The 64,614-nt window shown below is 39.6% G+C and overlaps 8 protein-coding genes, 2 non-coding genes and 1 pseudogene across 10 annotated transcripts; 4 read left to right on the forward strand and 7 right to left on the reverse strand.

The window, feature by feature from the left end:
- Positions 1–3,583: 3,583 nt before the first annotated feature.
- Positions 3,584–8,363, reverse strand: LOC121743081 (ankyrin repeat domain-containing protein 2B-like). The gene is made up of 9 exons (XM_042136271.1): positions 8,213–8,363; positions 8,025–8,055; positions 6,319–6,473; positions 5,863–6,078; positions 5,623–5,771; positions 4,637–4,802; positions 4,304–4,396; positions 3,995–4,134; positions 3,584–3,898 (listed from the first exon to the last, which is right to left on the reverse strand). Exons 1-9 carry the CDS (start codon positions 8,219–8,221, stop codon positions 3,799–3,801), a joined length of 1,059 nt encoding a protein of 352 aa, XP_041992205.1. The 5' UTR covers positions 8,222–8,363; the 3' UTR covers positions 3,584–3,798.
- Positions 8,364–10,716: 2,353 nt separating this feature from the next.
- LOC121798275 lies at positions 10,717–13,808 on the forward strand (annotated as a pseudogene).
- Positions 13,809–14,048: 240 nt separating this feature from the next.
- On the reverse strand, positions 14,049–16,444 carry LOC121743089 (patatin-like phospholipase domain-containing protein 4). The gene is made up of 7 exons (XM_042136281.1): positions 15,769–16,444; positions 15,422–15,565; positions 15,262–15,334; positions 14,870–14,975; positions 14,706–14,802; positions 14,540–14,635; positions 14,049–14,471 (listed from the first exon to the last, which is right to left on the reverse strand). Exons 1-7 carry the CDS (start codon positions 16,171–16,173, stop codon positions 14,337–14,339), a joined length of 1,056 nt encoding a protein of 351 aa, XP_041992215.1. The 5' UTR covers positions 16,174–16,444; the 3' UTR covers positions 14,049–14,336.
- Positions 16,445–17,531: 1,087 nt separating this feature from the next.
- LOC121798355 (probable plastid-lipid-associated protein 4, chloroplastic) lies at positions 17,532–26,315 on the reverse strand. Its single transcript, XM_042197350.1, has 7 exons — positions 25,862–26,315; positions 19,142–19,461; positions 18,810–18,923; positions 18,595–18,702; positions 18,265–18,339; positions 18,116–18,183; positions 17,532–18,011 (listed from the first exon to the last, which is right to left on the reverse strand). Exons 1-7 carry the CDS (start codon positions 26,313–26,315, stop codon positions 17,933–17,935), a joined length of 1,218 nt encoding a protein of 405 aa, XP_042053284.1. The 3' UTR covers positions 17,532–17,932.
- TRNAE-UUC lies at positions 19,524–19,595 on the reverse strand. The gene has a single exon. It is a non-coding gene; the product is annotated as a tRNA-Glu (tRNA).
- Positions 26,316–28,291: 1,976 nt separating the features above from the next.
- Positions 28,292–32,913, forward strand: LOC121796158 (aspartic proteinase 36-like). Its single transcript, XM_042194918.1, has 10 exons — positions 28,292–29,166; positions 29,345–29,474; positions 29,544–29,791; positions 29,874–30,101; positions 31,025–31,187; positions 31,467–31,540; positions 31,630–31,726; positions 31,900–31,966; positions 32,271–32,342; positions 32,442–32,913. The coding sequence occupies exons 1-10, from the start codon at positions 28,928–28,930 to the stop codon at positions 32,615–32,617; spliced, it is 1,494 nt and encodes a 497-aa protein (XP_042050852.1). The 5' UTR covers positions 28,292–28,927; the 3' UTR covers positions 32,618–32,913.
- A 1,197-nt stretch (positions 32,914–34,110) lies between these two features.
- On the reverse strand, positions 34,111–36,979 carry LOC121796165 (UDP-D-apiose/UDP-D-xylose synthase 2). The gene is made up of 9 exons (XM_042194928.1): positions 36,605–36,979; positions 36,219–36,311; positions 35,996–36,103; positions 35,502–35,616; positions 35,274–35,407; positions 35,072–35,173; positions 34,892–34,984; positions 34,690–34,825; positions 34,111–34,600 (listed from the first exon to the last, which is right to left on the reverse strand). The coding sequence occupies exons 1-9, from the start codon at positions 36,869–36,871 to the stop codon at positions 34,488–34,490; spliced, it is 1,161 nt and encodes a 386-aa protein (XP_042050862.1). The 5' UTR covers positions 36,872–36,979; the 3' UTR covers positions 34,111–34,487.
- Positions 36,980–40,560: 3,581 nt separating this feature from the next.
- LOC121798426 lies at positions 40,561–41,112 on the forward strand. Its single transcript, XM_042197464.1, has one exon. It carries the CDS (start codon positions 40,561–40,563, stop codon positions 41,110–41,112), a length of 552 nt encoding a protein of 183 aa, XP_042053398.1.
- A 12,458-nt stretch (positions 41,113–53,570) lies between these two features.
- Positions 53,571–54,035, reverse strand: LOC121798662. Its single transcript, XM_042197816.1, has one exon. It carries the CDS (start codon positions 54,033–54,035, stop codon positions 53,571–53,573), a length of 465 nt encoding a protein of 154 aa, XP_042053750.1.
- A 69-nt stretch (positions 54,036–54,104) lies between these two features.
- LOC121798744 lies at positions 54,105–55,430 on the reverse strand. Its single transcript, XM_042197935.1, has one exon. The coding sequence runs from the start codon at positions 55,428–55,430 to the stop codon at positions 54,105–54,107; it is 1,326 nt and encodes a 441-aa protein (XP_042053869.1).
- Positions 55,069–55,174, forward strand: LOC121758050. Its single transcript, XR_006041316.1, has one exon. It is a non-coding gene; the product is annotated as a small nucleolar RNA R71 (small nucleolar RNA).
- Positions 55,431–64,614: the final 9,184 nt, after the last annotated feature.

Raw genomic sequence — 64,614 nt, forward strand, 5'->3', positions numbered from 1 at the left:
ACAAGTGTAATGAAATGAAGATTCAATTTTTCCCCCTAGACTTTAATTTCAATCTATCATTATAAACATGCATACAAATTCTCAAAAATATTAACAAGGCACGGTCTTCCTTTGATTTGAATAAATTTTTAAAATACTAGCAAATAATATTTTTTTAATGTGAAAATACTAAAATTCAACATATATCAAAATTTGGCTAATTTGTTGGTTATGATGAGTATATTTTAAAGTTAAGGGTTTAGGATTTAGGTTTCAAGGTTTGGGTTTTTAGTGTATAGGGTCGCTATATTGCAATGAAATGAATCTCGACTAGAAAGTGTCTCACCAGTGCAATATTAAATTATTGCAACGTAAACTTGCTCCTACAGTTATAACTCAACGGTTAATTCGTATTTTCACAGATTTAAAATGCTTTTTAATTTTAAGTCTGATATTTAAATGTCAAGACAGTTTATTAAAATGTCAACACAAATATGTGTTGAAATTTTAATGTGATCGTATTGACATTTTTTAGAAAATGTAGCATTTAAACACACTCTTGTGTCTATGTGGGGTTAATGAGATTGAAAAAGTATAATCCAAAGTAAGAGGATGTCGAATATTCTTTTGTTTATCATTTCACAACTTTTATTTCGCAAAATGAAATAAATATGAAGAAATTAAAATGACCCGTGCATCGCACGGGCGTGACACTAGTTAGTAATTTAAATTGGACATTTATTTCTCTTTAAGAATTAAGAATGACTGATCAGTATCCTATTTATTCATCATTCAATTTAAGTAGTATATAAAATAAGATAACATACAATGAATTAAACACTAATTAAACGATTTGATTCATTTTCAGCTACTCATATTTTTAATTGACATTTTATGAAGTGGGACGAAGAATAAAACAAAATTTTTAATTACTTTGTATATTTGGAATATGACATTACACAAAGAATCATATACTAAATGGTGTGAGTTAATACAAATTCTTTCAAATGTGCTCTGTTGAAACATATTCCCAATATCGTATTTCCAATCTTCTTTCGGTGTTATGTGCTATTGTGTTTATTATATTTAATTGGATGAGTTGATAAAAAAATAATTCAGGTTAATTTTGAATTTGTTTGAATAAATTATCATTTGAATGTTTAATTTTATTGTATTAATTGATGTATTAATTTTTTAATATAATATATATATATAAATGTAATATATATATTACAACATATTTAATATTAATATTAATATATATATATATATATATAATAATCTATCGGTATACCGGTATACCACGGTATACCGAATCTTCGGTATATACCGAATATTCGGTATACCACGGTATACCGATATACAGTGGATTCGGTATATACCGAAGTTTCGGTATACCGTGGTATACCGGTATACCGCGGTATAGAAAAATTGATACCGTTACCGTACCGAAACACTGCGGTACGGTATCATACCGTACCGGAAACTGCGGTATACCGAAAAATCGGTATTTTCGGTATTTTTTCGGTACGGTAAGTCCGGTATTACGGTATTTCGGTATAATTTCTCACCCCTAGCTTAGGGCATGGATGGTGGGGGTGAAATGCCTTGAAACAGCACTGTACACACCCCATTTCTAGCGTTTGGTAGCTCCCAAAGCAATCCGCCGACCTGGTACACAACTTCCGGGTTTCCACCCTACACATACTACTACCGGCGCATTCATGTCAACCGTTTCACGACCTTGAGCATGTATTAGGGGAGGGCTTATCCCGATTGTGCTGAAAACGTTGTATTTGTCCATTTTTACCCTCGGAATTCTCCTATAGAAGAAACCTTCGCGCCCTTCGGTCACAAATTACGGTTGTGCTAATTCTTCAATTGACGGCGTGGAGCTCTGTTTGACACAAGTTCAGAGTGGCGGTCATAGTGGAACCCAAATCCGACCCAGGTTTGGTTGAAATCTTCGATTCATGAGTGTCGTATCGATATGTTGGGTTTGCTTAATTGATGTCGGAGTGGAGAGAATCATGTCGGAGATCCACTGCACGCGCCGCTGCTTGTTCCTCCAGATGGTGAGGATGGAGCCGAGGAGGGGGTAGGTCGGGGCGGGGAGTGATGGCTAGGGTTTTTGAGGAGGAAGATAATGAGGATAGGGAAAAGGAAGGAGATGGAGAAGAAGATGAAGAAGCCGCTGAGGATTGGAGATGGAGATGGAGATGGAGATGAAGATGAAGATGAAGTCGTTGCTTGTTTTAGGAGGGTTAATTTAGTCATCTTCTTATTATTTTCAGGGTTTCACCAATTCAACCAAACAACACTACTTGGGTAAACTTTTTTTTTTGGGGGCTGAACCAAACAATATACACATCTCCATGTATGGAGGAAAACCCACTATCTACCAATCCTTGATAATTAGTGTATAGGCTACCATCCGCCCCCTTAGATTTAAGTCGGAGAAGGTCTCCTTCAGACTATATTTTTACACTCTTGTGGTAATGCTATCTATCAGTTGGTATTCATCACTTCAAGCTATTGCAGCTTTGTCCACCACTTAAGCAGAATATTTGCTGCTACATAAGGAGTGAAAGAGCTATCTGGCTCCGTGGCTTGGTAACTAAACTTGGTCTACAACAAGACATTCTTGTTGTGTTTTAAGACAGTCCGAATGTTGTACACTTGACTAGGAACAAAAGCATCATTTAAAGACCAAGCACATTGATATTAAGCATCACTTTATCTGTCATGTTGTTGATGCATGAGATATTACTGTGGAGAAAATCCATAAATCTGAAAATCTTGCATATGTTAACTAAACCACTTCCAACTGCTAAATTCGATCATTGCTTGGACTTAGCAGGTATCATTCATAGTTAAACAGAATTTTTACTCCATGGCGAGAGAGTATGTCCACTCAAAGGAGATCAAGGTGGAGATTTGTTGGATTGATCTTCCATTTTGGAGTCAACAATTGCAAGTCAATACAACTACTATCTACTTATACTCCTAGGATTATTGTTTTAACACTGCAGCTTCTCATAAAATGAGTTCACATTGAAAAGTCCAACAAGTTATGCATTAGTTATATATTGGAAAGGTGAGTCAATGCGGTATACCGCACCGAGATTTTGTTTTATCAAAAATATTGATAGAGTTCGACATTGAGAAATTTGATGGTAAAGTTAATTTTGCTATCTGGCGAGTCTAGATGTTCGTTGTTCTTACTCAGAATGACCTAAAAAGTTGTGTCCGGCAAATTGATAAAGCCAACCACTACTACGGAGGAGCAGTGGGAGGAGATGGATGAAAAGACATTATCCACAATCAAATTATGCATGTCCCATGAGGTGCTAAGTGAAATAAATCATCAATGAGGAAAGTGCAGCAGACCTGGAGTAAACTAAAGCCTTTATACATGACCAAAAGTTTTGCAAATAAACTCCGATTAAAGGTGCAACTCTTCACATGTCTGAAGGTACTCCATTCCAATCTATCTTGATGAATTCAATTCCATCATAATTGATTTGGAAAATTTTTGGATTTCCAATAGGCAATTATATAAATTCAGAAGTAAGTGAAAACGGCACATTCTAGGATAGAATGGTTGGTTTAAACAGATGCAACTTTAAATGGCGCAGTGAGTATCAATCTGGAAGAGGAACAGTTTCATACAAATAAATAAAAGAAGCTAGAAATATTGATTAAGATATGTCACCAAATACAAACTGAGTAGCACGCCAAATCTGGAAGGTCGCACTCCAGCTCCTAGACTCAACATAATGCATGAGAGCATGCAGAACTGCGTCCATGCATCTCGGCTTATAGAAATGCATCTTTCTCGAGCAAGGCTAGCACCTCTTTCTGGTTATTTAATTTAGCAACTTCAATTGGGGTCTTACCATCCAGGTTTTGGAGCGTGCTGTGTGCATGGAAACAAACAGATATCAAACGCTTAAAGCTCCAAACAAAAGCAAGGACAAGAAAAAAGCTAACAAGAGGGCAAAGGGATTATTACACTGCAGCGCCATTCTTCAATAGAAGCTCCACACACTCCTTTCTGCCATAACCGGCAGCATAATGAAGAGGAGTGTTCTTGTTCTTATCCAAGGCATCCACCTTTGCATTAGCCTCCAGAAGAAGTTGGGCGCATTTGATCTGAAATCAAACCAAGACATGTAATCAACTTTTAGATAAGGAGCTCAAATGAAGCTGTGTTATGTAAAAGCTATACTATCTCATCTAATATAGTAGCCATAAAGAAGCTGAGGGCTCCGACATAGAAGAACAAGAAGGTTATGAAGCTCAATCTTTTAGTCTGCAATACCTCGCCATATCCACATGCAAAATGCAATGCCGTCCTTCCCTCCGAATCTTCTTCATCCTTATCAGCACCATCAGCCAGAGCATTCTTCAGACCCTGATTGTTTCATAAAAGTTGGTTATACACAAGTAGCAAAAACATGAAGTAGTATGTACAAGATATGCAGAACAGCCTTGTTTTTAATAACTATAGACTTGTCAACTAATATCTGAACAGAAAAAATTATACTAGTAGTAGAATTTGGCAGAGAGTAGTTAAGGAAAAAATATATGAACCCCACAATATGTTTGCTAACCAGTAACCACAAGTTTTCGATGCATCATAGTATACACATACCTCCACATCGCCAACACTGGCAGTTTGGTGAACTATAGATTCCTCATCGTTTCCTTCCTCCTCTTCTTCAGCAGAAGCATCAACACCAGATGCACCACCTTCACCACCAACAGCAAATCCCATGGCTTCACCCAACTTCTGGAGAACATCTTTGTCATTCCAGTACCTGACCATAAACTATTTTCTCAGTAAGGAAATACCATAAAAATGAGTGATTCGCTACTGTAAGTATTGAACTATGGTTTATAAATACATACAGAATAACAAGAACTACTAGTCCAGGAATAAGGTATAATTATTCAACTGTCAACATGACTCATAGAATCAAGCCAGCAAGGATCCTATTGAAAACTTTTTCATTGTAGCACTGATAAATATCCTGATTTATAGATCTTTTCCCCTGCTTCATGGACTTCTAAGGTTATTTACAGGTGTAGGGTTTCTCTATTTTGAGTACTTGAGACCCTGACATGGCTAGAAGGAACTGACTAAGATGTGAGTCATCATTGGCAACATCAAGAAACTTTTGCAAATTACATTAAATGATAGAGTTACGGATAGATTCTTCAAATTAAAAGCAAAATTTGTCAACCAAATCAAAGTTATAGCTTGAGACCATGACACAGCTAGAAGGAATTCACTAAGAAGTTTTCTGTCATCTATGGCCCCCAGCCAGTAACTAGCAAAATTCCTTAAATGATAGAACTACGGATGGTTTCTTCCAATTCAAAACATTTAACTGTAACAGCGAGTCAAATTTATAACCTTTTCTGAGTTCAAGATTTCTCATACTATAAAGTTGTAGAAGAATGCATCTAAATCGATTTAATTTGCATTATAAAAGAAAGTTTACATCCTTTTCTATGGTCACTATATTTGTCTGGATTGTCACTTAGACTCACACAGACACATTACTATCTTATACACTATGAGAGTCAGTAACTGTATTGAGTTAAAAACCAAAAATCTTATGGAGAAAACAAGACCTCATCATAGCAGCAGGACCACCATTCTCAATCTCAGCCAAAATAGGTTTCAACGATGGATCATCTTTGATTTTAGTCATTCTCTCTTCAAGCTGGGCTTTATTTGTTGGGTTAGTAAAACTCTCAAGCATGCCGGACATGGCTGGGTCCTGCAGAAAGGATTCCACACAACAGTTGGACTAACTGTACATGAAAATATGTTTTACTATTAAAAAGGTAGGATGGCAGACCGATAAATACCTGCATCAATGCATTACCCAGTTTTTCAGCCATTGTCATGAATTGTGGATTTTGCATTACTTGTTGCATCGTCGAATAATATTGTTGTGGATCAAAGTTGGGAACACTCTCTTCAACTGCAGGAGCACCTTGAAAGGTTTTCTGAAGTTGTTCTGCCATCTGATTAAATGAAGGATCCTTTGCTATTTGTTCTGCTAATTCCTTAATGCTTGGGTCCTGGAGACACAAATAATACAATTTAGAGAAACAGAAGTCAGGGTATGAAAATGTGAACGTGTACTCAAGAAAGACAAATAGGGCACGCCTATGATAAAAATGAGATTTTTGTACAAAGTTTCTCCATTCCCAAGATGGAACTAATAACTAACAACACTAACTTGACCTACATGCATTAACCCCCATTTAATTGGAAAAACAACAGCAACAACAATTTAGGAAAAGTTTATATATACGTACATTTAGCAGTCCTGACATAGCTGAGAAGTCAAAGGGACCTGGCATTCCAGCAACTGGAGATGGGATTGCAGGGGTTGAGCTTTTCTGTCCAGGTGATGCTTCTGAAGAAGCTGGCTCACCAGGAGCTTTGCTAGCAGCTGCATCAGACTTCTCTTCTGAGGGCAGAGAGTAAGATGCCAACAATGATTAAACTAATCAGCTAAGTGAAAAACATAAAATTGTATAAAAATTTCACATACCAAGAATTAAAGATAGTTGCTTTAACACTATTTTAAATACAAAATTGAACTAGCACTATCACAAAATTTTGATTCACAATAGGATAGTTTTGGAATTCAAATTTTACTTGATACGGCTATTTCCAAAAAAACTAGAAGGGCCGAGGGCGAACTTCAAGTCTTTCATTTGAATCCCATGAATAGACGTCTCCAAACCGAACCGGCCCGGAACCGTCGCCGGCGGTTCCGAACCGGAACCGGAACCGTCACCGGCGGTTAGAACCGGCACCGGAACCGCCGGGCCGGTTCCGGTTCCTCATTTTATGCAAACCGTAACCGGCAGGTCGGAACCGCCGGTTCCGGCGAAACCGGCGGTTCGGCGGTTTCCGACACAATTTCAGGCCTACTCCCTAGCGTTTTCACAATTTCAGGGTTAAACCGGCGGTTCCGGGCCTAAACCGGCGGTTCCGGGCCTAAACCGGCGGTTTCCCACCGCAATTTTCAAAATTTGAAAATTCAAACGGTCCGTAAACCGCCGGTTCCACCGAAAACCGGCGGTTTCGGCGGCGAACCGGCGGTTTCGGCGTTATTTTTCAAAATTTGATTTTTTTTTTTTTTTTATTTTTAATCACAATTTTCCCCTATAAATACCCCATCCTCTTCCATTTCTACTCACCCCATTCTTGTGTTAATAAGAATTTCTCTCTCAATCTCAATTTCTCTATTCTCCATCCTCATTCTCTCAAGTTGTGTACGTTGTTTGCGCTCATAATTTACTCACGTTGTTCTTGTTCACGTTATCATATAGTCATATTCACATAAACACTACTATCTATTCTCTACTTCCAATTTTAAAGTTGTAATTTGTAATTTTGAAGTTGTAATTTGTATCAATAAAATTACATTTGTACATCGCTTCATTCTAATGTTATTTACGCAAGTTTTTTTACATTTTAAACTTGAATTACAATTTACAAAATGCAAAAAAAAAAAAAAAAAAAAAAAAAAAATCGGATAAACCTCCGAACCGCCGAACCGGCCCGGAACCGGGTAACAACCGACGGTTAGGCCGGTTCAAGTGAACCGGCGGTTCACGGTTCATAAACCGGAACCGTGCGGTCTTCGACGGGCCGGTTCCGGTTCCAACAAATCTTGAACCGGAACCGCCGGTTCCGAACCGTGAACCGGCGGTTCACGAACTGTGGTGACGTCTACCCATGAACATCATATTGATGGCTAAGTTTTTACTTTCTAGCCCATGAATCATCCAAAAATAACAGTCTCGAATACAGAAATGCGATCATATCATTGAACCATACCTAAGAATTTAATCAACTGATTCTATTAAATCCACCTACATGAATGATATTAACTGAGAACTGAAGAAATAAAAACTTACGACTAATCTCTCAAATCAACGATTAGTACAGCGAAAAAACCACTCCAAATCGCGAAAGAAAAAACGAAACTCCAAAAAAATAGGCGTACCTTCTTTATCCACCGTAGGGGTTTTTACAGCCTGCACGGAGGGCCAAAAATATATCAATAAGATGATGACATCAGCCGCAAAGGCATCATCAACCGAATTGAAGAAATCCAGTAAATAAAAAACAAATGAAGGAGCGGTTAAAAAAATGCGAAAGTGAATAAATTAAAGGATGATTCTGCAACAGTACATCAGACATGGTTAGAGGCAGATGCTTCCACAGATGGAGATTTAGAGAGGAGGCAAAGAGGGTAAAGATAGAGCTGAGGTTTTGGTTTTGGTTTTGGTTTTGGTTTTGGTATATTGGGGAGAGAGTGTTGAGGTGGGTTTGCGATTTAGTGGGCCACCTTAATCCTCAATCGAATGGCGCAGATTCAATTTTCACCTATTTTGGATTCTTGAGAGTTTGGGCTTCCAATAAGGAATTTCTATCTCTTTGTTACCGTATATTTCATAAATAATTAGAATTTACAATAAAATATTCAGATATTGATTAATTATTTTTAGTTTTTTAAAGTTTGATAGTACCACAATCACATTTGGAGTGTCACAAAACTTTATGTGCTTATATGTAAAGTAAATTCTTTTCAAATGAACATATTTAGAGCATCAACCTGTCCCAGCGGAATTCCGGCACGCCGAACATATTTAGAGCATCAGCCTGTCCCAGCGGAATTCCGATCGGCGTGCTGGAATTCCGTTGCGGACGTCCGTCATTGAAACGAGGATTTTTTTTTATATCGCGTGTGCACAGAAATAGATCACTGCAAGCGCTTGGTCAAGACACCACGCTCCTTAAATCCACTAGAGCACAAGGTCTAGGAACTTAAGAGAACATAAAGTGCTTGGTCGTTGGACACACATCGACTCCCCTTCAAAAAAATATAAATCCCTCAACCCGAATACTATGAATTAGTATAGGGAAGTGGGGTCGATCCCACAGAGATGGACTCGCAAAGTAGTGCTCAGAGACTTTGGACAGACAAATGGCTGCTGCCACGCAACAAAAGGGTTGAGAATTTTAAACTAACTCTAGACCTAGGCAGAAAATGTAAATGCTAGACCTAGGACATGTTAAACTTGTAAATTCAGACTTCGACAACAAGAAACATAACCACTTCCTAGACAGTGTAAACAACTACCTAATCTAGCTAAACAGAATATGACTGAAAGTGGGGACCATAATTCCAAGAAATGGCAAGTACGGAAAGAACTGCAGATTAACAAACTCTGACGCTAGCTCGCAGCAAAATGCATCCTCTCAACCAAATTAAACTTGCAGATGAACAAAACAGAGCAAAAAGCGAGATTCGAACAGAATATAGAGATTTGGTCGTCGTTATCTTGCTGCAACTCGGAAACACATCAGATCTGCGTACACTAGACGGAATGAAAGAAAAACACGTAAACTAAGCATGAAAATCAGATCGAAACTACTCAGATTCACGTCAGAATACTTGATCCACTCCGGATCCAAGACATCCGAACCCAACAACCAACAAATCCAGCAAATCCAACCAAAATTCTTCCACAATCCAACTCCAATCTCCCAGATCTGACCATTAACCTACAATAACTCAGTAAACAGCTGCGAAACGCATCCAACTCAGACAATTTAAAAACTCCAAAATCTCAATAAGCGAAACGATCAAACCAGAAATCAACACAATCGCCATAACGGAAAATCAAACTTGCATTTAAACCAGAAACTATTCGGTGAAAACAGCGAACCGAGCTTCGAACAACAAAGCTCGGCAGAGTAAGTAAAATGCGGAAAGCGGAAAATAAATTGTTTCTTCGCTCCTAACAAGAGCGGTGTTACACCATATCGGAAGCTAAGATGAAACCCGAACGTGCGAACTGAGATCTCCTCAAAACTAGTATCAAGTGTGTGTGTGGGAAAGTGAACTAAGCAACAGGCTGTGGTGAGGTCTCCCCCGGGAAGATCCCTCCAGCTTGCATGCTTCTGCCTTTTATAGATGCGGACATAGCCCTTGAGTCTTCGTAGAAATCCCTATTCTACCCTTCAACTCTGGAGCTTCCTCCGTCGAGCAATTCTCTTCATAATCGTTCACTAAATCGCCAGTTCCTCGACCTTGTGATTTTTTGGTCTTCTTTCCTGGACCTGGCGAATCCCTAGTAAAACGTGCTGGAATTCCGTTGCGGACGTCCGTCATTGTGCATGGTATGCACTGATACGGAATTCCGCCGAGGACACCGCAGTTCCGCGGCGTTACGCGGAATTCCCGTTTATTGCATTAAATTTTTTTTAATTCCGTAAATTGTTTAATTCCAGAAATTGTTTAATTCCGAATATTGTTTAATTTGTGAATTTGTGGTTTTTTTTAATTGTGGGAAGTCTTTCGGGATGTCCGCCACTGTGCAGTGAGAAGTCCTTATGACGTGGCGGAGCCGTGAAAAGTCCGTATGACGTGGCAGGAGGTGTTTTTGGGAATTCCGCGGGGAATTCCGCGCCACTGCTGATGTTCTTAGTGACGTGGGATTGGGAGTGTTAGATGTTGAAGTTATTATAGAAATATAATCTTGTATATATATTCGTAAATTGCAAACAACATTGATTTTTGATTAAGTTTGAGAAAAAGGGTGATTGCATGCGCGCACCGAGAGAGTTGTGAATGTGATCCAAATCGCGGATCGAGATAGATTGATAGCATGAGGAAGTAGTAATTATTAATGGTGGGTGGTGGTGTTGTGTGGGCGGTGTTATTGTTCTCTCTGTTCACACCGCGGAGGAGCGAGGCCATTTGGTTGAATCTGCCGGCCACCGGCACCGGCACCAAATGCGCCCCATTGTGGGTGCCCGCCATCGTCCGCGCCCTACGCCCACACCCGGTGCATCGTCCACGGTTGGTGCGCGGACGATGGCCTATCGTCCGCGTCATTGTGGGCCCGGCGGACGATGGGCTATCGTCCACGCCATCGGGCGCCCCATTGTGGGATCGGTGGACGATGACACGCGTTTTTTAATTTTTGTATAAATACCCCTACCCCACCTTCATTTGTAACGTTTAATTTTCACGATTTCACTCTCGAAACACACATTTTTATTTTTTCGACGAAATGGATGCAAGTCCCAACAGTCCGATGTTTGGGGAGGCGCATTGGCCGGGTACAGAACCTGACGAATATCGGCCATTCGACGCCAACATAATACGATCCCGAATTCAGTATGGAATCATACGGTTTGGATGACATGGAGCCGTCTCCAAACTGACCCGTCGCCCCCTCCCGCAGCGCCGCCGCCTCCGACGCCACCCATCCGCCGCCGCCGCGGCTTCCGCCCCCGCCAAAAAGAAGCGGAACCGGCAACGCGCGTACAAGTTGCCACCTCCAGGAACTTGTGAAGAGTACGCCCCCGGCCGTACGAACTACCAGTCGGATGAAACCCTCGTATTGGCGAGGTGTTGGGTGGATATATCGGAGGACCCGATATTCGCGAACAACCAGAGGCAGCAGGCGTACTAGGAGCGCATCGCCGAGCGTTACAATGCGGCGAAGCCGCCGAGCGCGTACAAGCTCCGTAAGCACTGAGACTAGGTGAAGAGGCAAATCAACCTGTTCTCATCGGAGTACGAGAAGTGCGCGAGGGCGCAGGGGAGAGGCGAGAGCTTGTGCGACGTGCGCGCTAAAGCGTTGTTGTCGTACCAGTCCCTGTACGGCGAATTCAAGCACGAGGCCATCTGGGCGCTCTTGAGGGACAAGCAGAAGTTCCAAGGCGGGATTCTGCACACTGGGCCGACAAAGAGGACGAAGATCACCGAAGCTGGTGGTTACACGAGCAGCGAAAGCGGAACTCGTCCGGTGAACCTCAACCGGACATACGAGGACATTGAGAGTTCCGGCACACCGATGTCCTCCCTGCGTCCCATAGGCGTCAAGGCTGCGAAGGCCAAGGGGAAGGCGGCGGCGACATCATCCTCGACCGCCGCCGCGCCATCGCCGATCCCGGCCCCGAGCGCGATGGCCGCCGCGTATGAGTCGTTGGCAGCAGCCTCGTTTGCGAGGACGTTGTTGCAGACGCACAAGGCCCTCAAGAAGTGTACGGACCCCGCCGAAGTCGAAATTCTCCGGGGGTTGATCGATGAGTTGCGCCGAAAGTTAGGAATTGAGTAGATTAGCCAACTTGAATCGTGTAACTTTTGTGTAATTATTAATGCAATATTCGACGGTTTTTGGTTACTCGTTGTGTTTTTAAATTAGTTTGCATTATATATTTGAAAACATTTAAATTAATTAACAGAACAATATTAAAACATATAGGGCGGGCGTTAGGGCGCCCCATTGCAGGTGAGAGGGTAGGAGGATAAAACTGCTGACGTGGCGCGCCTTAGGGCGCCCCATTGTGGATTCTCTAAGTTGCCTCTAAGTTGCCCATTGTGGATGCTCTATTTTTGTACATATAGTAGCAACAGTAATAATATTTTATTTTGATAAAATTGCCTCTAATAAATCTTGTTGTTTTTCAATACAATTATTGATATTTTTAAAAAAATAGAGAATGATGTTGAATTGTTAATTTTGAGTGCTTCAAATAACAATAGTAATATAATCTCGAGTTAAAGTGTGAATTATTAAAGAATCACTTTGAGTGGAAAATCTGTAAACAAAATTGAAATAAAAATAACGAGACTATTCTTTTTTGATGGTTTCATGACACGGAGATGCATTGAAAATAATTATCTTTTGGCATTTCGATTCACAAAAATTATAAAGATGCACTCCATTTTGTATATTTGAAATATTAATATATTTTTATATTTTTAAATTTTAGCACCGGCTTATATAATTTTCTGGTTCCGTCCCTGGTTTTGGCTGACTACGTCGTCATCTCCGACGATCATGTCCACCCCACTCCCACCATTTCCGCTGAGGTTAATTACCTTTCTTTTTTTTACCCTTTATTTTGGGAATCCTTGACATGTTGAATGATATAAGAGATTTACTTTTTTTTTATATATGTTGTTAGATGCTATTTATCATATAAATGTGTGTTTATAGATAACAATCACTATGTGATTGCAAAGTGATTACAGAAAACAATTGATTAATTGCTTAGTCTGTAAATCAATCCAATTTGATGATGGTTGGTGTATGTGGCAGCTTAGCTATCTCCATCTGCATTAAAAATCAGGTTTCTAAGATAGAAAGCACAAAAAAAGGGGAGGGAAACAAGCACATTCATAATGGAATTTGTGTGATTTTGGTGCAGGTGACTTCTCCGTATGGAAACACTCTGTATCGGCAGGAAATTTGCATTCACGACTACTGAGGATGGAAGCTACTTGGCTTGTTTCTGGGTCGATGGCAAATACTCGGGCGCTCGGGGGGATTAAGCATCAACCAACATGGAGTGGAATTGCAGCAAGGGACTGGGAATCGGTTGCAAGAAAAGAAAAAATCGAGGTGCATGGCTTCACTCACCTCTCTGCTTCCATCAAACCATCTTTACTTAGTTTGTATCTCTACTCTCAGAAAACTCGAAGAGGCAGTCGAGACTGTCCATGAAAATCTTCTCTACCTTAAGACCAGGTTGTTGTTTTCCTTTAAACAAATCTTAACCAAATTTAGTGTTCTAGTTTATCCTTAAAGATGTTGATATTGTGTATGTTTGTCGTTGCAGAAAGGCAGAGATGAGGACGACGAATGAAGCTACAAATCATCGAGTTGCTCTCTACAGCCTCGTGTCACTCACATTCTGCATTGTAGTTTCAGCACTCCAGATATTCTACTTAAAGAGTTATTTCCAAAAGAAAAAGTTGATTTAAATGGAATACTAATGGAGGTGTGTTTTAAGCATCTAGTTTCTTTCAATTGTTCTCTTCTCCAAAAGAAAATCTTTTAATTGGGGTAATAGCTACACTCAGTCTCCTGTTTCACATGAAAAACATTGTGATTCTTTGTTTCTGACATGAAAAACACTTATTCTTACGCAAGAATCAATCAACCCTTACATTGTCAATTACCCTCTTTATCAAATTGGAATAATATTTGATGACAAAATTGAATTACAGTACATAATTTGTAGTGTATATAAAACTCTATATTTGATGTTTTTGTTACACCGCATATCTTCTCTATGATAAGAGTAGCCTCAAATAAATTCATAGGACGTGAATGAACAATTAAGATCCACATCCCTATCCCTATCCCTATCCCTATCACAATTTGCTATGTTTTTTTTTAATCTATATTCTATGCTTCATAAGCCATTCAAGACAAAGAACTTAAACAAGTAGCGCTCTCCAGAGTTTGTACAGTTAATATCGATGCCTGAATTTTCTTTTGTCGGGCCATCAGCAAGCGCTGTCTTGTCGAACTATTTCTTCCACTGGATTCTCCTCCGCCCACACAGCTGCATCAAGATATCCAAGCTCGAAGAGCCTATCAAGAACATGATCCGCAGCTGGCTCGAGCGCCCAATTGAAAAGCTAAAACAGACACATCAACCTTAGTTTCTGTTGCCATGTAAACTGGGAATCGTGTGCAAAAATGTCACCTCTCGGGCACTAGCCCTGTTCTCTGGGTTGCAGTCGGGGCTGATTCCTATTCCTTTCAATCCCAAACGACCAGCAGGAAATGCACAAACGCGCACCTGCAACATCACATTTTCAGTTTAAGGCAGACCCCATCCATCTACAAGTCCATCCTGATTTTCTTATTACCGTCTGAGAAGCAGAGGTTGGTGGCATGAACAGTGTCAAACCCCCATCTATACATAAACGATTGCGGAACATTGTTGCTGGCCTCGGAGCAAGATATCTGTATCAAAGATTACTTTTCAGTTCAAAGAATTGTTCCATCAAACCAGGTTAAATCAGAATTTTACCCAGGAATGAATGAGGAGGTGAAAACAGCATTGATAAGGTCTTCTTTAGAATCAAATTGGTCTACAAGAACACCCCTCGGCCTCCACATAATCTCCGTTACAGCCACTGCATTAAACCACCAAAACAAAGTTCTATCAAAATTCTTCCTCTAGAAATTACTTAGGTACTAGATCGATTGCAGGAAATGTACAATTAGTTATCTTAACCTAAATTAATTATTCAGCCGTTTTTCAAAAGGACATTTATACGAATGCAAGAGTGCTAAAGAAGGCCTAATGCATTTGTTTTCAAGGAGATACATGTAATACAGCCATGCAAAAATGACCATTCTCCTATACATTATAGTATTGTGTTCCAAATGATTATGCGTGAAAAGATAACTTATACCGACCACGAACCCTTCCACTGGACCTGATATGAGCATCTTCAGGCAGAAACTGGTCCAGAACATCTCTAAGCACAGCCTGAGCCAAAAAAATCAAACAAACATCTAAACTGAAGTGTAAAGTAGTTTCAACTTCCGTGTACTATCATATTGTTAATGGTAATACCCCAAGGCGGAACGCAGTCCCTCGAAGCCTGCAATCTTCAGCCAATATCTTGGTAGCCACCAGTGCCTCCTCCATGCTTGCTCCCGAGGCAATCACCGCACACACAATAGCTCCAGCAGACGAACCAGCCAACGGTGTTGTTTCCTTTTTTTTCACAAATAAGAGGATCAAGATCATGAAACAGCATAACCAAAGATAATCAATGTTGTTCACAAAGTTTGAAACAAATTACATGCCCCACAATCTCAATACACTAAAAGCTTTGATATCCATAAAAAACCAATCACTCCCAGTCACAAAGTTGAGACTAAAATTAGCATTGAATTGAATCCCTAGGGAGGGAGAACCTTGATATAACCCTTCTCAATGAGAAGGCGAGCCACCCCAAGATGGTAAGGGAACAAGAGCCCAGCGGCGGAGAAGCTAAACCCAGGGCTAGTAACCGCCGTGCGCCGCTGCTCCGCCTCAACGTCTTTCTCCCCTTGCTCCCACACCACCTCCGGCTGAACCGGGTCCTCCACGACGGCCCCGATCCCCTCGTTGCTCCGCCACCAACCCCTCTCATTCTCCGGCACCGGAAGCTCCCCGCCGCCCACGATTTTGCCGTTCCTCTTCAGAATCCGAGCCGTGATGCCGAGAAAGAGCTCCCCCGTAGCGACGGCGAAAGACTTCTTTTCGTGGCCCGGCGGCGGAAGGGTGGCTTTCGTGGAGAAAGCGACGGCGGGGTGGAGGAAAAGGGAGGAGGAGGCCATGATTGGTGTGCTTTGAGAATGGTGGCCTCAGAAACATCGAAATTAAGTTTTCATTTAAAATATAGAGTAAACGTTGTAATCGAAGGATCCTTTCATTTCAGCCACGTAGAGATTATTTTCTTTTGGAAGGGATCTATCTTTGCTATTGTAGCTCGATTGGGAATCTCACAACTGGAATCTCTATATAACTGTCCGATCGTTGTGGTCAATTATGCACTTCAAATCACAACATTGGATGAGGAATACTATACACTTGCAACTGAATCCATCTTTTGCTGCAAAATTGGTGCTCTCGTTTGTATATAAAGAATTGAACCAAGCATAAGAGTGTACTGACACAACCAAGATTCTGCCTCGCAGATGCGGCTCGCGCTCGTCCTCCCGAGCCCGCCGCGGCTCTTCTATTGTGGACACTCTAAGAATCAACTAGAATTAAGATGCAAAATCAAGATAATAAGTAATTACCACAAGTCTAAAAATATGATATAATTATAAATCACACGCGTTTTAATGTACAATTAGTAAAGTAAAAGAAAAATGAGCGAAAAATGGTGGAATTAGTATTAGTGGATTGTGGGATCCACATCTAGAATTACGTGTATGGTTTGTACTCTATTTGTTTAAAAATTTTCATATTTAGAATTGGTCTAATTTTGGTGAACGTCCCAAAATGGTCAAATTAATCTATATTTTTCGATGTGAGTAGCATGATTAATTGGACTACTCGTTCTGTCCCGCAAGAGTATGCACTTTTGTGGACACGAGTTTTAATGCACAATTAAAAAAGTAAGAGAGATAGAAAGAAAATGTAATTAAATTATGGTAGATAATGGATCCAGATTCAGCCTCAATTGAGAGAAAAAAAGTTTTTAATATTAGAATGTGCATATTTTTGTAAAATAGACTAAAAAGAAAAGAGTGCATATTTTTGTGAGGGAAGGGGGAAATATTTGTACTAAGTTTTTACCCTTATAATAGATAGTACTACTACAAGTTTGAATCTATGTATCTCAGTTCGTATTTTATAGTTTTGGGATTTATACTATTTGATCCTTTTTTTATGTATTTAGATTAGATTAACTGAATATGTAAACCGATCAGCTTTGTGAGCAATTCTGGATGGAAGCTTTGAAATGATGATTCATGTGCAACAGCAAACAAATAGGGAATAATCTATTCAGTTTCACAATTGTATAATTCGAATGAAATAGTGTATAAATCCAACATATATGCAAATCGGTTTTCTATAACTCCATACACACCATGCAAAACTTGACTACCATCACTCCATCAATGAAAAAGTAAAAGATATTGACAGCAGAAATGTTATCAAGCACCAGACAGCACAAATTCTCAAATCCCCAGGAAGTAAAAAAACCAAATTAACATCAGAAAATGCCAATTAAATTGAACTTTAATCAATAACAAGAAACTATAGATTGCAAACAAACATCGAAAGATGTGGCCTTCATTTGAATAAGGTTAGCTACTCATTCACCAACAACTCAAATTCCATCAACTTCGAGAATGCAGCAACGACACCATTAGGCGAGAATTGTGATTTCGAGAGAAAATTTGCCTCAGAAAAAATGTTAAAAATACATGTGACGGAACTTAAATACTACATATATTTTCCCTTATACACATACTTTTACAGTAAAGTTTTGAAACACAACCAACACTAACCTCCCCTTGATCGCCCCTCATACAGTCATACTATTACAGTAAATTCATCTCTGTTGAACCGTGTTTGGAGCTCCTACACGGGTACTCTGTAAAAGGGATCCACCATTCCAAGTATAAATAGATTCCCTTGATTTCCCCGCGATATTCTGCAACTAATATAAACATACTCAAAGCTCGAGCTTTGGTTGAACCCAGTCATGAGTAAACTATGCAGCTGAAAGAAACGCTACATCAGAGAGGTTCCATGATGTCTTACCGCAGCTCTTCATCCAAGTACGTAATTTCAAGTTTACCACGCCCACTTCCACGTGCCTTAATAGGTATCTATGCAACAATAGTAAAAAACCTTTAAGGATGAAAAGAGTACAAATGGTTGAAGAATCAAACAAGCAGTGATTCACCTACCACACCAGCAATCTTAAAAGTATCGAACTTAATAGCAACTCTTCTTTGATTTAGTGGAACCAAATTAGCTGTAGCCTGATTTAAAAATAACAGCATGTCAGGTTCATCTGAAGGAAAGCAAATATGGAACTTCCCAACATATTCAGCATATCTAAGTTTGATGATATGGTATAAACACGTAGCTCAAATCGTATAAAGATTTATATAAATTCAACTATCCAAACACCTTGATAGCAACCTATCTCTTATAAGCTGTCTCAAATAAGCTTAGCCAAACAGTCTTAGAACTTAATAGGAAAACACAAGTGCTTGCGATGGAAATCATACTACCTGATTGAAAAATGGCCAAGTTTCGATATTTTGAGCCCTCAAGGTATCCAAGTTGATTGCTTGGTAAATTTTTCCATTTGGTCTGAGGATCTTGGGTCTCTGCCGCAACTTTATAACAGAAGAAAACCTTGTTGTTCAGAACAATGATACGATTATCTATCTAAGCTAATCATGATTGGTAAAATCCACCCCCAAATAAAGAAGATGTAGCGAACCTCACTCTGAATAACAGACTTGGATGTTGTGAACAAGAGCTCCCATTTCCCATTCAGAAGATTCGACTTGAGCGGTTCTTTCACTTTGTTCTTCGCTTCAAGTTTGCTTGCAATCTGCGGGGGAAAAAAACAAATCAGAAGACAAACGCAAGGGCTTATTAATCGAATCGCTCTTTATCTACTCTGCCAACTGCAGATTACTTCTATTAACAACCACCTTCACTCACTAAATCATAACTATGCCTGATTGATTGTGCATTTTCCCCACCAACAAAATCCCTAATAAATCCAGCGACGCAATTGAGGAGCAGAAAGAGGAGAAAACAGCTTACCTGATCGACAAGCTGCTGGTCCCCCGGAGTAGCGTCGGCGCCTCGGTCGAGCGGAGCAATAGCATCGAGAAGCTGCTGCTTCAGGCTCTCGATTTCGCTGCTTCTGTCCAAGAAAGGGGCGAAAAAGGAAACCCCAATTCTCCATTGATCGGAAATGCGAAATCCTCGATTGGAGATGTAGCTCGATAATTGAAGTGAAGCATCGCGGTAGTGTTGGTTTGATGACAAATGGAAAAGGCGTTTCGGAGAGATAAAAGCTGTAGAGTATGAATCAATGGAATGGAACTGCTGAGGAGAAAAGAGGAAGAAGGAATGCCATTTATTTGCGATTCAGTTGTCCGTTGCAAATAACGGTTTTGATATAAATATAAAATCAAAAAAGTTCCGTTGCCGGGAATCGAACCCGGGTCTCCTGGGTGAAAGCCAGATATCCTAACCGCTGGACGACAACGGATTAGTGATCAACTATCCAACAAGAAAATATTATAAATACTAAGTTTCCAAGTTTAGGTTCAACAATTATAATTTTCCCATTTCGCATAGTTAACTTGTACCATATCATATGTGGAGTACTAGTTTTGGTCAATCACTACTTCAAATCCGATGGTGAAAACAAAAAATAACAGGATTGAAGTAGTAAAATCGTAACTTTGAAATTCCTCTGTTTGTCTAACTTTTATCTTTATAATTTATTTTATTCATGCTTATATTTATTTTGTTAGTTATAAAAACTCCATTCATCTAGATTGAAGTATTCCGTTTACATATTAGTTCTTGTGATTCGATACATTGTGCTTTACTTTAACTATACTGAATACTAGTTTATATATTTATCGTTACTTTTAGTGCTAATAAATATACATAAATATGTTCATTAAATTATTATCGTATTTACTAATTTTATTAGAATTTTTATAAACCAAATTATGTAATGCATATATACAATGTTTATTCTGTATATAATCAAACTATTATCTATATTAACTAGTACTATAAAGCAAAGAGAAAAGATAAATGTATATAAATTGTATATGTACATAATATTTTTAAATTTAATTGTATTTAATGAAAAATTAATTTTATTATTTATTGTATTATATGTAGAAATAAGAAAGAAGTGATATAAAAATTTTATGTCAAATCATGTTATGATTTGTAGCTTGATTCAAATTAATTATTCTATATTTAGTAAAAGAATATTTTATTTCTTAAATATACAAATATTTAAGTTAAAATTTCTAAAAAAATTGGAAGTGTTGCAAAATGATTAGTATGAAATTTATTTTAAATCAATTAATGTTTATAAATCGATTTTCAATGTAAAATGTTAAAAGAAGTTCGATTATGTACATTTATCACTACCCGCATAGAGAAATTATAGTTGGTGCATGAATTGGGATACGACTTTGACTTTCAAGCAAAAGGACAAATTGCAGATAAGTGACAGTTACTTTTACGCTATTTCTTTATACTATTATGCATTGGCTTTAAATATTATCACCGTACATTTTATTCACCTACTACATCTCCTACTACACACACAAACATGATAAGTGATGGTGATCCTTAGGGATGGTCTATTCAGTCATTTCCCTTTTTAATTTGATTCCATTTCCATTGGATTCCAATTCCATAATATTTTGTTTTCTATTATAGTATTTCATTATTAAATTTACTAGTTTATATAAATATTATTATTTCTCATAGTATAAAAATAGGTCACGTTTATTATAAACAATTGCATTTAATTATAAATATATATATGATTTTTCAATAAATAAATTGATATAGTTAAAACTAAATATATAAGAAATAATGGTAAAATAGTTATAAAAAATAGTACTCCAGTAAACTTTTGAGGGTTAGAATAAATATGATAAAAAAGGGTAGAGTCCATGGAACAAATTGTATTACATTAAAATAAATTCAAATTCATAACTATCACTAATAAACAAAATAAAAAATTACATCCTGACTTTAAATCCGTTAAATATTAATTAAAAATAGAAGTAAAAACAAATACTTGCTTTCAAATTTCAATTAGCAAAACGTGCTTTCTTCCTCCTTTTTATTCAGTCAATATCGGTTTATCTTGTTTTATTCACAACTGAATTCTTATTCGTCTTAGAAATTTTTGAATTTGAGAATCAAAATTCAGGAATTTTAGTTCCAGTCAAAATGGCAAACGTTATTGTAAGACCATTTTTCTAGAGTATCTTTGACTGGAGCGGACTTGCATGGAGGTGTGGAGGCCACGAGCCAACAAATATGTTTGTAATTTAAGGTTACAATTATAATTTTTAAATATTACTACTATCATTTAATTAGCTAAATTTAAGAATTTTGAATTTGTGTTATGTTTAACCTTACTACTAATTCATTTCTTTTTCTCTGTTATTTCTATTTGTTTTAGGATTAATATCAAGAAGTTATATTAAATTCTTTTTTTATATAAAATTAGTTAAATTTTTAAAATAAACTTTGATGAGGAAGTGGCAAATAAAATGTCTTTTTAGACTCAGTACAATATGTCTGGCTCTCTTTAATTAAAACTTTATGCTACATATAAAAAGTAAGCATATCTCACACTACAAAGATAAATCTGTAGGAATCCACAATAAATAATACTCCATTAAAATGCTGATTTTGCATCACATAAAAGTAATTGATATGCAAGGTTAGAAAGATTATATGAGCACATACTAATATTAATGCGCCCATCGAAGAATCCTACTTCTTTCATTTTGTCGTTTCCTCGCTTCTATGATTTCTATCTCCTGAAATTACAGTAATCACATTTTAATCACTTTGTGTTAGCAACATGGCACCTTAGACTATTCTTATCTAAAAACAATAATTTCAAATGATGAAAATAGATTTTGTAACTTATTAATCATATGGATTTACCACATTAATGAGAGATTATTTGTCCACTAGATATATTGACTACCATTTCTAAAATTATGGAGTAATTAAATTTATTATTAGAAAATTTACTTCATTGTTTGTGTTGAAAGATATGAGTATTATTCATTCAACTTGTTCATTCAATTACAATAGGTATGCCTCCTTTAAATAGGCCAATGGTTACATAAAATTGGCAAGATTTGCCATAATACTCATTCCCTAATTAATTTTTTTTCCTTGCTTACCTATTTTCCTTACTTACATATTTTCATTTCTAACACCCCCCCTCAAGTTAAGTAATGAGATTACCGATACTTAACTTGCCCAATACCTCATGGAAGCTTCTTGCATCGACAGCTTTCGTGAGTATATCCGCCAACTGATCTTCATATCTCACAAAAGGAAGTTCTACCGTCTTGGCCTCTATATTGTCCTTGATGAAATGTCGATCCACCTCGACATGTTTTGTCCGATCATGCTGAACTGGATTTTCAGATATACTGATTGCCGCCTTATTATCACAGAACAACTTACATGACTTCTGTGAGTTTAAGTTCAACTCAGTCATCAATTTCCTCAGCCACAGAATCTCAGTCAACCCACTCTTAATCCCTCGAAATTCAGCTTCTGCACTTGACAAGGCTACCACTTTCTGTTTTTTGCTTCTCCACGTGACAAGATTTCCTCCCACAAAGGTAAAATATCCAGCAGTTGATTTTCTGTCATTTGGGTTCCCTGCCCAATCAGCATCCGTGAATCCATGAATCTCTAAATGTCCATGATTCTCGAATAGAATCCCATGGTTCGCTGTCCCTTTCAGATATCGAACAATCCTCAGTGTTGCTTCCCAGTGAGCTACTTGAGGTGCATGCATAAACTGACTAACTACTCCAACTGCATAAGCTATGTTGGGTCTAGTGTGAGATATGTATATCAATTTCCCAACTAAACGTTGATATCTCGTGCGGTGAGTGGCTTCAGCTCCTTCAACTATCCGCAGACCATGATTCTGAACCATAGGAGTATCTGCTGGCTTACAGTCCAGTAGTCCTGTCTCGGTTAACAAGTCAAGTACATATTTCCTCTGACTGATGAAGATCCCCTTCTTTGACCTTAGCACTTCTATACCCAGAAAGTACTTTAGTAATCCCAAGTCCTTCATTTCAAACTCTGCAAACAAATTCTTCCTTAGCTTGCTTATTTCCTCTTCATCATCTCCCGTGAGAATCATGTCATCTACATAGATGATGAGGCATGTAATCTTTCCTTCTCTTTTCTTCAAGAATAATGTATGATCAGAGTTGCTTTGTTCATACCCATACTTCTTCATTGCCTCAGAGAATCTCCCAAACCAAGCTCTAGGTGACTGCTTTAGCCCATATAGTGTTCGTTTTAGTTTGCAAATCTTTCCTCCTTCGAAATCTCCAACAAATCCAGGTGGTGGCTCCATGTAAATGGGCTTCTTCAGTTCCCCATGTAAGAATGCGTTTGTCACGTCGAACTGATGTAGTGGCCATTCCATGACTGCCGCTATTGAGAAGAGCACTCGAATAGTACTCATTTTTGCTACCGGTGAGAATGTTTCAGCATAATCAACTCCATAAGTCTGAGTGTATCCTTTGGCCACAAGTCTCGCCTTATACCTTTCAATCGACCCATCTGGCCTTCGTTTGATAGTGAAGACCCATCTGCATCCCACAGTTCGAACTCCATCAGGTTTAATACATACTTCCCATGTATTGTTCTTCATCAGAGCCCGCATTTCTACTAGCATTGCTTCTCGCCAGTGAGCAATTTTCATAGCCTCCTCGGCCGTATATGGGATTTCTTCTTCTTCGTAAAGTGCTGCTTCAAACGCCCTAGCCATCTCTGTTAGATTTGCTTTAGCCAGATTCGCCATAGAATATCGGCTTCTACTAATCCTCTCAGGACTGTATCTCTTAGCCGGGACCCCACGAGTAGTTCTGTTGGGGAGTATATAGCGGCCGGTATCACCATCAATTGCTGCATTCTCATTCTCGTCTACACCAAAAGTGTCAGGAGTAATAACTGTATTATCTGAGCTAGTTTCAGGAATTACCTCGGATATCACTGGATGAGGACTCGATTCAGGCGTAGGCGGTTGAGGAGGCTCTACAGCAGATGTGACTGACTCGGCAGTGACACTAGCTTGTTCTGTTGGTTCCACGTCCGAGATACTTGGATGTGGCATCGGAAAACTGAGGGGTCCAATTTTATCACACTCCCGCTGAACAGCACTCCCCCCTGACCCCGAGGTTGGGTGTGATAGAAGTATTCACTTTCTAGAAAATTACAATTCATGGTTGTTATAACCTTCCTAGACCCCGGGTGATAGCATCGATAGCCCTTCTGATTTACCCCATACCCCAAAAAACACATTTTATTGCACATGCAGAAAATTTTCCTCTTTCGTGTTTCGGTACATGCACATAAACGGAACAACCAAAGATTTTGAGCGGAAGTATGAGAGGTGGGGGAATATCAGTTAGGGATGCGAGAGTCTGCAAAGGAGTTTTCATACCCAAAATTTTTGTAGGCAAACGATTAATCAGGTAGACAGCAGTGGCAACAGCTTCGGGCCATAAAAATTTAGGAACATTTGAGTCAAAAAACAGGGCTCTCGTGACCTCTAGGATTATCCTATTCTTTCGTTCAGCTACACCATTTTGTTCAGGAGTGTAAGGACAAGTAGTTTGATGAACTAACCCCTTTTCTTTAAAAAAATCAGTTATGTCTTTGTTAACAAATTCCCTACCATTATCGGATCTAAGAATTTTGATCGTGGCTTGGAATTGTGTCTGGATCATTGTAAAGAAACGGGTAAATTTTTCAAAAACGTCAGATTTATGCTTCAAAAAATATACCCAAGTCAATCTAGTGCAGTCATCCACAAGAATGAGAAAATATTTAAAACCATGATCACCAACAATAGGAGCTGGACCCCAAACATCGCCATGCACTAGAGAAAAAATAGTCTTAACACGAGTATCACTTGATCTAAAGGATTGTCTATGGTTTTTTGCCAAAACACAAGATTCGCAAGTAATATCCTTAAAATGGGAAAACTTTAGAAAAAGCAATTTTAAATACCCCGAGGATGGATGCCCCAATCTGCGGTGCCACAACCAAACTTCCCGATTTGCAGATCCGTGAGCAAGCATCGCGGTGCCACCTTGTTGAGTAATCTCATCCACATAATAAAGACCTTGACGCTCAGTGCCACGCCCAATTATCCTCCTCGTCCTGATATCCTGTAATACACAGAAATTTGGATGCATTAGTAACGTACAGCTTAATTCTTTCGTCACGTGACTGATAGACATAAGTTTATGAGATAATTTGGGCACATAGAGGCAATTTGTAAGCTTCAGGGTTGGGGATATTTCAATGGTTCCACTCCCACCCACAACGGTCAACTCTCCATCGGCAGTTTGAATTTGGCTTTTAGTTGCCCCATTAAATTCAAAAAATCTTTCAGATCGTAGGTCATAGTATCAGTTGCCCCACAATAAAAAATCCACTCACTCTCCTTAGGGTCAATTTTACTTTGGGCAATGCATGCAATAAGTATATTTTCCAAGGGTGCAAAACGATTTGGGCTTAAGACGGAACTTTCAGACAGTTTTGGGGTCAAACGTGGAATATAGTTTTTCTGGGGTCCTAACTGTAATTTTCGTGGGTCATATTGCATATATTCTGAACTATAAGGACCAGAAATTAAATTACTCATGCTTTGGGGTTTATTCTGAAAATCAAATTGGGGATCGGGGTTTCTCAACCCCAATCCGTTACCTCCATATGACCCGCCTCCTTTCTTCTCCGCGAAGGCTGCCTCGCCGGGCCTGCCGCCTCCACCCGGTTGAGGACCGGTATCTCCTGCTCTCCCACGGGTGTTAGTCATCTCCCTATTCCCTGCTCCTTGCAGAAATAATCCGCCTCCATCTTCGACTCCGATGGCTAATCGAGCTTTAGCCTTTTGATTTTCATCCCACCATTCCGGAAATCCAATGAGGAGGAAACATGTATCTCGAGTATGTCTTTGTTTTCCGCAATGAGAGCACCAAAATTTTGATTTGTCGGGTTTGAAACCGCCTTGGCGATTGGGCTGTTGCGCGGCGGTTCGTGGTGGTGGCTGTTTTGGTCGCTGTGGTGGCTGGTTTCTGACGGCGAACCCGTGTCCGACTTGGCCCGATGATGATCCATCGTTGATTGCGCCGGTCTGGAGATCGATGTCTGCTGTCGGCATGATTTTCAACCGCGTAGCTTTTCGTTTTACCAGACCGTATGCGGTCTCGGCTGAGGGCAACGGGGTTTCCTTGAGAATATCCCTTCGGATCCCGTCATATCTTGTATTCAAGCCTGTTATGAATTTGAACAGCCGCCTTGTTGCTACATACGTTCGAAGTTGGCTAATCCCCTTGTCGCAGCAATCCACAGGTTGATGTTGGCATCGGTCAATTTCGACCTAGATTCCGTGGAGATGTCGCCAATATGTTTCTAGCCCATGTTCCCCTTGCACGATTCGGCCTGCCTTTTCCTCTAGATCGTACAACAGATATGGATCTGCAGTACTTTCGAATGTAGTTTGTAGGCTCTCCCACAGAGCTTGCGCGGTTTGGTGATGTGCAAAGTCGACAACAATTTCTGTTTCGACGTTGTCAATTATCCATGAGAACACTGTCATATCGGCTTCCTCCCATTCTGTGTACCCCTTCATTCCAGGTTCCGGCGGCTGCGGTGTACCGGTGATATACCTGTTTGCTCGTCTTCCCACGATGGCTACTCTCATCAGCCGTTTCCATAGGGGATAATTCATCCCGTTGAGTTTAACGGCTAGAGTAACATTCTTACTCATCTTTAATCGTGTCTCCTCCATATTTGGTTTCTCTTCATCGTCTGACATGTTGCAGGTTGAAAATAACCGCCTTCTTGGTCGGGAAAGGTATTAGGCTATGATGATTTTGTTATGAGCCTTTGCTCTGGTACCATGTTGAAAGATATGAGTATTATTCATTCAACTTGTTCAGAGAATTACAATAGGTATGCCTCCTTTAAATAGGCCAATGGTTACATAAAATTGGCAAGATTTGCCATAATACTCATTCCCTAATTAATTTTTTTTCCTTGCTTACCTATTTTCCTTACTTACATATTTTCCTTTCTAACACTAAGGTCTCTTCCATGCCGACCTCCTACCGTTTGGTCTTCTCTTTTTTTAGCATCGCAAGAAGTTGTCGATCATAGAAAAGAATAGTACTCCGTACAGGGCCGTCCCGACAAAATCAGAGGCCCTGTGCAAAAATCTAAAATGAGACCTACCACTATAGAAAAAAAGACAATGCATTTTAAAGCTATATGATAATTAAATAAAAAAAGACAATGCATTTTAAAGAAATATACTATAGAAAAAAAAAACAAATTGATGCGTTTGCGCTGCTCCCAATCGTAATGGCCGACGATGGCAGGCGCTGCAGAAGCGATCAACGATGGCTCTGGTGAGCTGGTCCCTGTTGCGGCGTTTGTCGATGAGGAACACCGAACACGAACAGGCGGCTCCCAGGTCTACGATCGGGAAAAGAAACCGATCAGAATTGGAGTCACGGTGCTAGAAAAAGGCCTGGGCGTTGCTATACAAGAGAAATAGCTTTGTTGGGCTGAAAAAATAGGAATACATGTATATGAACTGAAATATTTCAGAGGCCCCTGAAAATTGGGGGCCAAGGGACGGGCGACCGCACAGGGCCAAGGGACTGGCCTGACTCCGTACATTTCATATTGATTTTATTTTTTGATGGAATAACTTTTTACGGAGTTAGTGGATTGCCCATCTAGTATTATTAACTTTTCTGATATCATAGTGTGAAATATCAAACAAATGCCATCGTCTCTTATCATCTGATAATATATCTTACGAGTAGTGTGAAAATTTTTGAATTTTCCATCTTAATTATCGTTTTAGTACGTACGAGATTCAGAGTTTGTATGATGGTCATGAATTATCATAGTGACAATTATTAATAAATTAATAAAGGAACCGTGGCTCGTTAAGCTCACATTATGTTAATTAATCTCGATGACGCGTTGGCGTTAGAATTCTAGAATGTTGTTGCGTCGTGGTATAGAATTTTTATACAAACGTGGCTGCTTATTCAAACAGTTTTTTATTACATGTGGACTAATTGCATTTATTAATTTAGATTCAGTCACTCTTTTGTGATCAACTTAACAAATTATGGACCGCGATTCATTTTTGGATTCTTTCTTACAATGTTTTTTCTTGGGAAGGTTGTTTTGAAAAAAATAAAGGCGTTCATGATTTAAAAATATTTTGATAGGAAAATCAGTTATCACGAACTTTGATTAATTTGCCATTTAATCCAATCCATCAAATTCACGCTGTATTTCTTAAATCATCAAACTGGAGAAGAAAAGAGAGAGAGAGAGAGAAGAGAGAGCTATGAGATCAATTACCTATCCTAGTTTATATGATAATTTTTTTTTTCTCGGTCCAATTAAGTGACGCATTTCTCTTACTGGAGTATTCTTTAATTTGTTAATTAAGTAGATAATATAAATTGAACATTAGAGAAAAAAAGAATCATAGATTTGAATCATTTTCATGTGCATAACTGAAAAGGAAAAAGGAAAACAGAGAACAAATTACAGACGTATTTAAACACAGTAGAGTCAGAATTAACGATCTGCATACAACCTTTTCCGTCAGCGTACAATCAATCGAAGTGAACAATCTCTTTTGCTCTCTCATTCTTTCTCTCATTGACACATTTACTGATAATTTGAATATAGCCGTTGTATTGCTAATAGTGCAAGCAAAGGGGGTGGGTTTTGGATTGGAGAATGCCGCCGGCGATAATTCAGGTAATCGCGGCGGCGGCGCTACTTTTGGCGTTGTCGGTGGATGGGGAGGAGAAGAGAATGGTGCTGAGCTTGGAGAGGGCGAGTCATGACGGAGTTGGAATGAGTCAACTCAGGCACCGCGACCGAGTCAGACACGCTAGGTTGTTACAGCAACAGCCTTCTGCTTCTGGCATCGTTGATTTTTCTGTTCAAGGCACCTACGATCCTTATCTTGTTGGGTAAGCTTTCGCACCCAATGGAATGGAAACATAAATGTGATTGAATGTGATGGTCGTGCAATTCCTCTTCAATTTTATTATTTTGCATCATGAATTTAATGTTTTTTTTAAGCTCTGGAGGCATATTCATGACTTATTGGAATTCATTCTGGTGAATTTTTTATTTCTTGTTTATCAGCCTATATTATACAAGAGTGAAATTGGGAACTCCTGCAAAGGAATTCTATGTACAGATAGATACTGGAAGTGATGTGCTATGGGTTAGCTGCAATCCCTGTGATGGCTGTCCCACCTCCAGTGGACTTCAAGTATGTCAAACATTTTTCTTTGCAATCTATTTTTGATGCTTTATTGAAATGCATTGCTTTCCTCCACAGATAGAGCTCGATTTTTTTGATCCTCCCAGCTCATCCACAGCCTCACCAATCTCATGTTCTGACCAAAGGTGTGCTTTGGGAGCTCAGTCTTCTGATTCCGGTTGTTCCGGTCACAACCAGTGTGGGTATACCTTCCAATATGGTGATGGAAGCGGGACATCCGGCTACTATGTGTATGACTCGATGTATTTCGACTCAATAGTTGGGAATTCACTGGCTTCAAATAATTCAGCACCCGTTGTTTTCGGGTTAGTTCTTGTTCATGTTAGTTAAATTATCATATGTGCTTGTTTTTATCAATTGATTTTCTTGGATACATTCATTACACAGTTGTAGCACATCACAAACTGGGGACCTTACCAAGCCAGATAGGGCAGTTGATGGTATATTTGGTTTCGGACAGCAGGGATTATCTGTGATTTCACAGCTTTCTTCACAAGGAATCACCCCGTATTCGTTTTCTCATTGTTTGAGAGGAGAGAGTGGTGGGGGTGGTATATTGGTGCTTGGTCAAATAGTGGAGCCGAATATTGTTTACACTCCGCTTGTTCCTTCACAGTACGTATTTTCCCCCCAGAAACTTCCGTCTTCTCTTATTTGCTTTCCACATCTTTTTGTAAGTATTCATCTAAGGTGAATTTAAGTTCATCCATGTAAAGCCTGCGATTTTAGTTAGTTTTTCATTGATTTACTTTTTTACTCAAGATGGTTTTAGAATAAATGTAAAGTGGGACACCAGATAGTTTCAATATGAAGTTCCATGATAAAGGCTGTTCTGCATAGAAGATATGTGTTCAGTGTGGAAGTCTTTTTTGTTTTTGGTTGGTCCCTTTCTTGTGATTTTTTTCTAAGTGGATAAAATATATTTTGCCTAAAGCAAACATGCCTGTAAGAACTGTTTTTGTAGATTATTTAAAATTAGAGGTTAAAGTTTATTGCTGTTTAATAAGTACGTTATTGTTGTACATATTTTTACTGAGAAGTAAAATAACCTTCTACTTGCATAAGCAAGCCTCCAAGGCGTGAGTGAGGCTATTGAAGTAATCTAGTTATTAATATGGCGGGACAGTAAAACTAAGTTTCTGCTTCGCATTTTCATGATTAATTTTTGTTAGCATAGTCTCACATATGCTCTCGATGCAAAGGCGGTGAGAAGGCTGAACTGCCTGCCTTCAACTAGATTATTGGTCATAGGATCTATATTGATACATTTGTGAGTGTTGACATGCTTGGTCTTTTCCTTAATGATTTCAAATTCTGAAACTAGCCTTCGTTGGGAAAGAAACAGTTTGCCCATAATTCAACAACTCATGACATATAATTCATGTCAAAGTATTAGTAATTTATTGTCCGTTTGTTTGCCATGTTGCAAGTTCTATGCATACTTCGGATTCTTATTGTTATGAAGTTGCACTAGCTCAACTAGTTAGATGTGTCACCAGCAATGCAATTTGAAATATATGCTCTTTTTACCTTTCCAGGCCACATTACAACGTATATCTACAAAGTATAGCTGTGAATGGGCAGACACTCAACATTGATTCATCAGTCTTTGCGACTTCAAGCAATCGTGGAACAATAATAGACTCAGGCACAACTTTGGCGTACATTGCAGAAGAGGCGTATGATCCATTTGTTACTGCAGTAAGTTCCAAAAGAGTCTGTATGTTCTATTTTGGTTTAAATGTTGCCTGTATGTTTTAAAATTACAACATCTCAATTGTGTTCAACAATGTTGTGGGACAAGTACCACTAAAACAGCTTTGTCAGCATTCTGATTGGGAAAAATTCAAAGGTGGTGTTAATAGCAAATTTATAAATTTGTGTTGTAATATCAAACAGAGTGTAAATACTGTTATTCTTATACTGAGTACTCCGTATATTACTTGATCCCTGATATGTGGAATACTTTTGTCCCTGCAGATCACAGAAACCGTCTCAGGATCAGTACGCTCTCTTCTTGCAAAAGGAAATCAATGCTATCTAACTACCTTGAGGTTTTTCATTAGACTTATTTTTCTGGTTTGCATATCTTTCTTGCCTATCTGTTCCTTTTAAATAATTGTGGTTCATTTTTCTTCTCCAGTGTCTCAGAAATATTCCCACAAGTTACTTTAAACTTTGCTGGTGGTGCATCAATGATTCTTAGGCCTCAAGACTATCTTTTGCAGCAGAACTCTATCGTAAGTCAACATTTGGCACCATTTGGAATCTCTTGGAAAAACTGTTGCTTGCCCCTCTATCTGACTACATGTTGAAACTTACTGATTTGATTCGTCTCAGTTTGTCAAACTGAACTTCGAATTCAAAACATAATCTGACATACATGGTAAATATGGAATGGTTTGCTTTGTAGGGTGGTGCTGCAGTGTGGTGCATCGGCATCCAGAAAATTCAGGGTCAAGGAATTACCATTTTAGGAGGTATGGATATTTCAACTTTGCTCTTCTATCCATGATATTCATAATTATGCAGCTATAAATACTATTACTTCTTTTCGTAATATGGAAACACACAGTTCATACACCAAACATAACAGCAACTTTTAAGCTATTGTACGGCTTTGCTTGGTTAAATTCCGAATGATGCTCAAGAAAAGGTTTCAATGTGTTCATTTCTCCTTGCAATTTTGTGGGCTATCTATCTGTTTTCCAGTCTTACTAATACTTCCTATTGTTCGACTTTCTTTCTCTGGTTTTGATTGAGACATGGCATCTCTCCCTGCAGATCTTGTTCTGAAAGATAAGATTGTGGTGTATGATATAGCTGGTCAAAGGATTGGATGGGCGAACTATGACTGTAAGTTGTACTAGCTCAGCTTGATCTCCTCCTTGTTTCAACTTAACATGGTGCCACCAATCCCGATTCACTCATTCATACAAACTCTGTGTTCTACAGGTTCGTCGTCTGTGAATGTCTCGACAACAACCAGTACAGGTAAAACTGAATTCTTCAATGCTGGACAAGTTGACAGTAGCAACGCGGCAGATTACATGCTTTCCAAGCTTATACCAAGCGCTGTTGTAGCTCTACTACTGCATATAGCATTCTTTGGCGGCCCACCGTTATTGTGATACGACATACATACGACAGAGCTAGTTTTTTGTAAATTCTCTTCCATTATTGTGCTACGACGGAGCTAGTTTTTTTTTTGTAAATTCTCTTCATTTTGGCAGTTCCTGGTGTATACCTAGATATAGAATTGCAGGCTTCTAAGTGCTAAGTTAAGATGAATATATCCTTATTAGAATAGAATTGGTCATTTGTCTTGTTGTGCACTAAATTCGTTTAACAATATGTAGATTTATTACACACACCGATTACTAGTATTTTTTTAGTTCAAAGAAGCGTGACAATTTATTGGAAACAACACATTTCATGCATATCATCATCATCAATCATAGTATATCATATATCTCAGATTCTCAGTGATAAACTCAAATCAATCATCATCATTGAAATGTGGCTGAAAATCAGATCCATATTGTGGTTAGCCTAATGCTGTAGTACTATAAATAATTTTATGGGTGTAATAATGGCATTTATGGAGATTGTGCTTTCTATATATAATATACCACAATGGTTAACTATGTATGTGCGTCGTCCGACTTATCCTTCATAACACTCTGTCGTTCTATCTCCGATAACCTCCGACTCTTCATTCTCACAATCTACAACACAACTAATGGCGGAGGAGGCGACAACGGCGGTGGACAGAAACTGCAACGATAAGAGCGTGACCAGCGACTACACCTTGGAGGACGAGGGGAGCAATGACTACCGTCACGGCGGATACCACGTCGTGCAGGTCGGCGACACCTTCAAATTCGGAAGATACGTTATTCAGATTTGTGTGGAATCTCGCCAACATTCTATTCAACTCTGTGGTTTTTGTTTAGTGCGTTAAGGTGATAGAGGGAGCATATAACTGAAACTTTGCTTGATGATTTACTTGTTTAAGAGTATAATTGATAATTGATTAATCGAACTTGTCCATTTGCTTTGGGAGGAGCATTTTCTTTGGGTCATTGCTTCTTGTTGTCTATGTTCTTCATTATTTCTGCTTATCTTGTTTCCGTTTCTAAATACTTAGGTTTGTGTTCTTAAAAATGTTCGTTACTGGTTAACCATCTTAACTGAGCATACTATATTGTACTCCCTAGTACAATCATTTTGAAAAAATGATGATAAATAAAATGAAGAAAGAATAAAGTAAGAGAGATAGTCGTAGATAACATCTTTTATAGTTTTTCTCTTACTTGACTCATTCTCCACTTTAACTATTTATTAGTATTATTTTTCCAAAACGAGTGCAAAAAATAAAATGACTCGAATACGGTGGAACGGAGAGAATAGTACCACTGTGACCCATAACCTTCAAGAGATTTTCCGCTTACTCTGTTTATTAAAGAGTTGGAAAGTGTGTTAAAGATCAACTTCAGTTGGAAGGTGTGTGTTGTCTAACTTATATTGTGTTGATTTTGAATTTGAGGATTCATATATTGGGACTAAATAGCTCAGCTACAAGCAGGATGATTTAGCAAGAAAACAATCACAAATAAATAAATAATCTAAAAGAAATGGTAGACTGAAAAGGTTTGAACAAAACAATATACGAGGCGGGCTGTCTTAAGGAAAATTAGAGCAGAACACCCTCTAAAACTTTCCCTCAATTACAACAAAATTTAATGGTGGTAGGGTTTATATCTAGTGAAGCAAACTTGTAAAAGACATTAGACAACACAAGATGATGATCATTACAAGTACAACAGTGTGCTATAGGCTTATGAGACAGAATATTGTGTCTGAGAAGAAGCGAAATACATGGTGCTTAACTTGTCATGGGTTTTGAGGTTGCCTTAACTTGTCATTCACTATGAATAAGCAGAGTAGAGCAGCAGCACATTGAAGAGAAACCAACTTATCATTCACTATATATGGTGCTTAACTTGTCATGGGTTTTGAGGTTGCCTTCTTCACTGCTTCGGCATACGTCCTGTGTTGGTAAGTAAGGGTTGACTCCAGCAGGTCAAAGAGCGATGTCTTTGGATTCCATCCTGATAATTTTGCAATTCAAATGACTGTCAAACAGGAAATGATAATTGACACTAGCAAGCATATACAAGGAAATAAACTATTTTATTACCAAGCTGTCTGTTGATGATGGTCATGTCTGGAATTCTCTTGTCACTATCATCATATCCTTCACCATAAAATTCTTTTGAGCTCACATCCACTGTTGGCGTGTCAAGTGATGATTCTCCACTCACCTTGGCATAAACCTGAGAGTGTTGAATTAGAGACACGAAGATAGGCATCCAAGTTAAACAAAGGGTATCCAATATTACCTGAGTCATCATTTCAGCAAGCTGTCTCACTGTAACTTCATTGTTCGGATTGCCCACATTAAAAACGTGACCATTAGCCCTGGCTGGGTTTTCCTGAATACACAAAAAAATCACTTAGCCACAATGTAATGGAATAATACTTGCATACAGACGTATAAAACAAAATAGAAGTGGACATACAATCATCAAAAGAACAGCCTCAATAGCATCCTTGATATAAACAAAAGTTCTCTGCGATTGTCCACCATCAACCAGTTTCAGTGGTTCACGCCTCAAGAGGTTCTGCAAAATTAACACAAATTGGAACATGCAACAAGAACAAGACATAGATAATAATTCTAGATGGCCACCGTCACAAAAACAACAAATGAAACATACATACATTGCTAAAGCAAGCGAGAACTCTTGGAACACCTTCGCTTGGGCCATCAATACCAGGAATGAAATCCATCCTGGGACCAATCCAGTTGAAGGGCCTCACAATTGTAAATTCAAGGCTGTTCTCAGCACCCTCAGCTGTAAAAAACAAGAGTTAGGAGAACATGTACAAACATTCTAAACACAAGAACTGACTATTTAAGCAGAAGGCAAGAATGCATCATTAACTCACCATATATTAATCTCTCAATCAACTGCTTTGCACATGCATATGACCATCTCTGCTTCTCAATAGGGCCAAAAATGCAAGGGGACTCATCCTCCTTGAGCAGAAAATAATTCGGATCCTAATGCAAGATAACAGAGTTTAGATTACATTCAGAAAGCATACTCTTATAAGAATTACACGTTTTCTCCAAGGACATGAAACTTAAGGACTAAATTGACTGAATATATACTGGCCTTCAGAAGGCAAAAGTTCAAGATAATGCAAATGCAAAAGATCCTTCACAGTAGAAAGCAATTTTAAGAAATCTGACCAAAAAATCAAAAGATTGGGGAAAAGGATAAACAAAAAGCTAGCCCACCTGAACGAATCTCCTACTCTAGTACACGAGAAATCCAATAACAAAAGCAAGCTAAGAAACATGAAAAGGGCTTCTACATAAAAAAAAATCACTTCATATCAACCATACAAACTTGTAATGATAACAGGAAGATGGTTACCTGTCGTAGTGGGCTGTCTTTAGGCAAGAAAGCACCTATGGTTTTCCCATAAATTTCACAAGTTGAGAAATGTATGAGACGCTTGCTATTTTCTGAACAGTATTTAACCTATACGCACGAGAGCACACAAGATCTTCAATGTTGATCAACAAGTAAATCATATCATATCCAATCTTAATATCACAGCTGAAGATTTAAAGTTCACAAATAAATTACAACTTACCACAGGCAGAGCATCGATAAAATTGCTGTAAATTGTGTCAAGTGGACGAGTGTTATAGTCTGCTGGCGTGCATATAGCAGCAAGATTTATTGTCTGTAACATGAAAACGCACAGGTTACCAGTCGGAAGACTTGATTACACTATGATGGAACTGAAAAATCCCGTAAAGATACATATTTCAGCGCAGATCCAATGAGATTCAGAAATCCAAACAAAATCTACTATACTACAAATCAGGAACCATGACCAGCACAACTGATCGTCAAAACTCATTGCTCGATTACGATTTTAGATCCAAAGCAAAGCGACATTGATGATGGAAACACACAAGCAGCGCAAGCAGCAAAAAAAAAAACAGAAAAGGCAGAAGAAGCTAGAGAAATTACGAGATCTGCCATGCGTATGAGGCCTTCGAGGCGCGAGTCATTCTTAATGTTGAGGCGGTGGAACTGAATGCGGTCGCCCCACTGCGACGACGGCTCGAGTAGGTTCTTGATCTTGTCATTGTAGACGTCGACGGCGAGCACCTTGTGTGGCGTCTCCTCCATCAGCTTCTCGCATAGATGCGAGCCGATGAAACCGCCGGCGCCGATCATGCATATCGTCATCGGCTTTATCGGATTACCGTCCAGATCTACTCTTCCGGTCGCCATTTTCCGAAAACAATCCCGAAATTCGCTCGGATTCTCGCCACGGTCGTTGGGATACGGAGATACAGAAGATTTAGATTGTTAAATTTGGGAAATGTTGGGATAGATTTGGTGGGGAAAATGAGGACGTATTTAAAGCAGGAAAAAGGAGGGAGGAGAGGTTCCCAGTCTCTAGGGGCCCACCTGCTTTTAATTTTTTTTCCAAACGTCGAATCATTACTCGCCTACTCATTGCCACTGAAGCTACTCGCTCTTGCATTCTCCCACGTGGATGGATTCAATTTGGGAGTAGTTTTTTGTAACTTTGCCTTTTTTTTTAATTTTCATAATTTTTTTGATTAAAACAACTTTATACTTCCACTATAGTTGTAGTACTACTACTTTATAATTATCTAATTTCCCCTATTTAATGAAACGCATTTCAATGACAAATTACCAATCAAATTTTCTCCTGCTAGCATTTTTTTTTCTTAGAACATCTCTAATTATTTACATTAAACTCAAACTCATTTTAGTATAAATATCATATTAAATAGGAGTATGATTTTATTCCAACCATTTACATTAAACTCAAACTTAAAATAATACTCCATCCGTTCCAGATAATTTGTCCCATTTTTCCATTTCGGTCCGTCCCACATAATTTGTCCCATTTCATTTTTTACATTTTTGGTAGTGAACCTCATATCCACTAAGAGCATCTGCAAAGCGTCTCGCCCCTGTCTCGGTCTCGTCTCGGTCCTATGCCGATGCCGCCCTCCGTCTCGTCCTAGTCTCGTCCCCAGTCTCGTCCCAGATGGTGGGTTCACGAGACAGCTCGCCACGCGCCAACGCCACGTGTCGCGCGCTGGCGCTAGGCGTGACGCCCACTCGCTGGCCCGCGAGTGGGCGTCGTCATGCTGACGCAATAAATCATTTTTTATTCGATTTTAATAAAAAAAATTTAAAAATAAAAGGCGGTAAATTTTTTTATTTTTTCTTTTTTTTCTTTTTTTTATTCTATAGATACTCCTTTTTCATTCTCATTATACACACAAACACACATCTATTCTTCTCAAATCATCTATCTTTCCTCTCCAATTTTCATCTCAAAATGTCTGGCGACGGAAACTCTGGCGGCTCCGGCGGCTATGACTTGAACACGTTTGGCGACTGGGGGGCATGTACAATGTCTTGGGTGCTTCCGGTTCCGGTTCGTCGAAGCCGGGCACCCAAGCCTCGTCGACGCCGGCGGCGTACCAACCACCCTATTTTGACGTGGATGCATACTCTCGTCCCCCCGCTCCGAGGTATGGTCAATCGCATGGATTATCCCAAATTAGGGAGGATATTCCGGCTGAACCCACTCCGGAAGGAGGACGAGGCGGTGGAAGCTCCGGGGGTCGCGCATTCGATGTCGTGGAGGAAGAGGAGGAGAAAGAGGATGTAGGTCGTCATCAATACAGCCGCAAAGACACAATGACTCTGTTCAACGCTTGGGTCAGCGTCTCGTACGATCTCATCGCCGGGAATCAACAAACCCGCAAGTGTTTTTGGGAAAAGGTTACCGACGCCTACAACGAGAACAAGCCAAAGGGCTCACGCCGCCGCACCATGAAGATGCTCCGCGGTCATTTTGACCGAGTCGTCAGAGATGTCAAAAAATTTTGCGGGATCTACAAGAATGAAGCGGCGAATTACCAAAGCGGAGCCAGTGGAGCCGACATTCTGAAAGCGGCTTTGCGAGTCTTTTTTTACGACAACAACAAAGAATTCAAACATGTCGATGATTGGGAGGAGGTCAAAGACGTTGAAAGGTAGGCTGGCGGTGTCCAGTCCAGCACGGGCTCGAGCTCGAAACGTACGAAGCACACGGCGGGTGGCCAATACTCGTCTAGTGAGATTTCAATTCTTCCTTAATAGACATGAATAGTGCGGACCCATCTCAATAGTAAGGCTCCCAACAATTAGTGGAAGGTGAACACCATAATTGGCTCAATTAGACCGAGAATTACCCAATTCTTTCAAAGTGAATTATATCTACTCATTTCATTTAACATAAAATCAAATTTCTAGGGTTCGTCCTTTACCAAAAATAATTTATAAGGTTCGTCAGTTCAATATGGAGGAATTAAATAACAAAATTTTGAAAAAGTTGCAAGCCACTTTGTAGTCAAATAAAAAAACGTATAAAATGTCTACTTCATAAATACGATCTATCCGGAATTAATTAATCTCGTATATTGAACAGAAAAAGTGATAATAAATTGAAAAGGATGCAACATGGGGATATGAGTTGGCAGTGAATAAAGAGAGGGGAGGATAAAAAAACTAATGCATAATTAATAAAATAAAGTAAAAAACTAATAAGCTACGTCACTTTATTAATTTTAACTATTTGGAATCATTTTTAATTACGCATTAGTTCTCTTCAATCCTTTAAATATTTATACCATCTTTAATCTTTAATAGTATACTAAAATCTAAAATAAGATAGCTAATTAGCTCTATTGGTATTCCAAAATTTATTTCATTTTTTATTTTTGAGTAAAATACATATTTTTAGGTTTACATTAAAAAAACCAAAACCTTTTTAAAATTTTATGAGTAAAAGACATAATATATAGAATATTCTTTTAAGTTTGAGTTTAATGTAAATGATTGGAGCAAAATTAAATACTATTTGATATACACTAAAATAAATTTAAATTTAGTATAAATGGCTGGAGATGCTCTTAGTCACAAATCACAATGTGAACTCGGAATCACTACAATTTTCTGAGAATAGGAGTCTTAGAAACTGAAATTAGAAAAAATCTTTGTACTACTTTCTCTGTCCCATAAGAATATGCACTTTGAATTGAGCATGCATTTTAATGCACACTTGGTAAAATATTGTTAGTGTAAAATGTGTCCCATCTCATTAGAGATAAGAGAATTTTTAAAATTATAAAGAGCATATTCTTATAGGACGAACTAAAAAAAGAAATAATGCATATTTTTATGGGACGAAGAGAATATCAAATAAGAGCCCTGCCAATAATGTCGTGTCTCCGGCTGTTACTTAGTACTCCTACTACTCCATTAGTGCAGCGAACATGAGTAATTGATTTGTTTCTACCCCAAATTCAGTAAAGTGTAGGAAGTGACAAATAATATAAATCTAATACTACTATATATATCAATAAAATATACTCATGCTGTAATACCCCTTACCCCTTACTTGATAGAGAAATCCATCGAATAAGTGATGTCACCATTTGATATCACGATTATTAAAACATGAATTGTTGAAGTACATTAAACCAGTTTAAAGAGTGAAGGAAGAAAGAGTCGACCGTTGGAAGAAATTGATGACCGTTGGAAGATATTTTCAAGTTAGTTAGTTAGTTAGGATGAATTGGCACCCCTTTTCTTTTTTTTTTTCTTCCTCTTAGCTAGACTATAAAAGAGGATTGTAACAACATGTAATCATTCGATTGAGTAATGAAATAAATTCTCTCGTTTCTCTTTTCTCTCAGTTTCATACTTTTGAGTTAGTATGGTTTGATATGAGTTTGTGATGAGTTCATGTTGAGCTCATGTTATTCAGTGTGTTTTGTGTGTTAGATCTGAACTCTCGGTTTTCATTTTAGTTCCTCGGATCGGATCTCTCTGTTTCTACATGGTATCAGAAGTTTAAACGTGTTTCCGCTTCCATTCTATCTCAAACAATGAATCGTCCTCCCCGAGGAAATCGCGGTGGTGAGGTGATTGTTCTAGTCGAAGACAACACAAGTCCGTATTATCTTCATGCTAGTGATAATCCGAGTCTCCAGTTGGTTCCTCACTTGTTGATTGGTTCTAACTACATCAATTGGAGTAGATCTGTCGTCACAGCCTTGATTGCTAAGAACAAACTCTCGTTTGTCAATGGATCACTTCCTCGACCTCTAATTGATGATCTCTTGTCTCCTTCATGGATCAGATGCAATAGCATGGTGATTTCCTGGCTTCGTAATTCAGTTTCTCCTCAGATATGTCCGAGCATAATGTACATTGAAGATGCTCATGAGCTTTGGCTGGATCTACGAGATCGATTCTCTCAGATCGACTCAGCTCGATCTTATCAACTCAAACAACAACTTATGTTCCTCACACAAGGTAGTTCGAATGTGAATACTTATTTCACAAATCTCAGAATTGTTTGGGATGAGTTTAAGCATTCTCAACCTCTTGCTTGGTGCACTTGTACTACTTGTCGTTGTGATAGTGCTTCAAAGTGACACAAATACCAGGAGGATGACTGTACAATGCAGTTCCTCATAGGCTTAATTCCATCATTCTCTCAGATCAGATCCAGCATACTATCTACTGTTCCATTGCCTTCTCTCTCAAGAGTTTTCTCCATGGTTGTACAAGAAGAAAGACAAAAGAGTATTGAAGGTTATCTGCCGTCCTCTACTACAATTACATCAAGTGAGCAGCCCTATGCTAATGCAGCCTCAATGAATTATGGCCGAGGCAGACTGCTGTGTTCTCATTGAGGAAGAAACAATCACACAGTAGATAGGTGTTATTCTCTGCATGGTTTTCCTCAGAGTTTTGGCAGAGGCCGTGGAAAGTTCCTACCTAAGGACTTTAATTCTACAAAATCAGTGAACTATGTGGATGATTGTGTGCCTGGTAAACACTGATAAGGCAACATCAGTTTCTTCATCAACTGTCATGCCTTCATCTGATCAGTGTCAACAATTAATCTCTTTGTTGCAGTCACTGCTTGCTGCCATATCATCTTCCTCTGCATCCTTTCCATATCCTCCTTCAGGCGCACAAATCAACTCACCATCTACCTCCACTCAAATTCCATTCACTGGTACTACTCTGTGCTCTCCTTTTGTAGCTTCAATTTCATCTTCTATTCCTATGTGGCTACTTGATACAAGCTCCACTCATCATGTGTGTTGTGACATTAATCTCTTTATCTCATCATCTCCCATTGATAATGCCTCTGTAAATTTACCAAATGGATCTAAAGCCCCTGTCACACACATAGGATCTGTTCATCTTACCTCCACAATCACACTTCATTATGTGCTCTGTGTTCCTACTTTCACATTTAACCTTATCTCTGTTAGTTCCCTCACTTCATCCTTATCATGTGTTGTCAATCTCACTCATGACTCTATAATCATTCAGGGAACTTCTCCAGGGATTGTGATTGGGAAGGGTAGAAGAATGGGGAACCTGTACATCCTTGATGTTGATTCTGATTCTATCTCAGGTTCTTCTTCTTTTCCTTGTATTAATTCTGCTATTTCTGTTGATCTTTGGCATCGAAGACTTGGCCATTTATCATTCAATAAGCTCAAGTCCATGTCATCTTTTCTTCCCTTCACAAATAAAACTCACTCACTCTGTGAGATCTGTCCTTTGGCTAAACAAAAACATCTACCCTTCACTGCTTCAGATTCTATAGCAGCTGATATATTTGATCTTATACATTGTGATATATGGGGCCCTTTTCCCCTTGTACTGCACAAGGTTTCTCTTATTTCCTCACAATTGTTGATGATAAGTCCAGATTTGTCTGGACCTTCTTGATGCAACACAAATATGATGTTAAGAATGTTCTAACTCAGTTCTTCAATACCATTCATACTCAGTTTTCTAGAAAAATAAAGGCCATAAGATCTTATAATGGCCCTGAATTTCATCTTCCCCATCTGTACTTTTCATTTGGTACAATTACTCAACATTCTTGTGTGGAAACACCACAGCAAAATGCTCGAGTAGAAAGGAAACATCATCATCTGTTAAATGTGGGGAGAAGTCTGCTTTTTTAATCTCATTTGCCTACTACTTTCTGGGGTGACTGCATTCTTGCAGCCTCTTACATCATAAACAAGACACCATCTTCTGTTTTACCCAACAACATATCCCCTTTTGAAGCTTTTTTCAGAAATCCCCATCTTACTCTCATCTTAAGGCTTTTGGCTGCCTATGCTATGCATCTACTCTAAATCGCCACAGAGACAAATTCTCACCAAGAGCTTCCAAATGTGTTTTTTTGGGATATCCATCGGGGTATAAGGGGTATAAACTTCTTGAGATTGATTCTATGCAAGAAATTATCACTAGACATGTGGTGTTCCATGAAGACACCTTTCCTTTTGACCATCTATCTCCATCTGATTTTCCCATCCCCCTCCACACATCCTCCCATTCTACTGATATGCCACAAAACCCTTCAAATTCTGCCTCTGATCCTCATTCTGATATCACTCAACCTCCTCATACTCAACTCACACGAGCTGGTAGACAAACCAAAACCCCAACTCACCTAACTGACTATCTCTGCAACTCCGTTTCATCTTCCTCTTCATATCCAATATCAGCCTATTTTACCTCTCTAAACTCTCTCCACCCCACCTCAAGTACATTGTTCTCATGACTGCTGTCTTTGAGCCTAAATCCTATAAACAAGCTTCCCAATATCCTGAATGGCAGCAAGCTATACAAGAAGAGCTCTCTGCTCTTATCCAAAACAACACATGGAAGATTCTTCTCCATCCTGAAGGGAAGATTCCTATAGACTGCAAATGGGTGTTCAAAGTGAAATTCAAACCTGATGCAACTGTTGAAAGATATAAAGCTCGTTTAGTGGCCAAGGGATTCACACAACTTGAGGGGATTGATTTCCTAGACACTTTCTCACCAGTGGCTAAACTTTCTCTAGCTGCAATACATGGCTGGTCTCTTTATCACCTAGTCATCAATAATGCTTTTCTGTATGGTGATCTCAAAGAAGAGATCTACATGAACAATCCTCCAGGGCTTCTTGTTGAGGAGGGCAATCACAGTGGTCCTAGAATGGTCTGCAAGCTAAATAAGTCTTTATATGGACTAAAGCAAGCATCAAGACAGTGGTATTTAAATCTTACTGAAGTGCTAGCAAAATTTGGATTACAACAATCAGCCTCAGATCATTCCTTCTTCTTCAAGAATGAGAATTCAACCTTCTTTGCAGTTGTTGTATATGTAGATGACTTGATGGCAACTACTAACAAGCCTGAGCTAATGGAGGATTTTAAAGAATTCCTAAGTCAGTTTTTAAGTTCAAAGACTTAGGACATCCTAAATACTTTTTTGGACTGGAGATAGCTAGAAGTGAGAAAGGAATCATGGTCTCTCAGAGAAAATATGCAATGGACTTGATACAGGATGCAGGATTACTTGGGTGTAAACCATCCTCTGTGCCTATGGATCCCTCAAAATAATTACAGCAGCAAGCAGGCAGCTTCATGGAAGATTCATTCAAGTATAGAAGGCAAATAGGGAGGCTGCTGTACTTATGCATCACTAGGCCAGATATCACATTTCCTGTGCACAAACTGAGCCAATATGTGTCAAATCCATGCATTGATCATTGGGAAGCAAGTGAGAGGATATTGAGATACCTGAAGGCCACACCAGGTCATGGATTGTTTTATTCAAGCAAAGCCTGCACCAACACTTAGCATTTTTTCTAATGCTGACTGGGCAGCTTGCCCGGATACTCGAAGATCCATGACTGGATATTGTTTATTTCTCGGATCTTCTTTGGTGTCATGGAAATCTAAGAAGCAACAAACTATCTCCAGATCCTCTGCAGAAGCTGAATACCGAGCAATGGCTCAAGCAACTTGTGAAGTAATCTTGGCCATTGCGTTGTTGAAGGATTTTGGAGTTAAAGTTGAAAAGACAGTTCCCATCTTTTGTGACAATCAGGCTGCTGTGCATATTAGTGTGAATCCTTTTTTTCATGAACGCACCAAACACATTTAGATAGATTGTCACACAGTTAGAGAGAAATATCTAGAAGGGATCATCAAACCGATGCATATCAACAATGATTTGCAACTGGCCGACATATTTACAAAGCCTCTTGGAGTTGCAGCGTTTGAAAAGATTTTGAGCAGGATGAGTTTCTGCAGTCTATACACTCCATCTTGAGGGGGGTGTTGAAGTACATTAAACCAGTTTAAAGAGTGAAGGAAGAAAGAGTCAACCGTTGGAAGAAATTGATAACCGTTGGAAGATATTTTCAAGTTAGTTAGTTAGCTAGGATGAGCTGTCACCCATTTTCTTCTTTTTCTTCCTCTTAGCTAGACTATAAAAGAGGATTGTAACAGCATGTAATCATTGGATTGAGTAATGAAATAAATTCTCTCGTTTCTCTTTTCTCTCAGTTTCATACTTTTGAGTTTGTATGGTTTGATATGAGTTTGTGATGAGTTCATGTTGAGCTCATGTTATTCAGTGTGTTTTGTGTGTTAGATCTGAACTCTATGTCTTCATTTTAGTTCCTCAGATCTGATCTCTCTATTTCTACATGAATAATCTCCCTGATCTCATATCAATTTCCCATAATTTATTTCAGCATTTATACGTATTCAGATCATAGTAAGCAATTTATGTCAATTCACATCCTAGGGCTAGAACATATCTCTGAAGCTACTTCAACCATTTTATCTTATAATAACACCTTATTCTTAAAGCTAATATTTTCGATCCATACCCTATTCTTAAAGATGGTAATCGAGAGAGGTGTAGGAATATTGGTCAGACATATTGAGAGCAGAAGTAAAGAGATAAATTGTTTGTAATTGTTATTTCAGTTATCTGAGAGACTCATCACCTTAGTATTTATAGGGATTTTGAGACTCTCCATGTACACTCATAAATGAGGATTGGAACCATACAACTAGGAATCTACAACATTAATAATGTTCTAGGTACCCTAATGTAATAAATGATGGGCGGCTACTTGTTTTTCCAACACTCCCCCTCAAGTTGAGAAACGGTATCTCCGATTCTCAACTTGCCGAGAAATTCTTTGAAGACTTTAGGATGTAGCGCTTTGGTCAGTATGTCCGCAAGTTGCTCCTCTGATCGGACAAATGGAAATTCTATAATGCCTCTTTCAAGCTTTTCTTTGATAAAGTGACGATCGACTTCAACATGTTTAGTTCTGTCATGTTGCACTGGGTTTTCTGAAATGCTGATTACTGCTTTATTATCACAAAAAAGTTGACTTTTTCGTGTAGGTGGAAAGTCAATTTCTGTTAATAATCTCCTTAGCCAAAGTATCTCTATCAGGCCACTTCTGATCCCCCGAAATTCGGCTTCAGCGCTTGATAGGGCTACAACTTTTTGCTTCTTGCTCCTCCAAGTGACCAAGTTGCCGCCAACAAAGGTAAAATATCCTCCAGTGGACTTTCTGTCAATTGGATTGCTTGCCCAATCAGCATCGGTGTATCCATCAACTTCCAAGTCATTATTTTTCTCTAAGAACACTCCATAACTTGTTGTCCCCTTTAAATATCTAACAATCCTCATAGCAGCATCCATATGATCTTCTTGAGGTTGGTGCATGAATTAACTGACAATTCCAACTGCATATGTGATATAAGAAATTATAAAGAACATACTCATGCATAGAGGTGGGATTGATGTATTGCTTCAGAAAATTTTTCAAAGCTCGAAGGTAGGAAACATACAAAAATCAATCAAACATTAATTGAAGCTACTGTCTTACTTGGTGTCAATGCTCTCACAAGGTTTAGAGAGTGTGATTTTTTTTTCTTGTTTTTTTCATTTTCCCTCTCACTCAAGTGTATAAGAGATGATATAAACACTCAAATCAAGTAACATGTAATGCTTACCATAGGCTTGCTCAACGTCAAACGTCTCCTCTGCTCGGATGTGAAAGTGAACCTAAGATCAGAAAGGTCTTTATTCGGGTTGTAATGTAGGCTCTTTGGACGGTAGGGAACATTTAGGCTATAGTGACTGAAGAATATACTTGAAGCACACAATCCAACACTAACCATTTCCAAAACAAAACTCAGATAAGCCCGATTTCAACATGCTTCCTCCTAGCCTCCAGGACCCACTTATTGTTGTCTCCAACACCACAATTTTTCATTTTTTCTTTTCCTAGACTTCGTCTAGCTTATACCTCCTATTTTTATTTTTGTTTCTTTTATTTTTTTATTTTTTTTTATTTTTGTTTCGAACCCCTTCCTTTACAAAAGCAACGATTGTGCTTCCCTTTTCTCAAGGCTTTCACTTTAGAGAGTGATTTAAGATATTACTTTTCAACAATCAAATACATTTTGGCTATGAGAGCTAACTAGGGATTTACAAGTGTATGAGGATAATCAAAGAATGCCTAACTTCATCTCCTAAGTTCACATCCACTATATATAGACTTGACATGACGAGAAGCAAGTTCTAGAAGTAAAAGCATGTACCCAATTGTGTCACACATGAACAAAATATGGCTCAAATCTCACCGGGATTAGCATTGACCAAGCAAACAAGCACTTCACTCACAATTAAATCATGAAGTGATCACGCAGGTCCCTAACCATTCTAACCAGAATTTTCAAGACAAAACAATTATCATCATCAGCTATCAACCCTTCTCTTAGCGCAAATTATCTTACATTCATCCATATTCGAATTCGAGTCCCACAGGCGGGACTTACACCAAATGACACCAAAAAAATGACACCAAAAATCCAAAATTAACTAAAAGAAGGGAAAGAAAAAGAAAAACAATAATCTCAAGAACATAATCTTTAAACAAGCAGGGGAAGGAGCAACCGATCCACGTCAGAACCCCCCAAACTTATTCAAGACAGGGAATAGAATAAGTTTGAAGAGCAGTGGATGGTTGAGGTACCTCTATTCCGAAGGCGGCGGGAATCTCGCGTAGTAAGCTTGGTAGAAAGCCTGTTGTGCTGCATCACTAGCATCGAGGCGAGTGTGCAGGTTTTGCAGTTGTTCCCCATAGTGATCAAGCCGGTTCCCAAAGTTGTCCAACCGGGTGTCGCACTGGGCTCTCCAAGCCATCGCCTCCGCATTCGCCTGATTCCAGCGGGCCTCTTGTTGATCATGGCTCACCTGAAGCGAGCGTACTCCTGCTGCAATTTCCGCCAAATAGTCGTCCCTGGACGGTCTCCCCCGCGGTCTACTCCTCTTGGGCCGACTGCTTTGACCCACTTCGAACTCCGAGGCGGTCTCCTCACCTTCCTCATTCATGGCCGCCGGCGCATCTTGAATTTGCAGAGGCTCCTCGGGGATATTAGGCTGCGGCAAGTAGTCCGGTTCCATAAAGGCCTGCCTAGCGTCTGGGGCACCTTCTCCTTGAGGAGGGTCATTTTCGATCTTCTCCATATGAGACGGAGAGTTCAATTTCCAGTTCTCTTGGTAACTCCATCCTCCGACTGCGAAGAGCTGAGGGTCGGGGAATCTGATGCACATCCCCGGTTCTATCCTGAAATACCCCACGCCCCGGCTATCAACCATTATAATGGCCGCCCTCTTGAGCGTATCCCAGTCCAGTAGGGTGGGTCCTTGATCCTGTATCCGATTTTCAAAACTGACCCCAAATTTATATGCCAAAGCTGCCACGATTCCCCCACAACAGAGCTTTCCCGTCGTCCTCTTCGACTGTCTCTCCAAGTGCTTAATCATGTAATGACCCGTGTTGATCCTCCTTCGGCTGAGCATTCCCCATAGTAAGAATAACATTTCTGATGAAATGCTTCCCGCTTCTGTGTGGCCAAAGGGTAGGTAGACCAGGGCCTTCGCCATATATCTCAACCATGGGTTTCTGATGGCGTTGATTTTGGCCCTCGATGGATTGAAGGCCGCTTCAGTGGTAATCAATCGCCAGAACTCGTCCCTCCTATAATCCACAGGCCGAGGGTCCTCCAAAAGGCCTTCTTCACCTTCTTCCCTCAACTGGAAGAGCTCGTTCATTTCATCGACGGTAAGATCGTGCGCTTCATTCATGAGTCGGAAGGACATCGACTCAATCCGTTTCCCGGAGTACTCCACCTTGAGTGTGGTGAAGAACTCTACAGTCAGGGCCATGTATGACCCGAACTTCCTCGCGAACAAGTGCGTGAGATGGCCTGCCTCGACGAGGATGTCCCAAGAATGTTTGATACCGAGGCCGTTGAGTGCGCTTCGACTCGAATATCTAGATGGCATGCTATCCAATGCCGCTAAAGCATCCCATTTCTTCGACTCACCTTTGTGGAGTGTGACACCCACTGTGCGAGGTTTTAGGGCCATGTGATGGGTACCTAGAATGAGGCATGTTAGAACAACCAAGTAAGGGAGATAGACTCAATCCCTATGCATACCAAATAAACAAGTAAGGCAAAAGCAATTAGGAAGATAGACTCGATTCCTACAATTAGTTTCATCACAGACAATACCGAGGAGATAGGCTTAATCCCTCAAACAAATCACACAATGAGGGAGATAGACTCAATCCCTAAAACTCACAAAATCATCTACAACCCCCAATATAGAATAATGACTCACACAACACTTTCATCAAAATTGATCTCGCAAGCAATAGCAAACTCATAACTTAAGCACCAAGCATCAATTGCAACAATTTAGCTCATGCACTCGTACAAGTGAAGCACCTAACCAACATCAATTCAACTTGCATAAACTATAACATTCCTACCCATCACAAAATACAACTCCATATCCATGGATAGAGAAGCAGAGAGGTGAAGAACATACCTTTGTTGTGTAGATTAAGAGAATTCGAAAATTAGGGCTTTTTCTTTGAGCTCTTGAGTGAAATCCAACAATTGCACAAATTATTCGGGCCAAAATACTCAAACACGGAATAATGTGAGATGGGTGTGGTGAATTTTTGATGGGGGTGTGAAATTAGTGTGAATTTATGTGTGTTTTGTGCGAAAATTGAAGAGGAAGAGAAGAGGGGGAAGGCGTCGGGTGAGAGTAGGGAAAGAGAGACCGGGTGTACCTGTTTTATTCTAGGTTTCGCCGAGTCGTACCCGGCCGGGTGGATATATTGTACTTGAAAATCACCCGGCCGGGTGAGACTCTCTGGACCCTTCCTTCACAAAAGCAGCGACCCGGCCGGGTGTATATAATACACTTGAAAATCACCCGGCCGGGTGAAACTCTCTGGACTACCTCTTCGTTATTTTGATGACCCGGCCGGGTGTATATAATACACTTGAAAATCACCCGGCCGGGTGAGACTCTCTGGACCCTTCCTTCACAAAAGCAACGACCCGGCCGGGTGTATATAATACACTTGAAAATCACCCGGCCGGGTGAAACTCTCTGGACTACCTCTTCGTTATTTTGATGACCCGGCCGGGTGGATATATTTGGCAAATAATACACCCGGCCGGGTGAAAACTTATGGGCATTTTTTCGAGTTTTCCACAGCTAATCCTGCACAATGACAACTCCCAAGCAAAACCAACTCCACTTTTGATAGACTACTTAATACAAAAAAAACAACTAAGACCTTAACCAAAGAAAATGAAAACAAAGAGACTCAAAAGAAAAGAAACACACAAAAAAAAACGATAAAGTTACCTACTAGGGGTTGCCTCCCCCGAAGCGCTTTTGGTTAAAGTCGTTAGCTCGACATCTCCACAGCAGATTACTGGGGCTCCAAGGAGAGTTGGAACACTTCTTCCTTCTGCTCCATAGTATGAAACGTCTTCACATTCTGACCATTGGCCGTGAACACCCTCCCATCATCAGCTTCAAGTTCTAAAGCTCCATTCTTCATCACAGTTCTAACTTTGAAGGGGTCGGACCACCTCGACTTAAGCTTTCCGGGGAAGAGCTTCATCCGAGCATTGAATAACAACACCAAATCTCCTGGGAAGAACTCCCGCTTGTCGATCATCTTATCATGATAAGTTTTGAGGCGCTCCTTGTAGATGGCAGAATTTTCGAACGCCTCATTCCGGAATTCATCGAGCAAATTCAGATAAGATTGTCTTTCCTTTCCCGCCTTGTAGTAGTCGGCATTTAACTGCTTCACTGCCCAATATGATTTGTGCTCAAGCTCCACAGGAAGATGACAGGATTTCCCAAACACCAATTGGTAGGGTGACATGCCGATTGGCGTTTTATACGCCGTTCTATACGCCCACAATGCATCATCTAGCTTCAAAGCCCAGTCCTTTCTATTCGCATTCACCGTCTTCTCCAAGATGCCTTTGATCTCTCGATTGGCCAATTCAGTTTGACCATTGGCTTGAGGGTGATATGGGGAAGTGATTCGGTGCTTGACACCATATTTACTCAACACGACTTCCAACCACTTGTTCTTGAAATGAGAACCCCCATCACTAAGTAAGGCTCTCGGCGCCCCAAACCTCGTAAAAATGTTCTTCTTGACAAAGTTGATCACCACCTTGTAGGAGTTGACCGAAGTAGGGATTGCTTCCACCCAACGGGACACGTAATCGATCGCTAAAAGGATGTATTGATGGCCAGAGGATGGTGGGAAGGGACCCATGAAGTCAATCCCCCACACATCGAAAAGCTCTATCTCCACAATAGTTGTCATCGGCATTTCCTTCCTCTTGGAGACGCCCCCCGTTCTTTGGCATTTATCACAATGAAGAACGAACTGTTGACAGTCTCCATAGATGCTAGGCCAATAAAATCCGCATTGAAGTACTTTCATCGCCGTCTGATTAGCTCCAAAATGTCCTCCACTAGGACTTGAGTGACAGTTTCTGATCACCGCTTCCCATTGCTCATTGGGAGTGCATATCCTAATCACCATATCCGCGCATCTTCTAAATAGGAACGGCTCATCCCAAAAATAGAACTTGACATCATGAAAGAACTTCCTCATTTGATGCTTGTTGAGGCCCTCTGGAACCACCTTGGCTACTAGGAAGTTCACAATATCTGCAAACCATGGTACGGAGCTCTGAGCATAGAAGAGATGCTCATCAGGGAACTCCTCATTGATAGGCTTCTTCAAGTTCTCCCCTTCAAAACAGTGCTCCAATCTAGATAAGTGATCGGCTACCACATTCTCACACCACTTTCTGTCCCGAATCTCCAAGTCAAATTCTTGTAGCAAAAGAACCCAACGAATTAATGGAGGCTTGGCATCCACCTTAGCAAACAAATAGCGAATGGCGGCATGATCTGTAAAAACAATTGTCTTCGCTCCAATGAGGTACGGTCGAAACTTGTCGAAAGAATATACCACAGCCAACATCTCCTTCTCCGTGGTAGTGTAATTTGCCTGAGCTGGATCTAGAGTCCGGCTTGCATAGTAGATCACTCTAAACACTTTATCCCTCTTCTGCCCCAATGCTGAACCCACAGCCACGTCACTGGCATCGCACATAATCTCGAAAGGTTGTGACCAATCTGGAGCTATAAGTACGGGAGCACTCACCAACGCCTTCTTCAGAATTTCAAAGGCTCGCAGACATTCTGCAGAGAAGTTGAACTTGACTTCCTTGGCTAGCAGATTGGAAAGGGGGCGGGCTATCTGAGAGAAATCCTTAATGAATCGCCGATAAAACCCCGCGTGACCCAAGAAACTCCTCACCGCTTTCTCACTAGATGGTGGTGGCATCTGCTCAATCGCTACGATCTTGGCTCTATCGACTTCTAGTCCTGCAGCAGATATTTTGTGCCCAAGCACAATACCATCCCGTACCATGAAGTGGCACTTCTCCCAGTTCAGCACCAAGTTGGTCTCCTCGCATCTCTGTAATACTCTCGTCAGATTATCCAAACAATGATCATAGGAAGACCCAAAAACCGAGAAGTCATCCATGAAGACTTCCATGATATCTTCCACCATGTCGTGGAAGATGGACATCATACATCTCTGAAACGTGGCAGGGGCGTTGCACAGTCCAAAAGACATCCTCCGAAAGGCATAGACACCATACGGGCAAATAAAGGCCGATTTATATTGGTCCTCTGGGGCGATCAGGATTTGATTGTATCCGGAATAGCCGTCGAGGAAGCAGTAGTACTCATATCCCCCTAGTCTGTCAAGCATCTGATCAATAAATAGAAGAGGGAAATGGTCCTTCCTCGTGGCTGCATTGAGAACTCGGTAGTCGATGCAAACTCGTCATCCTGTCACCAATCTGGTGGCTATCATCTCATCATTGCCACCTTGAATCACAGTCATTCCACCCTTCTTGGCTACGACTTGGGTGGGACTCACCCAATCACTGTCCGAAATAGCATATATAATCCCGGCTTTCAACCACTTCAATACCTCATTTTTCACCACATCTTGCATTATCGGGTTGAGCCTCCTTTGATTCTGAGCTTTAGGTTTGGATCCTTCTTCTAATAGAATCCTGTGCATGCAGACAGTAGGGCTGATTCCCTTGAGGTCCGAGATAGACCACCCTATGGCTCCCTTATGCTTTCTGAGCACTCGCAGCAGTTTATCGAGTTCAGTGGAAGTAAGTGATGAAGAGACAATTACCGGATACGTCTCATTCTCTCCAAGGAAAGTATATTTGAGGTGTGAAGGCAACTGCTTAAGTTCCTCTTTCTTCTCTTCTTTCTCTTCCTCGTCTGCCGGATCTTTGAGGGATAAAAATTTGTTGTTCCTTCTTGGAATCTCCCCACCAGAATTAAGAGCTCCCACAAAATGAAGTAGCTCTTCAGCAAATTCAGACACTTGCAGACTGTCTGAAGCCAGTAAAGACTGCGATAGGCATCGCTCGAGCCTGTCTTGATAAGAAATAGCATGGGCTACCTCTCTCACACAATCATCAATCACCTCGATCATGTTACACTGTTTGAACCTCCAAGCATCCTCGTCATCATATTTCTGCATCGCATCATAGATGGAAAATGTGATGCTCTCATCATTCAGCCGGAGAGTAAGTTCTCATTTGTGCACATCAATCAGTGCTCTCCCTGTGGCTAAAAAGGGCCTGCCTAAGAGAAGTGGGACGTGTCTATCTTCCTCCATATCAAGTACTACAAAGTCGGCTGGAAAAATAAATTCCCCGACCTTGACAAGTATGTCTTCAACGATCCCCTTCGAATATGACACTGTTCTGTCAGCCATCTGCAATGATATAGTAGTGGGTCTGAGCACTCCAATCTTCATTTTCTGGAAGAACGAATAGGGCATTAGATTGATACTCGCCCCCAGATCACATAACGCTCTCCCTTCTTGACAATCTCCCACTATGCAAGAAATGGTAAAACTTCCTGGATCCTTCAATTTAGCTGGTAGCTTCTTTTGAATAATGGCGCTGCAGCTTTCAGTCAAATTCACCGTCTCATACTCCATCCATTTCCTCTTGTTAGAAACCACATCCTTCAGAAACTTGGCATAGCTGGGCATCTGCTGTAATGCCTCTACCAATGGGATATTTATCTGCACCTTCCTAAATATATCCAAGAACTTCGAGAACTATGCATCTGTCTTCTTCTTTTGCACACGTTGAGGGTAGGGAATCCTCACGTCAGTGGAAGTGTGAGCTGCTGGTGGTGTAGGTGGAGTTGGAACCACGTTCTCCTTAGATGGGGGAGTAATTTGTACTGTCTCGGTCTCAACTTCCTCGACTAACACCTCCTCTTCAGGTGCCTTTTCCGTTACTCTGTCCTCATATGGCATTGCAGGTCCCTCATAACTTTTTCCACTCCTCAGCTGCACAGCTTTGCAATCTTTGGGATTTATGATGGTGTTCGAAGGGAATTTTCCCGGTTGAGTCATAGTACTCACAGTCTGGGAAATCTGGCTGATCTGTGTGTCGATGTTCTTCATATGAGTGGCCATGCTTTGCACATCTGTCTCAACCTTCTCCATCCTTTGATTATTCTGCTCCATGAGCTTGTTGGACTGTAGCATGAAAGACTTGAGTATGTCTTCCGTGGTCATCTTCTTCGGATCATCGACCACTCCATTGGTAACCGTGAACCCCGGGGGTGGTTGCAGAGCATTATTGGGGTTCCCATAAGAGAGATTGGGATGCCCCCTGTTCCCAAACTGATTATATTCTCCACCCTGGAAGTTGGGACGTTGGTTATTGTAGTACCGGTTGTTGCCCCCTTGATTCACATAGCTAACATCCTTCATATTTCCTTGGGGCTCTTGAGTCGGTTGCCCCATTGCCATGCAGTCAAACTTCATAGTCAGCGCATCCAGCTTGTCAGATAGGGCGCTCATAGGATCATGATCTGTGGTAGACGCCACCCTATGTACTTTACTCCTGTTGTTGCTCCATCCGTCGTCATTAGATGCGAGCTCCTCTATTACTTCCATGGCCTCATCCACTCCTTTCTTCAGAAAATTACCGACTGAGCTCAAGTTCAACTCCCTTTGTGCCTCAGGCACACATCCCTTGAAAAAAGTAATAACTTGGATTGTCGGGGTTAACCCATGGTTGGGACATCGTTTCATCAAAGCTTTGAATCTCGCCCATGCTTCTGTGATATTCTCCGCAGCGTTCATCTGAAAGGCAATGATCTCATGTTGCCTCTTAATCGCCTCACTGGGGGGATAAAACTTTTCTAAAAACTTCTCTACCATAGCATCCCATGTTCTGATTGAGCCCGACTCCAAGCTCTCCAACCAATCCTTTGCTGAATCCTCTAAGGAAAAGGGAAACAGCCTAAGTCGAATCTGATCATCTGTCACTCCATTCAACTTCGTAGTGTTGCAGATCTGAATGAACTTGGTGATGTGTTTGTTCGGATCATCTGTGGATTTGCCCCTAAAAGCAATATTCTCTGCCATCTGAATAAGTCCTCTTTTCAGCTCAAAGGTGTTGGCAGCGATGTTGCTATGGACAGTTGGATTTGCCTAGCCTTGGTATGCATACTGATTCTGAACAGGCACCACAGCTTGTCTATGATTGACTTGTTGACGCAGCTCCTCCAGCTGTCGTAGAAGCTCAGCATAATTGGGAGGAGGGGGTGGTGGACCGTTGTTGCCCTCTTCGTACTCCATCAGACTAGGAGAAACGGGATCAAACAAAATATGGTCCTGAACTGGTGATCGGATGGGTGAAAGGTCGCTTTGAACTGAAGATGCTCCTATGCGGTTAGGCGAAGAAGCTTGAATTTTCTGCGTGAGTCTCCTATAGGCGTTCCTCTTCCGGTTTGTTGCTTCGATCTCCGGATCGAAAGGTTCTAGAGGCAAGCCTTTAGAACGTGTGTGCATACACCTGAACAAGAAACAAAAATGTGAGAACCCAAAAAAATTAAAAATGACGTAAAAACAAACAAAAAACAATAAAATCTGAAGTAGTAATCTTGATTATTATCACGATATCAAGTTATATAACACAAAATTGTCCCCGGCAACGGCGCCAAAAACTTGACTCAACTTTATTTTACCCAATTAATACCCGCAAGTGTACGGGGTTATTGTAGCATTTAGCAAGCAAGAGTATATCGTATCCCACAGAGACAAATAAGTGTCAACTTAAGTACCACGAACCAATTTCAGCTACTATCCAGACAATCAGAAATTTTTGGTTTTAAAACTAACAACTACTAAAAGCATGTAAAGTCAGAGAATAGAATAGAACACTTAAACACGAAAACAATTAAGAAAGCTGTGTAAGATGGTGGAGAAATATGCAGAATTCAAGGATCCGATGCACAACTCATAGCCTAACCCAGTTGAAATCGATTTACCATTTAAAGTCTCTAGAATTATTGAAACAATCACACATGTAGATTAAACCCCCTCCCGAGGTGAGAAACCTGTAGATTAAGTGTAATAATTGAAGTCCCCTTCTAATTCTTAGACCTAACTCCCAATAGATCGATTAGATAACAGATTCCACTCAAAACCTCAACTCTCCCGAGTTCTATTGAATTAAGGTGTGAATTATTCTTCTTTCGAGATTAATTATTTCATCTCCCGATTACTCTAAGAAACCCTACACTCCCAATTGGTGATCAAGCAATTGTTAGGAAAAAGCACAAGAATAATTCAAATAATTACAAGAGCAAGATAAAAACGAAGTCAATTGGATTAATAACTATGAATCAATGCATCTTCACCAAGAATTCTACACAAAGTGTTTAGCTACTCATGTTCAAAGTAGAAAACAAACAAAAACTAAAGAAAACAATAGAATTCATGATACGGATTACAATTGGCGGAGGAATCGAAGCTTGAATCTTCAATCTTCTTCCAAGAGTTCTTGATAGAGAGAGAGTGTGTGTTTTTGCGGCTTGTAGAGAATAGAATAGAATAGCCCTAGCTCTTGCCTCTTATTTTTCCTCCAAAAATCGCGTCTAGAAATCAAAAAATCGTCAAACTGACGGACCCGGCCGGGTGTATTTATTGCATAGGAAATTCACCCGACCGGGTGGGATGCTACTGGACTCCTCGCGTGTTAAATGAGTCACCCGGCCGGGTGGCATTAATGAACTGGAAATTCACCCGGCCGGGTAGCCCTTGCTCGGCAGCTTCTGACCTTCGGCAGACTTCACGTTGACACCCGGCCGGGTGGAATTTAACCACATGATATTCACCCGGCCGGGTAGTTCCCTTTTTGCTGCATTTTTGCCTACTTTTTGCCTAAAACACTCAACAAACATGTGAACCCCAAAATATAGAGTAATTGGCTGGAAATAACCATTTTGAGCACCGAAACTCAACAATTATGCACATCAACATACCAATCACAACACTATAAATACGAGTTTGTCAGCTTCCCTCCAGTGTTTGTGTTTCATTGCCATCTCAAAGGACTGTGGAATTTCTTCTTCATAAAGTGCAGCTTCAAAGGCCCTTGCCATTTCCGTAAGGTGTCCCAGTGTCAGATTTGACACCGAGTATCGAGATTTTGGTCCTTTCCAGTCTGGCGAATATCTTCGAGAAGGAATGCCCCTTGTGCTTCGATAGGGTAATGCATAGTGCCCTGTATTCTGTTCTGCATCAGAGATTTCTGTATTGCTCCTGCCACTGTTAGTATTTTCAGATGTAGTACCATTATCGGGATTGGAAGCATTTACCTCAGGATTCAAAGACTGGTCAGATAGCCCGGCAGTGTCCTGAAGCTGCATGTTCTGTTCTTGGGGATCCGACTGCCCGGTGGTATTGCTAACTTCCTCTATTGGACCGACTTTTGTGACAGGATTTTGGTCTAGCATGCCAGTTTGGTTGGTCTCGTCTTCTCCCTGAATGATCTCTCCCCAAAAAGGTAGCCAATTTAGTGCGTCACACCCCGAGGTTTCTGACTCTCTCTCCCCCTGACCGCTAGATTGGCTATAGAAGTATTCACTCTCAACAAAGTCACAGTTCATAGTAGTGTACATGCGATCTATGGAAGGGTCGTAGCAACGGTAACCTTTCTGATTTTTTCCATATCCTAAAAAAACACATTTGACCGCACTAGGTGAGAATTTATCCCGATCATGTTTTGGAATATGAACAAACACAGTACATCCAAAGATTTTGGGATCGAGGTGAAGGGAGGAAGGGACAGAGTTATGGGAAGAAAAAACCTCTAAGGGAGTTTTAAAGCTAAGGATTCCTGTAGGAAGTCGATTAAGAAGATATACAGCAGTGGCGACAGCCTCCGGCCAAAAGGATTTTGGGATGTTGGACTCGAGTAAGAGAGCTCGGGTGATTTCAAGGATGTATCGATTTTTTCGCTCTGCGACCCCATTTTGTTCTGGTGTGTATGCACAAGAGGTTTGATGAACAAGGTCGTTTTCAGTAAAGAAAGATTGCATCCTAGAGTTCACATATTCCCGCCCATTATCGGATCTAAGAATTTGGATTTTGGTGTGAAATTCGGACAAGACTATAGAACTCGGTGAATTTTTCAAAACTTATGATTTTGTTTTCAAAAAATAAATCCAAGTCATGCGAGAAAAATCATCAATAAATAGCAAAAAAATATCGAAACCCTTGTCCACCAGTAACCGTGGCAGGACCCCAAACATCAGAATGAATTAAGGCAAACGGAAATTTTTCTCTTGTGTTGTTCAGTTTAAAGGAATGTCTATGGCTTTTTTGCCAAAACACAAGTTTCACAGTTCAAAACATATGAAGAAGAATCTAACTCAGGAAACAATAGGTGAAGATATCCTATAGATGGGTGCCCTAACCGGCGGTGCAAGAGCCAAATCTGTTTGTCAGTCAGTCCATGAGTCAGCATCGCAGTACTCTGTTGGGCTATCTCATCCACGTAGTACAGTCCATGCCGCTCAGTGCCACGCCCAACTATCGTCCCCGTTTTAATATCCTGTAACATACAAAAATGATGATGCATTAGTAATTTGCAGTTGAGCTCTTTTATCACATGACTAACAGACAAGAGTTTGTGGGACAAAGTTGGGACATAAAGACAATTCGAGACGCAAAGAGTTGGTAAGATAGTGATAGTGCCCGCCCCCTTTACTTGTGTTAATTCCCCATTGGCTGTTTGGACATAATGTTTCGTGGATTGGGAAATTTCAAGGAAATCTGATGCATCAAAGGACATGGTGTCTGTTGCCCCACAGTAAAAAATCTAGTGGTAATCTTTAGGTCCTACATGTGAGGATGATGAGTAGGCTAAGGCTTGAAGCGAGTTTGTGCATTTGATGGAGGATAAAAATTCAAAATTTTGGTGTCTATTTTCTAATTTTTTGAAACTTGGAGGGGTGTTATGGATATTTTCGGTCAGCTGGGGTAATTTCTGAGAATACAGGTTTGTTTGGAGTGGGATATTTTTGGGTGGGGTTAAATTTGGAGATAAAAAGGGAATTGGGGTTGGTTTTGCAAAACTGAGGGTTGTAGGTTAGAAAACCCTAGCCGCCCCACTCCATCTTTATCCCTGGATTCCGCGCCTCTTCAGCTTCTCATCCGCCTCATCCACTGCTATGTGCATCCTGATCCCTAGCCACCAAGTAATTTTTTTTACCTTCTGTCCAATTTTTGTTGATGGAGACCGAAGCTTTGGCAATATTCATCGGATCTGTGTTGACGGGGTCGGAGGGGTTGCCGATTCCACCGCCGTTGAGGTGTTGAAGTGGTGGAGGTGTGGTTGCCGTGTAGCTGGTGCCGAAGTTGCCCATGATTCCGTCGACGAAGGTGGGAACCGAGCCACCTGCTACCGCCGCCGCTGCTCTCCCACGGCCAGCGTCGCCGGTGCCGCCGGTGCTGCTCCCTCCGCCTCGCTTCCCGTTCTGTCGATTTCGCTTCATCTCCTGCTACCAATCGGGATAGACTTGGAGGTGAAAGCAAGTTTCATGTGTATGCTTCTTTCCTCCACAGTGAGAGCATATTAATTTGCTTTTATCTTCCTCTGGTTTCTGGTTTGGTGGGAATCGGATCGCCGGTGAAGGAAGAGGTCGGCTTCGGTCAAATGCTCCGAGTCCAGTAGCGATTCCAGATTGCTCCGGCTCAGGTTTGAGAACTTTGTCATTTTCAGCTTCTCTTCTTACCATTCCGTAGGCTTGGCGGACCGACGGTAAGGGATCCTGATTTAGAATCTCGCGCCTGATTTTATCATACTTCACATCCAATTCCCATACGAATTGATAAAGTCTGTGCCTTTGGGTGTGTTTGTTGTATTTGTCGATGCTTTTCGGGCTTTCCATGGGATTAGGATCTCTGGCATCAATTTTTATCCATAGATCTTGGAATTTGTTCTAGAGAGCTTCCAAGCTTAAATCCCCTTGCTTCATTGACATTGCTTGCCTATGCAGATCGTGCACTTGGAAAGGATCCGCTCCACTTCCGTACGTGATTGCCAGACCTTCCCACAGGTCTTTGGCGGTCTTGTATTGTGATACTTCATTCACAAGACTTGTCTCAAGATTGCTGATGATCCAATTAAAGCAACAATGATCCCGTTGCTGCCATTTTGAGTAGCCGGGATCGTCGGATGGAGGAGGATCTGAAACTCCAGAAATGTGAGAAATCAGTCCTCTTCCTCCAATGGCTCTCTCCATAAGATTGACCCAAAGAAGATAATTATCCCCATTGAGTTTGGTTTCCACCTTGACTTCCCCCAAATATTCTATTTGGGTTGACTGCTTCTTTGGGGAAATGTTGTCTGCTTTGGAGTTTTCTGATTTGTTTCCAGATTTGCTCTCCATGAACTTCAGAAATTCGGCAAATTGTGTTGCCAGATCTGCCATGGATTCTGTTTGGGCTGGTTTTGATTCCTCCGTGTCAGAATCTGACATGGTTTGGTTTTTGGTTGGTTTTGCATGTTTAAAAAAGGCCGAGAAAGGTATATTCGGGACTATGATGACATTTTTTTGAGTCCCAAAAAGGGAAATCATGCTCTGATACCATCTTAAAGATGGTAATCGAGAGAGGTGTAGGAAGATTGGTCATACATATTGAGAGTAGAAGTAAAGAGATAAATTGTTTGTAATTATTTTTCCAATTATCTGAGAGACTCATCACCCTAGTATTTATAGGGATTTTGATACTCTTCATGTACACTCATAAATGAGGATTGGAACCATACAACTAGGAATCTACAACATTAATAATGTTCTAGGTACCCTAATGTAATAAATGATCGGCGGCTACTTGTTTTTCCAACACCTATAATTATAATAATTTCATCAGCTTGAAAATAATTATGAAAACATGACAATTACATATTATGATCATATATCCTTCAACAATTTTAAGAATTTAATCACCACTCATTCAAACATGAGATACATGAAACTTTCAGATTTCTGAACTCAATATTTAATCAATTTTGGGTCATATAAATAGACTAGGATTGAAAGTCTACCTCAACTCTGCATTATTCCATTTCCACCAATTAAAAGTTCGATTCACCAAAAACGTTGAAAGAAATGAAGTAGGATAAGCTTGAGAGTTGGAGCAACTATGGCCGATGGTTTCTTCTTCCCCGACAATACCTACTTCGTGATACGTTGCTCGCTTAACTAGAAAACGGCCTAAACCTTGGAATTAAGGAGCCTACTTGCCGGTTGTCCCCTCCCCAAATATAGTGATGGTAAGGCCATCTCCAACCATTTACACCAAACTCAAACCCATTTTTGCAGTTCTGTCACATCGAACAGTAATTCTACTCCAACCATTTACACCAAACACAAACCCAAAAGAATATTCCATATTCACCTACTTTTTTTACTTTTTCAATCTTACCTACATATTTATCTAAATTACATATTAACCCCACACCATTTTATCAATAATTTTTCAAACGTAATTATATAATTTTTCATTTGTTAGTTATTGTAATTTGTGGTTTGTCTTTTATTTTCTATTTATGTCGTTGTAATATCATTTCCACTTGCAGCACCACTATGTGTTATGTTATGTTCTTTTTATTATTAAATATCTATTATTTAAGTTTTTTGTAATATTAACATCATAAATATTGCAAATTATACTAAAGAAATAATTTTTTATAATATTAATATCATAACCTACATATTTATTTAAATTACACATTATCCTCACAATACTTTATCCATAATTTATACTACATATTTATACATTAACACCACAACACTTTATGAATAAATTTCCAAACATATTTAAATAATTTAATATAATTATTTATGTTATGTACTACTTTTTTATTATTAAATATCTATTATTTAATTTATTTTTTGTAGTATTAAATTTCATAAAAATTTACAATAGAATACATTAAAAATATTATTGAAGCACAGTATATGTAAAATGAAATAGAATTAAAATACAATTAGAATACAATTACAATTTACAATTAGAATACATTAAAAATTTACAATCAATAAAATGCACTGTGTATGTATGTAAAACGAAATACACTGCCACATCTCTATATAATGAAGCCCATTTGTTGAAATGTAGTTGAAATATTAATGAAGCCCATTTACAGTTAAAAAATAAAACCAATTACTGTTCATCATCTTCCCAAACGTGTTCTTCTTCATCAAACCATGTTCTTCTTCTTCTTCCCCAAACTTTTCTGCTCTCACTTCTACCTTGATATACTTGCTCTATTCGAAACATACTCAAACAAGGAGGGTGTGAATGCAATTTCAGAAATTATAAAATGGGTTTTGCGTTTGCTACAGTGCAACGCCATATATGGGTCGTCACTGTTCAAAATCGCAAAAAAAAGCTGATTTGGGATGCGTTTTTTAGTATGGTTGGAGCTCCAATCTACTGCATAGATGGGATTTGCAGTATGATTGGAGATGCTCTAAAGGGCATCAATTCATTAGTATTTAATTATGTTGTTAGTAAATAAGACAAGTGTCTAGTTATATATTACTACACATGGTCATAGATTTTCTCTAGATTATTCCATTTTAATTGACGTATGATTCAATTTGTTTTCATAGTAGTACTAGGATATTATCCACCTTCTAGACTATTCTTTCTATTTGAAGAATAAGTTGAAAAGTAAACAACTCCTAAACTCCACTAAAACTGATCGGCACTTTCATGGAGTATACAAGATGGATGTATAAAATTCAAGCAATTTAGGAGTTTTGTTTCTAATTAATTACATCATCTAAAATCATTTTAGTTCTCTTTTAATAATATTTCATACACTAATTCCAACTCTTAATACCAAAGGCTTCATATATTAAAAATAAAGCTCAATCTCCATTAACAATGATCAGTTTTAATTCAAAATATTTATCTATTGATCATAATCCAGATGTTTCCTGATAGAAATAATAAATTTCATTTAAGCATATTTTGGGATGTTACACCTGCACATCATAACCAATAATTATTTTGATATAATAAGCAAGTATTCGTAAAATCTCAATATGCATGGATATAATAAGATTTATATAGTACTGTACTTAAAAAAGACAGAATTAGCCCCCGATACGTTCACAACATGAGTAGTTGAGTACAAAAGACAACACGACGGCATCTTAAGGGCATCCGTAACATTGGGTATCTGCCCCGTGCCAGAGGAACAGAACCGTTGTGGAATTAATGCATTGCAGATCTCCTGTCGCAAGGAACTCATGTCGTGGAGCGGTAGACTGGCCCTCCCCTTGTGGCCATCAATCACGGCTCAACGTGGCCGTGCGAGTGAGAATCATTTTATCCACTTTTAATACTTAAAACTTAAAAGTATATATTATTAATTATAAAAATTGTTTTTAATTTATTAAAACATATTTAAAAAAACAGTGAATTAGTTAACTGCTATATTATGTGACATGTAATTTTTTTTTATATTAAAGAAGTAAATATTTTATTGCTTAAAAGATCTGGAGTTGTCAACTGAGTCGGACCTATCCAATCCAACACGGCCTAGGCCCAACCAATTAGTGAAACGGAGTGGGCGTGTGTTGAGCCATTGGTTGAAGTGAGTTTCAATTTGTCCGTTTATCAAACCAAGGTCCAGAACAAAAAAAAAAAGCTCAAGCCCAAATAAGACCAACAAAACTATTATACTCCACTCCTTTTGTTCGTCAATAAATGTCACAAGTTGATTCGGCACAAATTTCTAGAAATATGAAGAAAAATGGTCAAAATAGCTAGTGGAATGTGGATTCTACTTTTTTTATATTAATTTTATGATAAAATATGAGTGTGATAATATTAGTGTAATGTGGGGTTCGTACCAAAAGTAGTACGAAATGACTCAAAAGAAATTAAAAGAGAACTATACCATAAAATGATACTTCAAGTAAGGCTCAGTTTGGTAGCATAGATAAGCCCAAGATAGCTTAATTATCTGGGCTTAATGGACGTTTGGTAGCATAACTAATTTAACATGATGGCTCGTGTTTGTCTTCGGCCCGTCTCAAGCCCTCAAAAAATGACCGTTTTCCAAGATGAGATATTGCACAATTTCGCCGCGATTGTGTAGGGGAAATTACATGTTTCATACAAAATGTATTACCTTTGTTTCAATTTAGTACAAATAGTATTAAGTTTACATATTTCATACAAAAAGTTATATTAGTGTTTTAAATTAATACATTCCGTTAAATATTTTAAACACCAT

The sequence above is a fragment of the Salvia splendens genome, chromosome 1 (assembly GCF_004379255.2).
Source record: "Salvia splendens isolate huo1 chromosome 1, SspV2, whole genome shotgun sequence".
Classification (NCBI taxonomy): Eukaryota; Viridiplantae; Streptophyta; class Magnoliopsida; order Lamiales; family Lamiaceae; genus Salvia; species Salvia splendens.

Coding starts and splice junctions, on each gene's coding strand:
- LOC121796158 (XM_042194918.1), top strand. CDS start 28,928: ATGCCGCCGGCGATAATTCAGGTAATCGCGGCGGCGGCGCTACTTTTG. Junction 29,475..29,543: donor CCACCTCCAGTGGACTTCAA/GTATGTCAAACA, acceptor TTTCCTCCACAG/ATAGAGCTCGATTTTTTTGA. Junction 31,188..31,466: donor ATGATCCATTTGTTACTGCA/GTAAGTTCCAAA, acceptor TTGTCCCTGCAG/ATCACAGAAACCGTCTCAGG.
- LOC121796165 (XM_042194928.1), bottom strand. CDS start 36,871: ATGGCGACCGGAAGAGTAGATCTGGACGGTAATCCGATAAAGCCGATG. Junction 35,408..35,501: donor GATTGAGAGATTAATATATG/GTGAGTTAATGA, acceptor TGTTTTTTACAG/CTGAGGGTGCTGAGAACAGC. Junction 34,985..35,071: donor AGGCTGTTCTTTTGATGATT/GTATGTCCACTT, acceptor TTGTGTATTCAG/GAAAACCCAGCCAGGGCTAA.
- LOC121798355 (XM_042197350.1), bottom strand. CDS start 26,315: ATGCCGACAGCAGACATCGATCTCCAGACCGGCGCAATCAACGATGGA. Junction 18,340..18,594: donor CTTGGCCATTTTTCAATCAG/GTAGTATGATTT, acceptor TTTTTAAATCAG/GCTACAGCTAATTTGGTTCC. Junction 18,012..18,115: donor TACTTGGATGAAGAGCTGCG/GTAAGACATCAT, acceptor TGTTTATATTAG/TTGCAGAATATCGCGGGGAA.
- LOC121798744 (XM_042197935.1), bottom strand. CDS start 55,430: ATGGCAGAGAATATTGCTTTTAGGGGCAAATCCACAGATGATCCGAAC.
- LOC121743081 (XM_042136271.1), bottom strand. Junction 6,474..8,024: donor CCCTACGGTGGATAAAGAAG/GTACGCCTATTT, acceptor CTCTGCCCTCAG/AAGAGAAGTCTGATGCAGCT. Junction 3,899..3,994: donor TTGAAGAATGGCGCTGCAGT/GTAATAATCCCT, acceptor CCATGCACACAG/CACGCTCCAAAACCTGGATG.
- LOC121798426 (XM_042197464.1), top strand. CDS start 40,561: ATGAATCGTCCTCCCCGAGGAAATCGCGGTGGTGAGGTGATTGTTCTA.
- LOC121743089 (XM_042136281.1), bottom strand. CDS start 16,173: ATGGCCTCCTCCTCCCTTTTCCTCCACCCCGCCGTCGCTTTCTCCACG. Junction 15,566..15,768: donor TTGAGAAGGGTTATATCAAG/GTTCTCCCTCCC, acceptor GTGAAAAAAAAG/GAAACAACACCGTTGGCTGG. Junction 14,976..15,261: donor GTCCAGTGGAAGGGTTCGTG/GTCGGTATAAGT, acceptor GGTTTAATGCAG/TGGCTGTAACGGAGATTATG.
- LOC121798662 (XM_042197816.1), bottom strand. CDS start 54,035: ATGCCCAGCTATGCCAAGTTTCTGAAGGATGTGGTTTCTAACAAGAGG.